Genomic DNA, 72,089 nt, shown 5'->3' on the forward strand with positions numbered 1-72,089 from the left:
GCGAGGCACCGATACTTTCTCTACCCGATGGAGTTAAAGACTTCGCTGTCTATAGCGATGCGTCTGGTGTTGGATTGGGTTGTGTTTTGACCCAGAGAGAAAAGGTGATAGCATATGCGTCTCGACAGCTGAAAGAGCATGAAAAGAATTACCCGACTCATGATTTGGAGTTGGCGGCGGTAGTTTTCGCTCTAAAAATATGGAGGCATTACCTCTAAGGCACGAAGTGCAAACTTTTCACTGATCATAAGAGTCTCCAATATCTCTTTAATCAGAAAGAATTGAATATGAGGCAACGACGCTGGCTGTAATTACTTAAAGACTATGACTGTGAGATACTTTACCACCCCGGTAAAGCTAATGTTGTTGCTGATGCTCTCAGTCGGAAAGTCAATCTTGAAAGGAAAAGGCCAAGAGCGTTGAGAATTGAAGTTGTCTCGACTATTTTGGAAAGTATAAAGAAAGCTCAGAGCGAAGCTGCTGAGAAGAATGACCGAAAGGAGGAACGTTTGGGCAAAACGTTGGTGTTCGGAGTAAACAGTCATGGACTGAAGGTGTTCCAAGATCGGATTTGGATACCTAAGACAGGAGGAGTCAGAGATCTTCTGATGGAAGAAGCTCACAAGACCATGTACTCGATTCATCCGGGTAGCACTAAAATGTATAGGGACCTGAAACCCTACTACTGGTGGCCGACGATGAAGCTTGATGTTGCAAAGTATGTGGCCGAGTGTGTGACTTGTGCGAGAGTCAAGACACAACATCAGAAACCGTACAGGAGTTTAGAACCGTTGCCTGTGCCTATGGGTAAGTGGGAAGACATTGCTATGGATTTTGTCACTAAACTGCCCAGAACAAAGAATGGTCACGACATGATTTGGGTGGTCGTTGATCGATTCACTAAGAGTGCGCATTTCATAGCGGCCAAGGAGAAATGGTCTATGGAGAAGCTTGCGAATTCTTACGTGAAGGAAATTGTGAGGCTTCACGGTGTTCCGTTAACGATTGTGTCGGATCGTGATAGCCGTTTCACCTCACGATTTTGGAAAAGTCTACAAGAAGAATTGGGTACCAAGTTGTGTTTAAGTACAGCTTACCATCCGCAGACTGATGGTCAGAGCGAACGAACGATACAAACACTTGAAGATATGCTAAGAGCATGTTCTCTGGAATTCCTAGGTAATTGGGATGAGCATTTACCGTTGGTAGAATTTTCCTATAATAATAGTTTCCACTCAAGCATTAAGATGGCACCTTACCAAGCTTTGTATAGACAGAAGTGTCGTACGCCGTCTTGTTGGCTTGAGGCTGGGGAAAAGCAGTTTATGGGACCGGAGATGGTTCATCAAACTGCTGAAAAGTTGAAAATAATTAGGGAAAGAATGTTAGCAGCTCAGGATCGTCAAAAGAGCTATGCTGACAAGAAGCGAAGACCGATGACTTTTGAGGTTGGGGATTCGGTTTTACTTAAGGTCTCGCCGTGGAAGGGACTTATAAGATTTGGAAAAAGGGGAAAGTTGAGTCCAAGGTTTATTGGACCGTTTAAAGTTCTTCAGAGGATTGGGAACCAAGCTTACAAGCTCGAATTACCAGAAGAACTGAATGGAATTCATAACACTTTTCATGTGTGTTATTTGAGGAAGTTCACGGGAGAAGTTCCCGACATAATTCCAATTTCTGAATTGAGAATTGATGAGAACAAAAGGTTGATTGAAGAACCAGAGGCAATTGTTGACCGAATGACTAAGAAATTGCGACGCAAGATGGTTGGGTTAGTGCTTGTCCGATGGAAACACACGAATGGGCCGAATCTCACTTGGGAGACGGAAAGTGACATGATGGGTCGCTATCCGCATTTGTTTGCTGATGTGTGATTCCGGGGATGGAATCATTCTAAGGTGGAGAGAATTGTAACGCCTGTGTTTCCGGGCTTGCCACTTTTAGCAATGTAATGGTCTAGGTTAACCTTTGTAACCCGTTTTGAAATAATAAGAATGTATTATTTGAGTATTATGTGTTTTGTGCTTAATTGCTTAATTATGTGGTCTGATTAATTAAGAATAAAAATAAGCGTCAAAATTTAAGTGTAAAATAAACTTAAATCTTTGGTTAATGTTGTAGTAGTTGAAACGAGGTTTTCGAATATATATAGAACGCCCAAATCTGACTTCGTATGAGGAAGTTATGATTTATCGAAGTTTCGACTTAGCGATGTGCAGCCTGAAATACTCGAATTGAGATCGAGCGGGTTTTAGCCGAGGCAATCTAAATGAGAATCGAAGATCTCATTGTTGGTATCGAAGCGATAAAAAGTTAGGCGAGAACGGACGTCAAACGAAGAAGTTATGAATTTATAACGAAGTTTTTCTGTCGCGGCCTATTAAAAATAAATAATAAAAATAAAGTCAAAATTAGCCGACGGAGTCTAAACGAAAATCGTAGAGGGTGGTCTCACCTTTCCGTGGATATAAAGAACGTCGAAAACGGAGTTCGTATGAAGAAGATATGAATTTCCAAAGTTTGATAAATAAATTGTATTTATTTTTAAATCAAAATCCGGCATTATCCGAAGGCCGAGTCACCAGTCCGATCCGGCGTACGCCCCGCGTACGCGAGTACGCTACCGCGTACTCCGATAGTGTCGACACTTCAGATGACGCATGCAGTGACGATTTCGGAAGCAGTATGCGCTGCGTACTGCAGTACGCCCTGCGTACTCCGAGGCTCCAGCCTCTATAAAAGGGATCCGAAGGCAGCCGATAGTTTTGCCAATTCCTTCTCTTCTCTCTCCCGTTTTGCATCGTTTTGCGTGCCAGAAATACCCCGAAGCCCCGGTATTATTCTCTAGCCCCGAGGCAAGTCCCGAGATCCCGAAGATCCCGAGAAGTGCGGTTCTCGAGTCGAAGCTCTGCCCGCGAGAAGTCGATTTTTGAGGAGATCTTCCAGATCTGCTGTGGATTACTACTTCTGCAAGTCGTAGTGCTGTCCGATCATCTTCTGATCAAGTGAGTGTATACTACCTTTCATAAACCCGATAATAATACAAGTGCGGTTTGAGTGTATTAAGTAAATTGTGGTTTATATGTGTGAGGGTATAGTTACTTTCTTCTAACGAGTAACTATGAAGTATTTTATATGATATACTTGTTATGTGTATATTTTGTGATTGTATGCGTGAATGGATATTCACTTTATTCTATCTCATAGATCTGAATTGTTTTCTATGGAATACGTGTTATGTGGTATGCCTCATCTGTTATGTGGAATATATATTGAAAGAAAATGATATACAGGTTTTAAACTACGTATGAAAATATATATTTTTACCTACTAATATGTTGGGTAGAACATGGGTAGATAGTTGGTGTGTAATAAACAGATGAGAGGCCTCGATGTTGTTGTTGTTGTTAATCTAGTTATTCAGCGGAGTATGGATAACGACCACGGACTCCTTCTAGACAGTCCAGTGGAACGCTAGCAGGTTCATAACCTGTAGGTGTTGTGAACGATGTGTTCACCGGTGTACTCTATCCCCCTCATGGTTGCCTTTAGGATATCTATTGTTGAGGAAACCCCTTCGCAGTGATGTCCGTCCCGATGAAAATCCTAGATTAGGTCCCTTGAGATAGTTGTTGTTTTAGGGACGTAAAGTGAGGATAACGGGAATGGGTAATCGGGATAGTGATTGGTTGGTGAAATTAAATATAACTATTTATTGTGGGTTGAAAACCCTATATGCTCACCAGGCTCCCAAGCCTGACCCACTCAGTTTTATTTGTATTACAGGAAGTGGCACAAGGGCGTAAGATGGATGGATCATCTTGTTGTTTTGTTTACAAGTCTGTATATGTATATATTTGTTGAATGACTTGTAATGTTTATCGTTTATGCTTTATGGTCTGTATCGGAACATGACATCCTGAGTTTTGATTATATAATGAAATGCATCTCTTGATGAAATGCTTTGATAAATATTATTTTATCATGTTTTGTTTTGGGAACAAATTCCGCAACTCTTTCAAATCAAAAGGATTTACTCTGAAATTATTTAAAAGCATAAATGAAAATCGGTCTTTTCTGGCCGAGATTTTGGGGATGTCACACATTGACACCAGAAGCAGCTGCCCCCATATCAGATACGTTGACAATTACTGGAGGTGTACTAGTGGTAGATGTTGTTGTAGCAGTGGATCCTCTGAAGAGTGGAGTGGATTGCGCAACAGAAATCTGGGGTTGCGAAACTCCCATGGTTTCATTCGGACAAGGAGAAATTGTAACAAGTGTAGTAGAAGTAGTAGGTGGAGAAAAATCCTAGAAGAATTCATCTATTATTGGAACAGAAGTTGGCATAGAGAAGGTTACCACAGGATTAGTTGGGGTTGGAATTGGCTGCGAAACAATAGGTTGTGAAGTCTCATCTGTGTCTTTTATTTCATGTTGGAATTGCTCAGGAATGTGAACATCGAAGATGGTGTCAGACTCTGAATCCTCCTCATCGCTCGGACTTGGAGTCTTCGGCTAGCGAGCGGCTTGCTTGAATTTCTTCTTCTTCGGAGTCTGAGCAGGTTTGGAGGGTCCAACCTTTGGTTTTAGTTTTCCCCCTTTATTGGGCTTGTCTGCGTCTTCTAAAACCTTCTGCATCTCAGAGGTTAAAGGACGAGGACCGGATACTGGTAGTCTGCGATATTCAACGATAATTTCACTGTGTGACGGAACATTGCGAAGCATAGTCTCTGGAATAGATCTGATGAAAGCAAATATTGAACTGTCAGACACTATAACATTTGAAGTGTGAAACATAGGAATTGCTGCAATATCTGAACCCTCAATCACCTGAATTTTGTGACGATCGATTTCCCTCTGAACGATAATGGCCCAAAACGAGCACAAGATATCTCCGTGTGCCTTGTTACAGATAAAGTACTCTGAACTAGTTGAGTCCAAAGAATTTAACCGTAGTCCAAATTGATTCTGAAGTAAACACCATAAAGAATTGTGAGGAAGAGCTTACTTGAACTGTCGGATCCAATGACCCTCTCTGAATAGCTCTTGAAGATTAGGGTAAACAAGCCATTCCACATAGGAGGAAGGTTAGGCTTGTTGAACTTAGATAAAATTGCAAGATGGTCTTTGTAACCCATTTGGTAGAACATTTCCAGAATTGCTGAAGAGGAGATAAATTTAAGATCGACCAAATTCCTAGAATCAGAAAGCCCTAGCAACCGGCTAAAACAGGCCTTGGTGACGGTGGTTTTGACAGAACCAACCTCAAAAGTAATAATCGGTCCACTTTCCTCATAACGAGCAGTAGAGTAAGCTTTGGATAGAAGAGCCAAAGGAACATTCTCTATCTTCGATAGTGAAATAACCAGAGGAGAGTATCCCAAGCATTCAATCCTATTAGCCCTAACGAAGCAGTTTGATCGACAACTGGTGGAGTGTCTGATGAAGTTGCCATTGAAATTGTTGGAGAAGACGATGAACAATAATGAGAGAAAAAGGTTTTCTTGATAGAGAAATCGTGAGCTTTGAAAGTGGTGAATAAAAATCAAGCATCAATTTTCATTTATACGGTGTTAGTAGAGAGATAAATCTGGCAGTTGACATTACATTATCTCTGAAAAAGCGCCTGAAAAGGCTTGACAGGTTGTCGTGTGTCAGGCGGCGTAACTGACAGTGTGACGTCAGGAGTAGTTTGAATTTTTCACGCGCCCAATTTGAATCTTATCCCTTAAGTTTCTCCATTTCGGATATACCCTTTCGCATTAAATCACCATTTCCTGTACTCCAAATCTGGAAGTAACCATGAGAACTACGAACCAAACTTTTTGAAAATCACAAGGATCTTCGTGAATGAGTGTGCCAAAGATAAAGAAATAAAACATAATATCTAAGGGATTCTAGTGATGTCAATAAAGACATGAAGCAGTTGGATCTTGGGCAACGATCTCTTCCTTCGGAGTCAAGAGAGACTTAGAAGTGTCTGTGTGGTATCCCGTTCTATTACGATCATCTGTTTGTTGAGAAATAGTGAAAGGCTTCTTTTTAATAAGGTTTAAGGGTGGCTTCATCTTTAACCAAACTCCAAAACTCAACATAAGTACGAATGTTCGGATGAAGTATGTAACATCCCAAAATTCAAGGCCAAAAATTTCATTTTTAAGTAAGTTGTTATAAAACCATAAGTATAAAAACATCCATAATAACATCTCATGCCAAAACCAAAGTGTCAATAGCCAAACAGACTGGATTCAACGATAACGATTTAGTATGAGTAGCGTGACCGTGATGCAAGGAATTCATTTATCTTTAGGTTTTAAGAACCCTGTGAGGGATGGTCTTGGGTTGCCTTGGAAAGGCTAAGTTTTGCTCGGGTCGTGACCATGTAGTTCAAGTTGGCTGACGTGTAAGGAATGATAAGGGATGATTTCGAGGTCGCAATCTAATTTAAGTGGGGGAGAGTTGTAACACCCCATTTATTAAATAAGTAAATAAATAAAATTAATGAATGACTAGTAGCCCTAAAATCAATAATTATTTTTCAAGGTGTGATTTCGAGGAGTTAACTGACATAAATTAGAAGTTGGGGGCTAAAAGTGTAAGTTTCAGATTGGTTTTGTAAGTATTTATGAAGGCATGAATTAAATGGTAACTTCTGGGACTTCATTTGAAGAGATTTTGGAGGTTAAGGGGCTGTTTGGTAAATTAGGGATCGAATTTGAGAGGAATTATGGAAGCAAGGGTGTAATTGGTAATTATTGTACCTAAATTGTATGGATTCTAATGTTGAGGGCTGAAAGGGAAAATTAGGGACTTATTTTGAAAAAATAAGTGGAGGGAGGGACTATTTATGTCATTATGGGATTAAGTTTTGAGACCTGGGTATATAAGCATCACCCTTACGGGAACCCTAACCCTAATAGAAGCAATCAGCCGCCAACCTTCTTTAGCTCCAGCGCCGCACCACCCCTATACCCTCATCTTTTCCTCTGCCACCGCTCCATCACCACCGTTTGCCTCTCCCGTCCTTCCGATCAACTGATTGACACCAGCCGACCACCGTAACCACCGTCATGACGACTGTTGCTGCTGCTACCCTTCTGTGGTGGTTGAAGACGGAGACCAACAAGATTTCGTGGCGTCCGCTACCACCCTCCTCTGTCATCATCTCCCTCTTCCTTCTGTCGTTGCTGCTTCACTTTGTCTTTCTTCTCCCTCAGTTTGCCAAAGCACAACCACCACAGTCGCATCTCCTCTCGTGCCTCCACCATCGACGTCGCCCCCTCACGACTGTTTCTTTTCTCACGGGGAATATCTCCAGTCGTTACTGCAACGGATATGGTGGCCATTGGTACATTTGGTGGTGTTTTTCCATAAATGTAAGATGTGTGTGTGTGTGTGCGTGTGTGTTTTTCCTAGCCGGAAAACCAAGAAAAGGCCACCACCACCACCACCGTGAGATGGTGGCTTCCACCACGTGCCACCGCCGGCCACCACTAGGGTGGCTGTGTGTGTGTGTGTGTGTGTGTGTTTGAATTAGTGTCTGTGTGTGTGTTATTTGGGGTTTAGCATTGTAAATTATAACAAGAAGGTAGAATAATGAAAAGAAACTCATAACCACCACCGTGAGGTTGTGGCTGCCGCCTCCTGCCACCGCCGGCCTCCGTGTTGGGTGGCGGTGTGCTTTTGCTTGCGTGTAGTTGATTTTTGGATGCTTGGAATAAAATGGACTAGAAACCTTAATCACCACCGTGAGGTGGTGGCCGCCGCCGTGAGCCGTCGTTAACCACCAATACCCGAGGTGGTAATGGGTGGTTCCCGACTAGTGGTTCCCGACTCCCTGAGGACTATTTCACCCCTACTACTACTAACATGTATCACATATCATCCTAGCACACAATCATAACGGATAATGACATACCAGATAATTATCACAAATACAATCATCTAACAAACAACTCCTACTAGTGGGCCGACATTGTGGCCTTACTCCCACTTCTACTGGAAGGTAACTCACCTCCCACTGCTGAAGTCCCGAAGACGAAAACCCGGACTGCTGGATGACAGATTCCTAAACTATCAACATCAAAACAACACTCAATTAATAATTGGGTTCGAACATATACCCATAAGTCCATTCTTGGGGTAAAACACTGCTTTACCCCTATCTTAGCTTGATTCAAGCCCAAGGCCCAATCCAAAGGCCCAAAAGTCAACTATGAGTCAAAGCCCAACATATGGCCCAATTTTTCAAATTGGGACCAAACCTTTACATGGTCTTATTCTAAGTCCCAACCATTTAGTCCACTCCAAACATTTGGCATTTCTAATGGCCCAATATCTCATAATCATAAAGGCCTAATTATGGCTCATCTATAGCCCAATTTTCCAAATTGGGCCCAAACCTTCACATGGGCCATACCCTAAAGCCCATTAAATTGTTATAGTCTATATGATTGTTTTGGATGGCCCATTAATATACCAATCACCAAAGCCCAATAGACAAGCCCAACTTAAAGCCCAAGTGAAATTGGGTTTTCACATAAAATGACGATTAGGTTAAGTGTTTCTCACTTAACCCATTAAGGACTTAATCCATTAATTCCATCACTCTACTAGATAAATCATATGATGTGATTAGGTGTGATTCACAACTCCATTCCAGTGGCCCAAATGTGGGTCCCGATAAGTCCATGGCCCATATATCCAAAATTAGGGTTTTCTAAACCCTAATTAGGGTTTCCAACCCAATCCCAACCCAATAGGCCCAATATCTAAGTTCTTAGATCCATTAAGGTTTCATTAGGCCTATTAGGGTTTCACTAGTCGGGCACCACCCACTACCACCTCGGGTAGTGCTGGTCAACGGCGGCTCACGACGGCGGCCACCACCTCACGGTGGTGATTAGGGTTTCTAGTCCATTTTTGTCCAAGCATCCAAAAATCAACTACACGCAAGCAAAAGCACACTGCCACCCAACACGGAGGCCGGTGGTGGCAAGAAGCGGCAGCCACCACCTCACGGTGGTGGTTATGAGTTTCTTTTCATTATTCTACTTTCTTGTTACAATTTACAATGCTAAACCCCAAATAACACACACACACACAAATTCAAACACACACACGCAACCACCCTAGTGGTGGCCGATGGTGGCATGTAGTGGCAGTTACCATCTCATGGTGGTGGTGGTGGCCTTTTCTTGGTTTTCCGGCTAGGCAACACACACACACACACATCTTGCAGTCATGGTAAAACACCACCAAACGTACCCATGGCCACCATATCCGTTGCAACAACGACTGGAGATATTCCTAGAGAGAAAAGAAACAGTCGTGAGGGGGCGACGTCAATGGTGGTAGCACGAGAGGAGATGTGACTATGGTGGTGGTGCTTCGGCGAACTGAGGGAGAAGAAAGACGAAGTGAAGCAGTAGAGACGGGAGGAAGAGGGAGAGGATGATGGAGGAGAGTGGCAGCGGACGCCATGAAACCTCGTCGGTATCCGTCTTCAGCCATCACGGAAGGGTAGCAGCAACAGCACTCGTCATGGCGGCTGTTATAGTGGTCAAATGGTGTCCATCAGTTGATCAGAAGGATGGGAGTGGCGAACGACAGTGATGGAGCAGTAGCAAACCAAAAGATGGTGGTATAAGGGTGGTGTGGCGCCGAAGTTAAAGGAGGGTGGCTGCTGATTGCTTCCATTAGGGTTAGGGTTCCTGTAAGGGTGATGCATATATACCCGGGTCTCAAAACTTAATCCCATAATGACATAAATAGTCCATCCCTCCCCTTCTTTTTCGAAATAAGTCCCTAATTTACCCTTTCAGCCCTCAACATTAAAATCCATTACAATTTAGGTACAATAATTTCCAATTACACCCCTGCTTCCATAATTCCTCTCAAATTCGATCCCTAGTTTACCAAACAACCCCTTAGCCTCCAAAATCTCTTCAAATGAAGTCCCAGAAGTTACCATTTAGTCCATGCCTTCATAAATACTTACAAAACCAATCCGAGACTTACACTTTTAACCCCAACTTCTAAATTATGCCAGCTAACTCTTCTAAATCACACCTTGCTATATAATTATTGATTTTAGGGCTACTATTCATTCATTAATTTTATTTATTTATTTATTCAATAAACGAGGTGTTACAAAGTACTTGTCTGACCAATGTAGTCATAAGAACAAGATGCTTTTTTTATTTATTTGAGTGACTGGATAATTATAGAAATCTCCAGAAAAACAAAAATTGGATCTTATGGGAAGAAATGTCTTTGGTCTAGAACATCTCATTAAGATCTTATAAAAAGAGATTTCAAGGTACATCCCACGAATGTGGATATTCGTTAATTATGTGGTGATAAATCTAGAACATTTAAATTGTCTACCGTCAATTCTGAAATTGGTGTTGGATTGTGGGTTTCACTCAATTCATGGTTATAATGAATTTAAGATCATAAACACAGAAATTATGTAACCATAAAACTAAGTGGTAATTTTTGAGAGTCTTAGGGGTTACGAGTGTGAAAGTGAAAATGATGGAGAAATTTGGAGGTGGTTCCGAAGATAAATGTACCTCTGCTATACGGAAGAATGGCTAAGCAGTCAACTCTTAACTCGATATGAGAAGAGTAAATTAGCTCATTAACTTATGCGAATATTCAACCTGATTGGGAAGAAACGATTGGTATATATCGAATCATTAAGGCTTCGAATCATAGAGTCTCAGAGGCTTCGGACAACATGCTTTTAGGGACACTTAAGTAGTGCAAAGATTTGGAATTTATACCTGCCCCATCATTCGTAATTGAGAGTATCATGAATGTGTTCCTTTACACCTACTCAATTATCTAATATTTTTGGTATTTTTAATATTTTTCTAAAAAAGAAATAAAAACAGAAAATCTTTTTGTATTTTTGATTTTTCTAAAAAAGAAATTAAAAACAAAAATAAAGAAACTATTTTTGAATTTTTGATTTTCTGAAAAAGAAATAAAAAGAGAATTTAATAAAACGAAAACATAAGAAAAACATACTATACAAAGATACATGAAGTTCCGAACCTCCGAATGAACAGTGGACTGCGAGTCGCTCCGAGTGTTCGGACCCATTCGCAGTGTGAACAATAGACTCCGAATCACTCCGAGCGTTCGGACCAATTCACAGTTTAACATTATGAGTGTGAAGGTAGTTTTGGAACAGAATCAACTTCTATCATTCCCAATCCTTGAAGAATTTGATTAAAGGTTTGTTTAGGTAAGGCTTTCGTAAAGATGTCAGCCAATTGATCAGAGGATCTCACAACGTAAATTTTGACATTGCCATCTTCTACATGATTCTTGATGAAGTGGTACATCAGTGCGATATGCTTGGTCTTGGAGTGTTGCATTGGGTTGTGGGAAATGTTAATGGCGCTTTGGAATCGTAGTATAAGGGAATTCACTTCATGTTAATACCATAGTCCCTTAACTGACTTTGAATCCATATGACCTGCGAGGTAAAGGAGGCATCTGCGATATATTACGCTTCGGCAGTCGATAGAGAAATACATGTTTATTTCTGTGATTGCCAACTTATGAGTTTGCCATCAAGAAATTGGGATCCTCCAGTTGTACTTTTGTGATCAAGACCGCAACCTCCGAGACCAACATTAGAGAATGCTTGCAAAAAGAACCCTGAGTTAGAAGGGTACCAAATTTCGAGCGAAGATGTTCGTTTACGATATCTAAAGATATTCTTCACAACAATCATGTGGGGTTCTCGAGGATTCTCTTGAAACCTGGCACAATAGCAAACAAAAAACATAATATCCAGACGACTAGCAGTTAGATACATCAATGAACCTATCATTTGACAATAGAGAGTCATATCAGCTGTTGATTTGTCCAATGACAGTGTTAGTTTCATTCCGAATGCCATTGGTACCTTCACCTTCGATTCTCCCACCATTCTGAACTTCGCAAGTAAGGTCTTCATATACGCCTCCTAGTTGATAAAGATTCCCCCATGACTCTGGCTTATGTTTAAACCAAGGAAAAAGTTAATTGGACCCATTGAGTTCATCTCAAACTTAGTCTCCATTAATTTTTGGAACTGATCCGCTAATCTAGGATTAGTAGATCCGAAAATGATATCATCAACATAGATTTGGATGATAATCAGATGGTCACCAACTTTCTTGCAAAAGAAGGTTGGGTCGACCGAGCCTTGTTTAAATTTAGATTGTTTTAAGAATCTAATGAGAGTTTCATAGCATGCTCATGGAGCCTGCTTCAGACTATACACAACTTTGTCCAGAATGTAGCAGTGGTTCAGATATTTTTCATTTACGAACCCAGGTGGTAGACTTCAAAGTTCTTGTGAGCTACATATTCTAGAAAGATGCTAACTGATTCCATCTTTGCAACTGGTGCGAACGTTTCCTTTTAGTCAATGCCTTCCTCTTGGCAATAACCCTTAACTACCAACCGAGTCTTGTTTCGTATCACATTCTCCTCTTTGTCAATCTTATTACGAAGACCCACTTTAAGCCTACAACCAATACATCATTTAGAGTTGGAATAAGTCTTCAAACCTTGTTTCGTTCAAACTCATTGAGCTCATCCTGCATTGTTTGCACCCGATCAGAATGATCAAGAGCATTCTTAACGTTTTGGGCTCAATTTTGGAGATAAACGAATTAAACATGCAAAATTTCACTTTGGAGAATAATGCAGTCTGCTTCGCTTTTTGTTTAGCTCTCATGAGAACTCTAGTTGATTCTTCTCCGATTACTTGAGTTTTAGGATGATCTCTGTTCCATTTGGTTAGTGGAGGGTAGTTCGGATCATAGGATGGATCTAGTTCAACATTCATGTCTTCAAATTCTGACTGAACATCCGAATCATCATTTGTGTTCGCATTCTCCCCCTCGAATGATAGATTTGGCTCTTCATCCGGAATAGGATTCTCCCCTTAGATTGGACTTTCATGGTTTACTTGAGGAGTTAAGTCCTCCCCCTGGAATGTAGGTTCGAAGCTGATTTCAGGAACTTCATTCTCCCCTTGAACAGGAGCACTCATAGCTTGTGGAATGTTAAAGTCCTTCGGAATTTGTGGCTCGTGGTCAAGATCTTTCACAACATCACCAATGATTTTCTTTAATTCATCCACAGTGTTATCTGTTGCCTTGGATTTCGAAGAGATCGCCTTCTCTGGCTCATCAAATAGATTCATGCATTCTTCAAAAAGATCAAAAAGAGAAATCGTCATCGGATTGGCTGTGGGAAAAACTCTCTGTTGATTGATTGTCACCCTTCTGATACTTCTTCATACAATTGTCATCGAATGTGACATAATAGGTTTATTCAATGTTTCTTGACTTTTTATTAAGAACCTTATATGCCTTTGAAGTCAGAGAGTACCCCAAGAAAATTCTTTCATTTGCTTTCACATCAAACTTGTTCCTTTGCTCTTTTGAATTGAAAAGGAAACATCTAGAACCAAAAACATGAAAGAAACTAACATTTGGTTTTCTTTTATTAAGAAATTCATAAGGGGTGATAGAGAATCTTTTATTGAGGAGGGATCGATTATGAGTATAACAGGATGTTCTGATAGCATCTGCCTAGAAATAGAGTGAAAGATTTACAAACGACAACATGATCCTCGCAGCTTCATACAGAGAGCGGTTTTGCCTTTCGACAACCCCATTCCACTGAGGAGTGTAAGGAGCCAAGAAGTTATGAGCAACTCCCTTTTCAGTTAGGAATTCTTAAAATGCGTGGTTTTTGAACTCTGAACCGTTATCGATGCGAACGTTCCGGACAAGTTTTCGCGGTTGAAGTTCAATCTGCTTTATAAAGTCCTTGAGCTTGGGAGTGGCTTTAGATTTATGTTTAATAAAATACACCCACGTAAATCTAGAAAAATCATCAACTATTACTAAAATTTACTTGTTACGACCAATGCTTTCGATAGCAGATGGGCCACATAGATCTATATGCAAAAGTTCAAGTGGCTCAATCACTTTGGTATTTATGATTGTTGAATGAATCTTCCTGCTCTGCTTCCCAAGTTCGCAGGCTGCAAAGAGATGTTCCTTCTCAAACTTCAGTAATGGAAGCTCTCACACATGATCACCAAGTACGATTTTGTTGATGTCTTTGAAGTTGAGATGCGAGAGCCTTTGGTTCCAAAGCCAACTATCATCCAAAGATGCTTTCGTAAGAAGGCATATGGCTGGCTTTCCTTTGATAAGATTCAGATTTAATAGATACGTCTCACCTTTTCGCTTGGACTTTAGTAGCACTATTTTGGATTTCTTCTCAATGGTCTTAGATCCGTCGTCATCAAATGATACTTTCAAGCCAGTGCCTACAACCAATTGAGAAATGCTAATTAGGTTGTGTTGCAGGCCTTCGACATAGGCTACCATCCGAATGGAGAATTCCCCGTTTGTAATCATTATGCATCCCTTGATTTCTCCGAGTGAGTTATTCCTGAACTTGACTCTTCCTCCATTTTTCAATGATCTATATTCCCTTAATTTTTCCTTCCTTCCTGTCATGTGACGCAAGCAGCCACTAGTACCATTCGGAGTCAAACTGATCGTCACGAATCACCTGCAAAATCAGAGAGATTTAGGAACCCAAAGTTGTTTGGGTCCTCGTGAGGTTTTCATAGAAACGGGAAAAGTAATTGCTTCATCAACCAAGTAAGATCTCTTGACCAAAGTTGAATTCTCTTCTTTTGTTATCTTAAAAACAATAATCCTTTTATCTTTAGGATCCTTTTTAAAAGAAGATTTTATTTGTTTATCTTTAATTTATTGTTTGACATCCTTTTTCTCAATCTCCTTTTTCTCCTATTGTAAGTAAGTTTCAAACCTTCTGGAAAGAATTTTAGACTCTGAAACTACCTTTCCTTTGCCCTTAACATTTTTCGACGTGTTGGCAGATTTTGAAACATAGGTTTTAGGAGAAACATTTGATTTTGACTTTGCCATAGGTTTTGCATGGTTTTTAAACGACGGCTTTTGAAAAATTTTTTGTTTTTGAAACCTGTAGAGAAGAAGACTAGGATTTTAAAAAACTTTTAGGATTCGTATTTGAAGACATGTTCGCATTCGGTTTTGCTGATCTTTCTTGATAGACAAAGTTGGGATTTTTGGATTTCCATAAATGCTTTCTTTCTTTTAGATTTTTAAGATATCTAGCATTTCCTTGACGTTTCTGAGTAGCAAATTGCTCAACATACTTATGAAGATTGACCCTTGGTTTCGACTTTCTAACAGGAATTTAGCCTGTTCGGATGATGTATCAGTTGGAACATTTTTGGTTCCACTCGGACTTCCTTTTTCGTAGTTGTAATTGACCTTGTTTGGTGGTTCTGCCACGTATCTTCCCTTTGTTTTCCAAGAGGTAATCTCAGAAAGACCCTTGGTTTCATCAACATTGTCAATGGGAGCTGACCAAAAGTACTCGTCGCATCCATCATCATTATCTTCTTCTATGAGGGACGTTACTTCAATGGTCTGGTTTTTGTTCAGTCCAGTAGTTGCGAACACTTGGTTCGGAACAGTTTGAACCTTGGGAAACACTGTTACCTTTTCTTTTAAAGTTTTTGATTAGAAATACAAACATATTCTATTGAATTTTTAGAAATCAAATTTTTCGTGTGTTCAGGTTTACTTTTAACAAATTCTGAACAATCAACCTCATTCTCCACAGAAATCTCACTCATGTCACTATCATCATCAAATTCAGATACATTTTCAACATTAAATGTATTTTCTGAACTCAATTTAGTGCATATAGAGTCAAACTTATGTACATTATCAGATTTAATCTGTTCATTGACTTTTTCACTCAAAATTTGGTTCAACATTTCTTTTTGTTCTTTGGAATGTATGTAAGCTTCGATTTTGTCCAGTTCAATTTTGTAAGAATCAGAGACATCGTCAGAAGAGACAATGGATTCACACTTGAAACAGTTTGTATCAATTTCGTCCTCTATCAATTCAAGAAGGGGAAAAATCATTTTATGGATATGTTTCCCTATTTCACAATTAATATGCAGTTGAGTTATGTTAAAGTAAAGACGCTTAGAAATCAAACAAAAAATGTTTTGTTGTTTCAAAAGCCCTAAATTGTCTCGTTGAGAATAAATTAAATCATCCCTAGACCTAGATAACTCTAACTATGACTTCTCAATCCACATCCGCCTCTCCTCACTTTTTGACATTACCCTGCCGAGTTGATAGGTTATGTCAATATTACTCAAACAGGCTCTTATTAGACTATCACTTAAACTAGAGATTGTAAATGTCAAATCAACTAATTCAGTCTCATATTGAGAGACGGGAATATTTAGAGATTCGAGAATAGAGTGTACATTGTTGATCATTCTCTCACATTCGTTGATCTACTATGTGACAAGTTTCGTTGTGAAGTAGTTGTCCGAGGCATATCCTCTTTGCTCCGAAGCGCCAAAACACCAAAATCATGAAAAGCACCTGAACCGAGACCTAAAGCTGAACTGTTGAAGGAACCCTAAAGATAGAAACATTTTTACTAAAACCATATTCATTTGAAAAATTCTATTTGAATGAATACCACTCAAAAGTCTCTTAATAATGATCAACCATTCAAAGGTTTTATAACTAATATAATATGTTTAGTAAGCAATTAATGGATAGTCTACTATAAAAATGTCAATCTCTTTGAGAAGATACACAAATACAAATCACATACAAAATTCACAAATAAAACAAGTTTAAAGGTTTTGTGTCGGTTTGAGGGTTTTGGACCATTTTTCGAGCCATGTTATTATGTTAAAGTTTTTAATTTGTAAGTTTGTTATATATTGATTTTTTTTTATATTTTTCTTGGTTTAAGTATTCTTTTAAGACAATTATAGATCCTACCCTGTTCCGAAGATCAAATGGAAAACATCTCATGATTGTCCAAATCTATATTGACGATATCATTTTTGGATCCATAGATTTATCAATGGTTGCTGACGTTGCTAAGTTAATGGTTATCGATTCCAAATGATCATGAATCGTGAACTAAGTTTCTTCATAGGTCTCCAAGTAAAACAGACCAACAGATGAATCTTTATTCACCAAGTAAAAATACATTTTTGAGCTTCTAAAAATGTATTTGATGGACACATGTGCCTCTGCAAATGTACCTATGGGTTTTGAACGCAAGATATTCTTGGACCCATCTGGTGTTGCTGTTGATGAAAAGAAGTATGGGGAAATTATTAGGTTGCTACTCTACCTTACAACAAGTCGTCCGGGCATCATGTTCTCAACTTGTTTATGTGCCTGATTTCAAGTCAATCCGAAGATGTCTCATCTTTTGGGTGTTAAGAAAATATTTTGATACCTCAAACGTACAAAGAGCCTCAGAATCTGGTACCCAGCAAATGAGAGTTTCCTTCTACAAGCATACTCCGATTCAAATTATGGTGGTCTTCAATTGGATAGAAAATCAGCTCTGGTGGCTGTCAATTTTTGGGTGGAAGACTAGTTAGTTGGTCATTTAAGAAGCATAACTGCATTTCACTTTCAACAGCCGAAGCGGAGTACATTGTTGTTGCTAACTGCACCTCTCAAGTTCTTTCGATGAAATCACAGCTCTTGGATTATGGTTACCGGTTTCAACAAATTCCCATCTATTGTGATTCTCAAAGTGCCATTGCAATTTTACACAATTCAATTCATCACTCCATGATGAAGCACATCGATATATGATACCATTTCATTAAAGATCATGTTTTAAAGGCGAACATTGAACTTATTTTTGTTCCATCTTGTTGGGGTTATTTTGTGTTGTGTCAATTTTGTATTGTATTGTTATAGTCTATTTGTAACGGGTTGGGCATGTCCACCTGGTTTTTAATGTGCTAGGGCTAGGCTATTTATAGTGCATGCATGCACCGTGTTTAGATTTGATCGATTGCTTGTAACCCTAAGGTACCTTTACAGTAGCAGTTCTTTATCGAGCTCTTCTAAGGCACATGTTATAATCATTCAGCACGACTTTGATCTTCATTCTTTGTTTCGATTCTTATTCCTATTCTTAAATCTATCGATCAACTCTTGGTTTATTCTAACAATTGGTATCAGAGAAAGAGACTATGTAAACAATACACATCTCTTCTGTTAAAGAGCATTTAGGGTTTCCACTTTTATTGGATCTGCTGTTAGCTGTCTTTATCGTTTTATCTATTGGTAACGATTGGATCTTGATCCTTTTTCTACCCTAAACTCAACTTTAGTTTTACACATCTGGTTCATTACAAGTTTTATTGAATTGAAATCATGCAGCCTAAAGACTCACACAATCTCTCTTTTAATCTCTCAAGCAACATCGAATCTACAACAAGGATCCCGATACTCTTTCCACATGAATATGAGGTTTGGGCACTGCACTTCGAGGATAATGTTCAAGGGCTTGAAGATCATGGTTCTCTGATATGGGAAGCCATGAATGTACATAAGTTTTCTCATACTGGTACACGAAAGATCATTAAAACTCAAGCCGATTACAATAATCTTCTTCTCCAAGTTAAATATGCTCCACATGACGAAAAAGACAAGTTAATCAGTAATGTCAAGGCGATAAGGATTATCAGGTTTCCTTTGTCTCTAGACACGTTTCGTCTGGTGAGTTCCTGTGAAACAACCAAGGAAATATGGGACAGGTTGAAAGGCTTATATTCCAACGATGCAGATCTTAAACATTCTGTTCAAACATTGCTTCTTTCTGAGTTCGGAGCCTTTGTCTAGAAGCCTGTGGAGAAACTTGATCAAAATTTCAACCGGTAAAATCATCTTTTGAGCAGTATGGTGAAAAATAAGATAGGACGTAAACTGATAGAACAAAAGGTCACATTCATGAATGGTTTAAAGTTAGAATGGAAAGTTGCGGTGTCAACGGTTAAAGCACATGAGCAGTTTAAAAGCTACTCCCTAGCGAAGCTTGTGGGACTCTTAAGTCTCACAAGGATGAAGTAACAAAAGAAGCAAAGATTGTTTCTGGAATGGGTTCTTTGGCCCTAGTTGCGAATGGAAAGCATGTTGTAGAAAAAGAAGGTTCAAAGCCTGATCACTCCGATTGCGAACTCTCAAAAGAAGAATACGCACTAATGGTGACAAACACCAGGAAGTTTGCAAAGAAGAACTTTGGACGCTCCAAAAATAGGAATTGTCAAGGGAGTTATAGTTCTAAGAAGGCAAAGGATGAAAGCTTCAACAACTCGCAGACGGATGAAGTAAAGAAAGATAACAAACTAGTGGGAGATTCGTGTTATGACTGTAATTATTTTCATGGAAAGAATTATTTAGCAAAGTAGTGCATGTTGAAGAGATTAAATGAGAAGAAGGAAGAAGAAGATAAAGATGAAGCCTATTATCTTCGGAAGATAGAGGAGCTTAACAAATGGAAGAATGTTGATAATGCTAAACCTACTTTGATTGTGCAGGAAGACGATGACGAGTTTGGAAGGGTTGAAGTATGGTCGACTGACTCGGATGATGACGAGGTTCGCAGACCCACACATGGAGAGTGCTTCATTGTGAAGGCTGAGGTCACTGTATACAAAGGAAAGTGTTTAATGGTTAGCAATATATATATATATATATATATATATATATATATATATATATATATATATATATATAAATTCACCATGAAGTGCTTGAAAATTTATATGAAGGTTTCAAATGCATGAGGTGATAGGAAAAATGCATCATTTATAATTATAATATTATAATATGATATATATATATATATATATATATATATATATATATATATATAGATGATGTTTCTCTCCTTGTGAAGCTTAATTCTTTTGAGAAAGGTGAAAAGTTGTAGATGGTGCAACTTATAATGAATCATTACAACTACATGTAGACACCAATATTCCTGTTACTTTATAAAATTTGTAAAATTCCAAAATTAGTTGATCCTTTTTTTTCTTTAGATACTACGAAGGTTTATAAAAATATATTGGACTACATTCGAGACGGTTGATATTGTTTGATGAAATAGATTAGTTGGATGCTCTGTATAAAATCTCTTGGTGAATAATTCACCTGGGTGATGTTTGTTTTTACGAAGCAAAAATTTATGAAGTTTGCAAATCACCTCTACAACCCTCTACAACAATGAGAGCTTTCATGCGATAAGGAATACGTAGCTTAAACATCAAAATAACTGAAGAAATTTAGGCAGAAAAGGCGTATGATCGACATCGATTTTGTTGTGGAAGATGGTGTAGCGGTTCCAATTGATGGTGCTGATGACGGTGATGAAACACATCTACAACAGAGGAGTGGTGGTTGGTGGTGGGCGTTGAATTTTGTGGTTAGGGTTTTCTAAGGAACAAATTTGGGTGGGAGGCCACATAACAAATTTCGGTATAAATTTGACCGATTTACTTTCTAAAGTGGTTTTGACCAATTCAATTGGCTGATATCAAGGAATACACATTTAATTTTTAATTTGACTGATTCAACCATTGACAGATAATTTTCTGCAATGCATATAAGGTTTGTACATAGTGCAGTTTTAGTTATACGACTTAAAATTCAGTATTTCACTAAATATGCTTTATAAGGTACTAGTGGGGTACCCGCGCGATGCAGCGTCTCTAGATAATTCCTTTCGGCGGGTTGATTCCAAGCAACGAATAGTTTCTTTTTCGCTTGGGATGGTTCCTATTAGCCTTTTTCCGGTTTGTTTTTTTGTCAAATAGTTCCTTTCGATGAATAGCATCTATCTAAGTGGGTAGCTGCACAGGGCCGGAAAAAAAACATAATTATCGGAATAACAATTTTTTTTTGGGAAACCGACGATCTGATGTAGTTAGGTGTGTGCAATGTTGCCGCGACGATTTGTTTCATTTAATGAATTATTTACAAGCAACCATTAGTCTTCTTTTTTCTTTTTTGTTTTACCGGGGAATGATCACTATTGATCCGAAGTTGATTTGTTTTCTTTTAGCGGACAACAAAGTTGAAGAGTATGTAACCTCATGTTTAATTGTATTTTCATGTCTCGACCCTTTTGACATAGCTATGTAATGTTAAATCTCCAATTTTTAATTAAAAGAAAGCTTTTCATAAAAAAATACACATACACACATAGATAAACAAACAAAAACATTCACATACATATACACACAAAAATAAACGAATAGATACATTAACAGACACAAACTGTGTATATGATATTGATACTAATAAAGCAAGTGACGACCTACCATATGAAGATGGAATGAAATGTCTTCAACTTCAATGGTACGTAACATCACTCAGAAGGCCTAAAGAACAAACAAGTCCTGCAAATATTAATGTGAAATTTTGTTATGAATTTGACACTAGCTTCTTACTACGCATGATGATTCTTATAAGCCTAATGCAGTTAACAAAATTTTACTGAAAATATGAGAAAATTCCATCACTTTTAACGTTCAAGAGTACTTTGTTTTGACCCTTGCATTTCAAAATGTAGGTCTTCTTTTAAAATTAGGGCAGTAACTTCTTCCATTAATGAATTTTCCCAGATGTTCTAATTTACTACATTACTGTTTATTCACAAAAAGTATTAATACTAGACCCATGTCCAAAAAACACCAGAACGATGCTTAAACATTCATTACGAAATCAAAGCAAAACCCTTCAAACAGATTAATTAATAGTCAGGAATCAGTTACGAATATGAGTATCAAAATAAACCCAGAAAACAATTTACATCTCAGAGTCAAAAACCCCGGTAAAAGGGCGTCGAGATTTCACGAATGGGTACAAAAAGAAACTATAGAAATCGAAGAATTCCAAATGTGGATATCGATCAAAATTATGAATCAATATTTACGATTGACGCGAAATTTAAACACATAACGAACGAAAAACAGAAGAACGAGTAACCAGGTTTTTTCGTCCTGATCGAGATGAAAAACCTCTGATTTAGATCCTAACTTCATGCACGCCATCACCATGTATGTGTGGTTTCAGCTGTTTAATTTTCAAGTGCAATGCGATTGGAAGCGTATATATACATAAATTTTTGAATGAATCGATTAAAAAAACACAGTCAGAGTGTGTGATAGAAATGATGATTACCAGTGGGGACAAAGGAGACAATGGTAACAAGTAAAAACACACTCTCTTTCTCTGTCTTGTGGGTGTAGAGGGAGCGATGATGGCGTCAGAGAAATGAGGATGAAATCAGTGACGACTCTTCGTTTAGGGTTTATGGGTATTGGATCGTTTAGGGTTTATGAGTGATGGAGTGGCCCGGTGTTGGATCGTAAGTTAGGTTAGAGAAGCGTTACAAGTTTTATGCGTAGTAAACATCACACATAAAATGATTGTAAATGGTGTATTATGTTTTGTACCTCTTAATATTCAAGAACTGGTGAATATATTTCTTGAATATGTTTTATATATATTAGTTTATAATCCGTGGGAACTCCGGTTAAAAATTAATTAAACTTTCTAAGTAAAACTCAAAAGTATTAATTAATAATTTTAAATAATTTATTAATTAAAAGATATTTTTTAGCTATATATAAGATTATAATCGTTGATTCAAATAAATACGTAAAATATATATCATCTTATAATTTGTATAAATTTTATTTTATTATAATTGTTATAAATTTTATTTTATTTTTATTCTAATATTATTAATTTAATGTAATTAAAATGTGATTTAAATTTTGAAATTTGAAATTTGAAATTTGAAATGGAGAATTAATAGATTGATAAGTGTCATGATATTAATTACAATGCCTAACATGGTGACATATGACAAAAGAACTACTCTTTTATTAGTATGTATATATATATATATATATATATATATATATATATATATATATATATATGGTTAGGTTAATTTTTTTCTTATATTTATTGTGTCATAAAATGCAACGATAGTAATTTAGTAAAATTAAATAATTATTTAATTAAATAAAGATATATATTAAATGATTTCCATAATTGTATGTATATTAAATGATATTCATAATTATAATTTTCTTTTTATGAAAACTAATTAAATTTGTCATTAATGTCGTTTCAGAATGAATTCGTATTTAGGTTTTATGTTAGCAATAACGTTCTTTCAAGACTCGCTCACTTAAAATACAATAAAGTTGTATGAAATATCAAGAATGAAAGTGTATTCTAGTAGAATATACTCTCGTTCTACTAGAATACTCTCTTATTCTTCTAGATACGAATTCATTTTAAAAAGAATATTATTGTTAATATTAATAATGAATTTAATTAGTTTCCATAAGAAAAATTATAAGTATAGATATCATTTAATATACATTTAATGTTTACTAACTTCTTATTGGTGCATTCTAGCACACAATATATGTGAGAAACATTTGAACCTATCTCTCTCTCTCTCTCTATATATATATATATATATATATATATATATATATATATATATATATATATATATATATATACTATCTTATAAAAAAAATCATACTATTTCTAAAAATAGATTGAATATACTAATAATATTTTTAAGACGTCCAAACCATTAAGCTATGAGTACAAGTAACCAATAATAAAATAATATTAAATTTTAAATTTTAAACTTAGCCTTATTTAAATTAAATTGTACAAAAACAAATACAATATGTATAAGTATGCAATGCAATCATATAAAAGATTTTATATGATTTTGACCGGGTTTATCTTTCCATCTTATCTCTTGTTTACCTGGTCCTCCGCCTTCATTCGTGGAAATAAACCACAAATTCGATCTAATTCTCCCACATCCCTTCTTTATTCAATGCACTCTCTCCCGATTATCTCAAAAAAACCTAAAACCTAATACCTACTGCTTCCCCACCTCCACCTTCTTCGTCACAGTCTCCTTCAACAAAAACGAAAACCAAGCACCACTAACGCTTCTCATTACCACCCCCTTAAATTTCGATGAATACGTCACCGTCACCATCATAGCAGCACCGCCGCTGCCATCGTGACCCACTACAACCCTCACCCATTCTCTCTCTTAAAAATTGATGGAGACGAAAAAGGCTGGATAGAAGCTTAAACAACAAAGCTTATTCTCTTACCCAGTGGCTACAAAATCGACTTGCTGCTATGATACTTACTTTACAATCATCAAATGAACAAGAACTGTTAAACTGGTAAGCATCTTCCCATTGGTTAATTATTTTACTTTTGATTTCTCATAGCTTTTTTTCCCAACTTAGGTTCGAGCTTTTCTATGGTACTTATTTACGCTTCTTGAATATATGCTTTTTTGAATAATAGCTTTCCCAGGTGTGAAGATTTATCTGGATCTTTTGATCGACGTGGTTCTCAGATTTGTCATTCCACCCATGGTCTTTCTCGCTTTCTCCCTCTTTTTTCTTTCGCTGAAAACCACCACCCTTTCTTTCTCTATCTTTTTTTGTTTCTCTCTAAGAAAAAACCTAAATGTATGTGTGTTTATAGGTCGTGGGATGAAACCATATGAAAATCCTTGGCTAAAGGTTAGTTTTTTTTTTTTTCAGTAACCTTCTATTTTCTTCAATGTTCTTGAAGTGTATTTGAGGGGGAAATGAAAGATATTTACTTTACAATCATCAAATGAACAAGAACTGTTAAACTGGTAAGCATCTTCCCATTGATTATTTAGTTGACTTTTGATTTCTCATAGGTTTTTTTCCCAAATTTCTCAGGTTCGAGATTTGTTGGGAAAAGTTATCTCAGGTGAAGGTAAATCTCCTCCTGAAGCTTCTATTTACTTAAAATTGTCTATAATTCAGAAAAAGGTGGTGTTTTTAATTAATCTGATGTAAAAAACACTTTAATTTGCTCATGTTTTAGTTAATTGGGTTTTGTATACAATATTTTAGTTTTAAATAATGAGTTAAACTGTTATTTTGCAGCTGTTATAGATATTGCTTCAAAGAAAGGCCTTCAAGTAAAGGTATTGTTTTACATCTTAAGACAATATCTCAAGTCTTTATGTTTCCTCTTGAACCCATTGATTTGTAATGTTATAATGAAGTTGAGTCTTATTTTGACGTTTGTTTGTAGGGATTGTTTTCTGCAAGTTGTTTGATTGGATTTGGGGGATTTTAAGGGAAAAGTTGGAAGGAAGAAGAAGCAAACCGTGAAGATGGAGAAATGGACTGGATGTATAATTGGCGGAATCATTTTGTGATTAAGGTTTTTTAATATAATTTATGGTTGCTGATGAATGAGGTTATACAGTGGCTAGAATGCTTAATTTTATTCCATTTTTTTGTTGTGTTTCCATGGAAACAGAGTTGGGCATTTTGTAGAATCTCATTTTTCTGTTAATTTTTGCAGGCTGTGTTGGTTACCGATTCAACATTATCATTTTTGTTGGGAAAAGTTGTCTCAGGAAGAAGTTTAGCTTTAACCGGTATGTAGACTTATGGAAAATCCACAAGACTTTGGTTAATTTTGTTAAGCATTCGCCAACAGTGAGGACACATCTGAATGTTTTTTTTGCCAAGATACAACTCACGCTTTCTTATGCTTTCTCTTTTTTTATGTAAATATTATATGATTTACAGATGTGAAATCTTTTTGATAATATTTACTAAAAATATTATATGCAAATATTTTGTGATTTACTGATTTAAAAGATCAAAACGTTGATTCTGCATGATTTGTCTCCTTTGTAGGGTTGTCATATGATGTCAAAGAATATGCATTTTATGGTTTCATTTAATTTTGCCTTTTTCTTTGATCGGGTAATAGAGAGATGATTGTATATGGTTCTTGTGTGTAGGTTTATAATTATTTGTTTTATGATGATATGTTTTGTGATATAGATGAACAAAAAGCAAAACTATTTTTGTATGTTTAGTTTCTATTTTCAAGGATCATGTATATGATGATGTGAATCAATTTGGTTATTGTGAATAAGTTCTTGGGTTATTTTATTAATAATGTGCTATTAGAAGAGTAACTTGAAATCTGATCTTTGTGTTCCTAGTTTTAGCATTTGTAAACAACGGGAAGAAAGAGACTCTATTTGTTGAAGAGCAAGGTATAAACAATTGGCCAACTTATGAAACAACTTATTCAAAACGGATTTTTTTAGCCTGAAATTAGTGTTTTCTGTTTTTGTTTTCTGCACCAAATCGTCTAAGGTGGTGCACATAATAACATTTTTAGTTATTATTTCTTTTGTGTGAATTTTCTTATCCTTGAATCTATATAGTAGAAAATTTTTTGTCAAATCGTGTTGATGTGCGTTGAATAAGTACAAAATAGCTTATTTTTTTAATATAATGTTTGTTTATGTGTTTTCATATCTGAAACGTGAAATATGTTTTTTAAAATAATATGTATAAATTGTATATGTTGTTATTATAGAGGTTGCTTTCATTCCTTTTAATTAGTCTCTAAAATTTAAAAATGTTTTTGATTGCATCGGAAAATAAAACTAAAATAAAGAAAAATATAAAATTTATTTTTGTTTTAATTTGCTGCTGTATTTCTAATTCAACATTAATAGTGAGGTACTGATGTTTTATTTGTTATATATTTTAATAAGAATAGATATGTAAACAAAGTTTTTGTAGTTATCAGCAATTATTAAAAAAAAATATGATTCAACTTTTGCATTTAATAAAACATTGGTTTTATGTTTTTTCTTTACAAACGTTGCTATATGAATTAACTGATTTTGTGTTTTTTACACATTCAATCAAACTAAAGGAAAAAACTTTATTTGTATGTTTCACCTTTTTATAACTATTTCAAATTAGGTTAGTTATTTTCTAAATATATATTAAAAAAACTTCTACTAAATTACATAATTCAATAATACTTTACAAAATTAAATTATTTATTTTCAAATAAATGAAAGAATATTTAAAAAAAAAAAGAGAGAAATATTAAAGTAGCATAGGATGTTGCACAAGGCTCATGACATATTGTCATGTATTAACGTATATATTGCATATTCCCAAGATTTTATTTTTATCAATAATAAAAATATCCAAACATCATTAATTTATTAAATAAATAAATTTATAAATATTTTTCATAGTTTAAAATATCAAAATAATTTTAATAAATAAATAATAACAGTTTCATGAAATATGGATATATTAATATTATACTATTATAATCTATAACTAGTGAAGTACCCCCACAAAAGTGGGGGTCGGATTTCAACCAGACAATCATATAGAAAAAGTCGGTAAAACACTGTCACATACATAGACGATCACAAACATATAGCAACATACAAAAGATCATATACTAAAACAACCACTCAAATTGAATTACATTTAATCTAAAAAAATGCATAGACATCCACCACAATACACAATCACATCCTTTACACATTCTAGTAGAAAATGTAGAAATTGGGTAGTTTTTTGAAAGTACAGTGGCGGAACATGATGAAAAGAAAGTAGGATACCATAATAAACAAATCAATAAAAGTATATGGCTATTTTTGGCTGAAGAAAATAAACTTACAGATTAGGAAAAAAGGTTTAAGCCAATGTTTGACTTTTTAACATTATAATATATATCAAATTTTGTTTGTGAAAAAAAATATAACAAATAAACTCAATATACAATTATATTTAGTACCTGGAAATTTATGAAAGTTGTTCCCTAATACATGAGTGTAGCCAAATAAAAAGTTCTTGTGACCGATTCTTCTTTTATCATGTGGTATCATCGAAGAAGATATTCCGTAAGTGAAGAGCCTAAAGTTTTAACCAAACAACAATATGTATCACATAATAGTCGACAGTGTGACCTTCTGGCTACGAAAGACAGAAAGTAGCTACATACTTTGTATTAATATCGATACAAATATATCAAATTTGTGAAAATGAGAATCAGAAACGTATGAAGTTATCAATTAAAAAAAGAAAATACCTTATTCGGTGTTGTAAACTCAGAAGTTGAATAGAATCACCTGATTGAGCAATAGGGATCAACCGTTGTGCCAAAAATCAGAAATTTCAAATAATTTTATGAGTAGTTTGGTTTAATTTTTTTCTAAGTGGTTTTTGACATCTTGTTATCTTTAAAAGTCGACTTCAGCAATTACACGTAGGCTAACACTTATCTTTCCAAAAGCATATGGACCATATATCTCCACCATACGCCCTTGCATAAGTAGATTGAAACAGAACATTAAATTAAATTGGAGGGTATAAATGGAAACATGAATCGATGACAAAAAAGTTTAGGAAGTAAGAATGACACCTCTCTGAAAGAATTCCATGCTTGTTAAACCTCATATATGTGAGTTGTGACATCTTGAAAAACTTGCATGGTATTTGAAACTTGATTAAAACAGATCTCAAAATAAGACTGCCAATGTAGTGGTAATCAAGCAGCAGAAACGGGTACCAACCACTTTGAAGTTCAAGGATCTGGTATAATTAAAAATCACGTTATCCAAGATTATTTTCCATCTAATTTCTAATCATTATGCGTAGATTAGATAGAGTTAGAATCATGGAATTAACAAAAAAAAGTTCCCAATTCACAGAAATTTGACGAAGCATATACCCTCATATTCTTCCTAAACAATGACAGATGTCAAGAAAAAGTAGTAAAATGTTATAAAGGGAGTAATTAAAATTCCACATAATCCAAGAACCAACTAACACAACCTTAAAACTTAAAAGAAACGAACAACGATCCTATAAACACAAAAAAATCCCAAAAATTAACCAATTACTGAATCCATATAATCATAACTATTAATCAAACCAATAGGCTTATTAACCTTTAAACAAAAACTGCAATGGGACCTTTAAACAATAAATCTCAATTATATAGAATTACATACAGTACCTGACAACAAATAATTACCAATTAATTGGGTCTTTCACCATGGAGTACTCGTTGCCTAAAAATTGTAGAGAAAAGATAACTTTAATATCAAAATCCTAATTTCCAAATTCATAGAATAAAAAAATTAAAATATAAGATGAAAAAACGCAGAGAAAATATAAACTCAACACCTAATATTCATGCAGAATGTCTTCTTTAGCTTTAACCAAACAGTGGATCTGATAGTAGCCAAAATTTGTGAAGCGACAACTGGTCAACCGAGAACCATCGTCTCTATTGACGTATCTGATCATGGAATCTACCTCTTCTTCTCCAGCCTAAAATCGGAACCATTGTCAATAAACATGATATGTCATCATTATTTACATAAATCTCTAAATTAAAGGCCTAAAATCGAAATATAAAACCAATTTTACGTGATTTTATATTTGATGTTGTCGTGTTGCTTCTTTTCCACCTATAGCAAACACGAAATTAAGAAATTCAGTGGAGAATCAAAGCAGTTCAGTACCTGAAACAATCGATCACTAAAAGAGCACAAATGTTTGAAGAAACTGTAATAGTTACTAACCTTGCAGTCGACCTTGAAACCCCTTTCATATTCTGCCAAACCTGCATAAAAATGAAATGAAATCAGAGATCGACCTATGGTAGTGGACACGATGGGGGATCAAGCAGCTAATAGTGAGACGTAGACCGTTTGTTGGAATCTATTAAAGGAAGAGAGGGGAAACGATGGGCTGAAACAGATGGTGTTTGATAATCGATAGTTGAGGACGATGTTAAGCGTTGATGATAATGGATGTGAATAACAATTTATAGATGTCATGACTTAGTTATTAAAAAATATACCTGCTTAGTTAGAATCGTAACTGCGAATTCCCCGACTTCCTCCATGGCGAGGATGCAAGAAATAAGGCGAAAATCTAGAGTTAGAACAATTCTCATCTTCAATAAAAATTGATGGAGCCCATTAATTGATGTCGGAGTGGCGATTTGGTGGAGCGGTGGTGATGGTGGATTTGATTAATGTCGATGGTGTAGAAGAGAACAGGGAAAATGCAGAGAAAATGGAAGATTCGCTGACAAAGGCGGCGGGAAAAAGCCGATGCTTTTAATGGTGGAAGGACCAAAAAAAGCAGTAGGAGGGACGTGGTAGAAGGAGAGCAAGAAGGTCGACGGAAAGGGACGTGGTACAGGAAATGGTCGAGAAAGTGTCATCCTGTTTTTGTGTAACAATAAAGAAAGCAAGCAGTAGATGGTAATATAACTCGGTAAGATGAAGCAGTAGAAAATGTGAAATCCGATTGGATGAAGAAGGCGGTGCTGAACCTGGATTAAACTAACCTACCCGATGAATAGTGGTTAAAGAAGTTTGAGGAATTAGGCGGTGGAGACCGAAGAGATCTAGAAAAAAAAAAAGTCGTCGCATCGACCAAGGACCAAATTGCAATTTCAATGAGAAGTGGACCAATTCCAATATCCATCAAATAGATGGGCAAATTTTGTCAAACCCTTAGGAACTTTACTAAGGTTCATTTCCATAATATAAACTAGAAAGGTTACCCCCGCTACGCGGGGCCAGAAGCTTTCAATGTTGTTTCCGAATCGATAAATTTGACAGACGTAAAAAGTGCAAGGATGACAAGCCCGGGCTTTGCCCGGGACCGTTTTGTTCATGTTTTTATGAAAAAATGTAAAAGTTTTGACTGCAAGGACCAGAAGTGTCAAAATGGCTAAAGATTTAAAGCGGTAGAAATTAGCAAGTTTTTAGAAAAGGGATCAAAGTCGTCGAACCGTTAAAGTTTTGTGGCCAAACTTTAAATATTAAAGGGTTCCTAAATAGAAAAGGGATCAAAGTTGTCAAACCGTTAAAGTTTTGTGGCCAAACTTTAAATATTAAAAAATTCCTAAAAACGTAAAAATATCGATTATAAGGACCAAAAGTGTCAAAATGGCTAAAAGATAAGGACCAAGGTTGTCAAACCGTTAAAGTTTTGTGGCCAAGCTTTAAATATTAAAAGGTTCCTAAATAGAAAAGGGATCAAAGTTGCCAAACCGTTAAAGTTTTGTGGCCAAATTTTAAATATTAAAAGGCTCCAAAAAAAATATAAAAATATCGATTACAAGGACCATAAGTGTCAAAATGGCTAAAAATCGAGGACCAAATTTGTCAAACCATTAAAGTTGTCAAATCGCTAAAGTTTTAAGGCCAAACTTTAAATATTAAAAGGTTCCTAAATAGAAAAGAGATCAAAGTTGTCAAACCGTTAACGTTTTGTGGCTAAACTTTAAATATTAAAAGGTTCCTAAAAAATGTAAAAATATCGATTACAAGAACCAAAAGTGTCAAAATGGCTAAAAAATGAGGACCAAAGTTGCCAAATTATAGGGACCAATTCTGCAAAAAAAAAAAAAACATAAAGTCCGTTAAAGTTGTCAAACCGTTAAAGTTTTGTGGCTAAACTTTAAATATTAAAAGGTTCCTAAATAGAAAATGGATCAAAGTTTTCAAACCGTTAAAGTTTTGTGGCCAAACTTTAAATATTAAAAGGTTCCTAAGAAATGTAAAAAATATCGATTACAAGAACCAAAAGTGTCAAAATGACTAAAAAATGAGGACCAAAGCTGCCAAAGTATAGGGACCAATTCTGCCAAAAAAACAACATAAAGTCCAAGGACTAAAATAGAGAAAAATTGTAGAGAATGGATCAAAGTTGTCAAACCGTTAAAGTTTTGTGGCCAAACTCTAAATATTAAAAGGTTCCTAAAAAAATATGAAAATATCGATTACAATGACCAAAAGTGTCAAAATGGCTAAAATATGAGGACCATAGTTGTCAAACCGTTAAAGTTTTGTGGCCAAACTTTAAATATTAAAAGGTTCCTAAATAGAAAAGGGATTAAAGTTGTCAAACCGTTAAACTTTTGTGGCCAAACTTTAAATATTAAAAGGTTCGTAAAAAATATAAAAATATCGATTACAAGAACTAAAAGTGTCAAAATGGCTAAAAAATGAGGACCAAAAATGCCAAAGTACAGGGATCAATTCTGCCAAAAAAACAACATAAAATTCAGGGACTAAAATAGACAAAAATTGTGAAAGTTCAATATTTATAAGAAACAATTTTCATATATATATATATATATATATATATATATATATATATATATATATATATATATATATATATATATATAATATTAATTAAAACCCTTTTTACAATAAAGGTAATAAAAACAATTATATATATATATATATATATATATATATATATATATATATATATATATATATATATATATATATATATATATATATATATATATATATATAATGAAAAAATCAAAGAGTTGCATGTCTTTCTGAGTCTATATAAAATCTTACATTGAAATATTCGTTGAAAAACTCTTTAGTAAACCATGAAATTTGAATAGTTAATTTCTTACCATGAAATAATATTTAAATTAATAAATTCAATCCATTATAATCGCAAAATTATAAATGTATTTAAGTTTAAATTATTTAATTAGTAGAAATTATGTTATTAAGAGGCGTTATACAGTTTAGGCATTTGGTGTTGTTCTAAGGAATACTATGGGACATTTCTAACATCAAACGCACTATCCATAACAATACAACACATTCTCCACTTGCGATAAACTAACTATTCCGCCATAGCATCTACATACCTAGCTATATACTATTCGCCAAAAGAAACTACCCGACACAAAACAATCCACAAAAATGCTGAAACGAACTATCTGACACAAAAGAAAACTAATTGCCGCATTCAAACTATCTGTTGAACATAACTATCTGGCGCTGCCGCATTGCGCGGGTACTCTACTAGTATATATATATATATATATATATATATATATATATATATATATATATATATATATATATATATATATATATAAAGTTAAATAGAGAACAATTATTAATTAAGGAACTAAGGAATCAATCCAAAGCGAAGGAACTTACAGCGATCAACGGCAAAAGGAAGAGTTGTAAACTTTTGACCAAACTGCACAAATGGTCCCTGCGATTAGCTGAAAATTGCCACTTTGGTCCAAAAAAGTTTGGACTAGCCTCAGAGGTCCAAACTTTTCATTTTGTTGCGAATTTGGTCCAATTTGATTTAAACTTTTTTATAATGACGATATTGCCCCTGTATTTTTTTTCCAGTTTTTTAATATATAATAAAAATAAGAAAAATAAAATTATATATATATATATATATATATATATATATATATATATATATATATATATATATATATATATAATTGTTTAGATTGTCCTAAAAAAATATCAAATTTTCAATGACCAATTTCAGTTGAGCTTTTTGATTTAAACCATAAATTGAACAAGGAAATGAAATCACGTTTCAAACTGATATAAATTAATTAAACGATCAAGACACCCATATGATTTCCCTCTTCTCGTTTGCAGATCTGGGTATGTAACTTCAAGATCTCTTTTAATCATCTCATCCAGGGAGTCGTGAAGACTGGGGAAGCTGGAGAAGTTTTAACAACCACTCCATGAAGACGATCACTAGCTCTGTAGCAACAGGAAAAGATTCCCAGTTGAATCCTTCAGAAGACAAAGAACACCACCCACTACCCCATCATTTGTCTACATCTCTCTCCTCTTCCAGTCGCCCTTCTCGTTTCCTGAAACCCTAAGATCGCCTCCTTCTCATTTCAAGATCTGTAAGAATGAGTCAAGATTAGGGTTTTGTTTTCGTTTCTAAGATTTGAAACGCTATCACCACCATTATCCTGGTGTGGTGCAGGTTTACGAAACCCTAGCAATGGCGTCAAAGGTGAAAATGGTGTAAATGACAACATATTTGTGTAGATGATGGACCTTCGATCTTCTTATTTGTCTTCAATATTTTGATTTGTTTGAGTACTTCCCCATTATCATATATGTAAGAGAGATGGTAAGAGAGGTGGTGTTCTGCCTCATATCTGAGAGAGAGAGAGAGAGAGAAAAGATGAAAAAATGGTGTTACTATCGGATCTATGATGACAGTGTTGTTTTATAAATGGAGATGTTGACCGGTGGTGTCATTAACTAGTGGTGGTGGTGGTTGTTGTGTTAGCTAATGTTGGTGGTTATATTGTTGATTGATGATTGATGTTGGTGGGGTTGATGACGGGGGTATAAAGGGGTGATAGATAGAGAGGGAGAGAGGGAGAGAGAGAGAGAGAGAGAGAGGGGGGGGAGGGAGGAAGAGAGAGAGTATTTTTTTCTTATTTTTATTTATTTATTAAAAAAACTAAAAGAAAATACAAGGGTAAAATCGTCATTATACAAAAGTTTAAAGCAAATCGGACCAAACTCGCAACAAAATGAAAAATTTGGACCTCTGGTGCTAGTCAAAAACATTTTTGGACCAAAGTGGCAATTTTCAGCTAACCATAGGGACTATTTGTGCAGTTTTGTCTAAACTTTTATAATGGACGCACATTTATCGGATTATAACAAAACCCATTTCATTTTTTTCATTTAAAATTTTTTTTAGGCCAAATTTTTTATCGAAAAAAAAACCGAATATATCGTTGTTCATGATTTTTCGTCCTCTTTCTATAAAGATCCATGATGATATATAAAAAATGAAATTTTTTTTCGAAAAAACCCACTTAATTTTCTTAATTTTTTCAATATTTAAATTTATTTTTATCAAAAAAAAAACTAATTATACAAAAAATATTAATTTTTTGTAATCTATTAATTAACATCAACACCAATTTAAAAAAATCTCGAACAGTGTAGATTCACACTATGAATCTAAACTGTAAATATTTCAATTTTCAACATTCACAATATGAAAAATCTCGAACAATTCAGATTCACATTATGAATCTGAATTACTATTATGCACACTGTGAATCTGAGAAGGTTCACAAAAAAAAAAAAAAAAAAAAAAAAAACCTCGATCAGTGTAGATTTACACTGTGAATCTAAACTTTAAATATTTCAAATTTTAACATTCACAATGTGAAAAAGGCTCTGATTAGTTTAGACTCACACTGTGAATCTGACTTATTATTATGCACACTGTGAATCTGAGGAGGTTCACAATGTGAATCTGAACAGATTTATAATATTAATCTGAACATGTTCACAATATGAATCTGAACTGAAAAATCATTTTTTTAAACATGAATATGAATCTATGTTTAAAAAGTACAAAAAATATGAATTTTGATATATTTAATAAATTTTTTTCTATAAAAAAATAGACCTTAACTTTTTTCATCAAAGAAACTGAAGTGAGTTTTTTTTTTCAAAAAAAAAAAAGTTCGTTTTATATATATATATATATATATATATATATATATATATATATATATATATATATATATATATATATATCATCATGGATCTCTATGGAAAGAGGACGAAAAATCGTGAACAACGGAATATTGGGTTTTTTTTTCAATAAAAAACATAACCTAAAAAAATTTTAAACGAAAAAAAGTGGTGGGTTTTTTTTTTTTTTTTTTTTTCTTTTTTTTTTTGTAAATGGTGGATTTTTTTATATAATCCGGTGTGTGTGCGTCCAATGTAAAAATATACATCTATTTCCTTGGCCGTTGATCGTTATGATTTCTGACGCTCACGATTGGTTCATTGGTTAATTATGGTTATTTGGTTAAGTTCAAATGAGAACACTATTTAATGTGAGAACGTGAGAACACTACTTTATGTTACTATTCTACTATGAATTTTGTATATATACAACGATATGACATTATTCATCAACAAATATACGAACAATTACACATTAATATTCACATTAAAATTTTGAATGTACAACTTTATGACATTATTCATCACTGAATATATGAACAATCACATATTTAACATTCACATTAGAATTTACTAAATTACTATATATATATATATATATATATATATATATATATATATATATATATATATATATATATATTAGAATGGCAATATAAAACTGAATATATTCATATTATAATTACTATAATACTGTACATATTAAATTCATAGTAAAATAGTAACATAAAGTAGTGTTCTCACGTTCTCACATTAAATAATGTTTTCATTTGAACTTTTATATATATATATATATATATATATATATATATATATATATATATATATATATATATATATATTGGAGAATACTGTTGATAAAAATTCTTATATTTACAAAAACATGAACTCTAAAGTCCTTAACTATATAAAATGAGACATTAGTACTTACACGAGACAACCTGCAAATAAAATCTTACTATCAAATATCGGACTTTATAGGGGATTGGTCATAGTTACAATTATTATAAGGCCGGACGGAATGGGAAGCGGGGAAGCCGCAGGAAGGCTTCCCGCATGGTGAAACACCGCACCGGGGGTGCAGGAAACAAGCAGCGGGAAGAGGGTGGGGGAGAGAGTCCCGTTCTCTCTCTTTTGTAACGATTGGCTATGTATTTTTTTTTCTTTTTTATTCCAAACGGGGGAAGTGGGTTTTTATTGGACCAAAAAGTGAGGGAAAAGTTTCTCACCCATCCCTTGGGTTTTTAGTGAGGGAAAGGAAAGTGAGGGAAAGGGGGTATGACCCACCAAAAGTGAGGCAACATTCCCTCCCACACCCTCCGGTCTAAGCAATCATCTGAATTATGTACATGCCCTTTTGCAATGAACTTTAATTTTCAATATAATTTATGATTAATGTTCTTAATTATATGAGGTTTGAAGGGAACTCTTTTGAAGGTTCAATTCCACGTTCATTTCCTAGACTAGTCTCTTTGCAGGAATTGTAAGCCTTTATTCTCCTAATAATATATAATTATACATTACAAGTTGATATTTTGATCTTTTAATTTGCATACACAAATCAAACTGCTCTGGTTCTATAATGTTACAGGGAGGATACATAGTTACTTCTACATTAAACATCTGAAGACTAAATATACGGTGATTACTTCTACCACTAAAGTAACTCCACACATAAAAGCTAAAGACTTTGAAAGTAAAAGGATATAAACATAAATTGACCAAGTCAATCCTACACAAGGCACGTGTACAGGAGGATGCTTTAGGTGTTTTACTTTAACAATCACATCGTATTTTCAATGTAGCTTCCTTCATTTCTAACAGCGCATCTTCGAAATATTTTGCTAATTTTTCTGGGTAAGGAATGATGTCTTTAGCAACAAGAATTTGCATGTCTGCTTTTCCTGCATAACTCACCATATGCATAGTAATTGCCTGCATATATATATATATATATATATATATATATATATATATATATATATATATATATATATATATATATATATATATATATATATATATATATATATATATATAAAATCGCCATCATTAAATTGAATATTTATACCATATATTCATTCTTAAAATACTAACAATTTAGAAATTATTACATGTGGTAAGCTTGAAGACGTGGTTCTGATGTAGGTAACCGGGACGCCTGCAATCATAAACTCTTCTCTAGGGCCAATCACATTTGAAATTGTGAAGCTAGTGTTACAAGCTATCCTGTAATTAATCGAACTTACAAACTGAAAACTAAAATTATTAGCGTGAACATAATGCAAGATTAAGTTATTAAGTTATTTTTATAATTTTATTTCACCTTTGGTCCCAAGCATTTCATAATAAAGCAACCGATTTTGTACGATAGAAAAGCTTCTAAAGAGAACTTCTTCCTGTCTATCATCATCTTGGCTCTCTTCAAATATTGCAAAGGATCAGACCCATTTGTATGGTAATAAATTGGTAAGAGCATCAGAGCAAATTTGTTTCCCCACCTTGATTTTGAACCACTCTTCATTAATTCAGTGAATACCTATCAAATTGTCATAATATTCCTATTTTATTATTTAAGATTGTCTGCAAGTAGAAAGTAGCAAGTAGGGCTATAAACAAATCCACAAACACGAACTAGGTTTTGTTCATGTTCGTTCGTTTAAATTAACCGAACAAACAAACTAACACAAACAGATAAACATATGGGTTTTCTTTTTTATATTCGTTTGGTTAAGAAATCACATTACATATATTCATTAAGGTGATAAGCCAACATAAACAATTATCAACTAACGACCATGTAAACATAACTGAACAAAACTATTCAAATAAAAACCGTAAAATGTGACCGTCAACATTTTTGACAAGTCGATTGTATTTAATAGTGCCACTTTGATATTTTTACAAAATCTAGAAGTTGTGTTAGAAGTTAACTTTCACTTTCACCAATTTTATAATCTCTCTCTCTCTCTCTCTCTCTCACAGGGGCGGATTTAGGCCGGGTCACTATTGGCACCGGCAACCTCTAACTTTTCTGGCGGCAGTGGAAATTTTTTCGAAATCTTTTAAAGTTTTTATTTTTTCTACTATCGTGCAACCCCTACTGTGAAATCCTGCGTCCGCTCCTGCTCTCTCTCTCTCTCTCTCTCTCTCTCTCTCTCTCTCTCTCTCTCTCTCTCTCTCTCTCTCTCTCTCTCTCTCTCTCTCATCAATGAACGAGACCATTGGTTGTCCTTATTTGTTTAACTTAATGAAAGAAACTAAGAATCGGACATTTAATTTGAATTTTTTTACATGTATACCATTCCAAAACCCTACTATAGTAGAGATTTTCATCTTAAGGTAAACATAACTTGTGTTGTCAATGTGATGAAAGTGAATTGAGAATAAAGATTAGGAAGTATATAACCTGGAGCCCTTGTGATGGCCTTAAATTAACCATGGCGGCACCGGTGATTCGAAGCCCTTCTTTAATAGCTACAAGAGATGGTAAATTTATTATGGAATATTCATATAAATTATAAAATAGCAAGGCTATAATGGAATGTTTATTTACGTTTTGGTGAGTGATCATCCAGATATCTTGATAGCCCCGATGATATTACACCAAAAAGGACGTCGTTGATCGTCTGCAATATATGGCACATAGAATTAGTACAAAAGTTAATCAAATTTATAAAAGAAATACATCACAACCGAGTTTTTGGAAAGTAAAAAAAAAATCCCAAAACAAAGTTACAATTTTTTGTATGGACAATTTTGGAGAAGTATTTTTTGATTATTTTATCTTTTTTGTCGGTGATATGAAGTATTGGTCTATAATGTCCTAACAATATTATGTTACTATAGAGTATACACGTTGCATTATTGCTATTCGTCCTAACATGGGTTTAGGCATGACAATTCTTGACATGACACAAAGTAAACGAGTTTTTCGGTTGAGTTTTTCAACCTGCCAACCCATCAACCCGTTTACTAAAAAGTACATATATGAGTTTTTTAAAAATATACGGGTTGACCCGTCAACCCATTTACAATTTTAATAAAAAAAATTATATATTTTTTAAATGTATTAAGTATTATACACTATACAGTTTATACTTTATATTAGGATAGGATACTCGATACCATTGACCATTTAACCCGTGGGTAACCATTTGCTGATTTGTATTACGACACGTTTGGTGTTTACCTTAAATAATGTTAATATCTCACAAACAAAATCGAATAAGCCCTCTCCTAGTCTCCTCTATGTAATGAACGATAGAATGAACTTACGAAGAACGGCGACATGAATGATTGAATCATTATCGAACGGTGTCGAAAAATACGATTGAATTTATTTATGTTTGTATTAATGTTTTAGTTTGAACATGTTTTCATGAATGTTTTTAATTTTCATTTGGATGTTTAAGATTAAGTTTCTAAAATTGGGATATGTTTGCATCAAAAATTTATTCATGTTTAATTATCAATTTTATTTATTGAATTTGACCCACGAACACACAAACCTAAATCCAACCCACGAACCCGCCAACCTGTGAACTCGTATAAATGAGTAGGTTGACGGGTTATATATGGGTTTATGTTCCAAAGTCATTAACCCGTGACCCGCCAACCCGTGACCTGTATAGTTAAATGGGTTGTGTTCGGGTTGGTATATTTTAACTCGCCAAACCGCAAACCACCAAACCGAACACGACACGATTGTCAGACCTACATGGATCACCGTCTGAACCTTTTTTACAAATTATATTAAGGCTTGGTTCGTATTAACAATGGTTCGTTAGTCGTCCAACTGTATGTCATAACTATTGCTAATTCATCATATTCAATAAATATGTAAATTAATTTTTAAGATAATAAATAAGTATATATAATTACAAAGTAATAATAATAATAATAATAATAATAATAATAATAATAATAATAATAATAATAATAATAATAATAATAATAATAATAATAGAAGTGTTGTTAAAAGATATTACTTTTGTCATAGATTTTTGTGTTTATGTATTTGTTTATATTTAATCTCTAAATAATATCCAAAACATGTGTATTGTATAGTATTTATATAGTAAAAATAAGCAAATGCAATTAATAAAAAGTAAAATTAATATTATTAATAAACAAGTAATCATTATTTAATTATTAATATTGTTTTTTAAATAAAAGTAATTATTAAGATGTCTATTTAGTAAAATATTGTGTTTAATTAGTCTAGAAGTGAGCAAGAGTCAGTTTGAATCGGCTTTTACATATAACAAAAAATAGGCGTTCTCGTTAAGATTACGAGATAGTCTTAGGTTAGCCTATATGTACCTAATTTATATTAGTCATATTCACGTTTAACAAAAAGAATTTATATTTTTTTATTAAATATGTTTATAAAAAGGCTTTACAAATATAATAATTATATAACATTATGTGTTATATAGTTATATACTTGAATTATAAAATAATACGTATAAACCATTATCTATATTAAAAGAAAAAAAAGAAAAATATAATTTTAAATGATTTAACTTAGGAATTATGATTACAGTCCATAAAATCTTTAATAAATACAAACAAAAAAATATAGAAAAAAATATTAAAAAATATATTCGAACAAAAAGCCAAAAAAAAAATTATTCAAACAAAAAGTTAAAAGAAATATTAATAAATGTATTCGAAAAAAATGTCAAAAAATTATACAAACAAAATATCAAAAAATGTAAGCAGACATATAAAAGAAAAACATCAAATAATACATTCGAACAAAACGTCAAAAAAATCTAAATCATAATAATATAAATAAATTAAATAAAAATAATAATTAAATAATAGATGACGCAACATAAATGGTTATTGTGGCTAGAACAAAGTATATAGACGGTCACTATGGTAGGAGGGACAAATATATTATTTTACAAGAGACTTAACTGAAAAAGTTAACAAGATTAGCTAAAAAAAATTAACAAGATTAGCTAAAAAAACTGTTTTTGCAAGAGTTTAAAACCATAGGAACCATCTATACATAAAATTCATAACGATGAGTTTAATGGGAGAGTTAAATGAGGTGGAAAGTCCATGTGTCATTTAATGAATGAAACTCAATCATTGTGAGATACCACATTGACATTCAATAGATTTGGAGCTTAATGGTCATTGAACTTTTCAATGAGAAAAAATGAAAGTTTTAATTCTTAAATATTTATTATAAATTGCATTTTGTAATATTTTATTGAACTTTAGAGTGTAATGCATTGTAGAAAAAAAAAATATAACAAAATTATATGGATTATTAAATGATGATGTATCAATTCATTAAACTCCATTAAATTTAATTCATTAAACTCTATTAAATTCAATCTATCGTGGTTGCGTTAAACAGAGAATCCTTTATATAGGAAAGAAGCTTCTACAATCCCATCGATGTAGGGACTATTCATGTAAGAGATTAAAATCCAAAACTGAGACGGAACCGTTATTTCGGTTTTAAAAAAACTCAAACTAAACCATAGATTTCTATTTCGGTTTCGATTATTCTATTTCGGTTTTTATTGTTTTATTTTCAAGTTCGGTTTTACTTACCTTTAATTTAACCCGAACTAATTTAATATATATTAAAATAAAGGGATGGTGTTTCTTTTTGGCTTTTTAATTGCTTACATTTTCTAACGTTTTTCTTGTTTGACGATTTTGTTAGAATATATTTTTATACTATTTTTTATGTTTTGTTCGTATATACTTACAAGATTCTATTTTTAATTTGTTGTTTGGGAAATGTGGATATCCTCCACCATCCTTTGAGATTACCTACTTTAACGAAATATAAAACTTACAGTGTTTACGAAAGCGTTCTTAACCATTTTCATATCGTCAAGGCTAAACCTGGCGGTGGCCAGTTTCCTCGGCCACAACTCCACGCCTGCTCCGCCTCTCATCACCGTCTTCTTGTCCCGAACCCACATAGACCTCAAAAAAAACTCAAACGTATAAATCAACGTAAACCATATCATTTTCAGCAACTTCCAGAATCTTTTTCCGGCACTCTCTCTCCGGTCGCTTCTAGAAGACGGAGGTAGTTCGATCGTCGGCATCTTATCGGCGTCGCTGACTTTTCTACACATAGTCAACATCAACGAAAGGAGAGACACTCCGTCACCAAGCGAGTGATGGAGACGCAGCACGACGCACTTGTGCGCCGGCAAGATATGTACCTCCCACAGAGGCTTATCGGTGCTGAGCGGACATGAGACTGTTAGGTCGGCGATGTAGTCGTTGACTGCCGCCTCGTCGTCATCGTTGCTGCCGTCAACGGCGTCAGGGAGAAAGATGATATGCCGGTCGATGTCGAGTTCGACTTTTTTCCATCGTTCACGGCCGTGATTATCTTTGACCAAAAGGCTGGTGAATCTTGGGTGGTTTAAAATGAGAGAATCAGAGATGACAGATCGTACAAGTTGTATTCCGACAGGGCGATCCAGTCCGAGAACGCAGTTGATGATCTGATCCATTGCCGGCTGCACCAACACGCGGCCAGCCGGTGTTAGTGGTTCGTCTACATGAATATTCATTCTTAGGGACAAATTCAGGCGTTGGGTCGTGTTGGTGGTTTAGACACAGGGATTTTTCTTGCGTTGATTTACACCTTATAAATAATAGCTTGTGTAGCTAGGTTGTCTACGTAATAAGATATTTTTAGTTATGTGTATTTACACTCCTTCGAATATTGACTATATATTTTTTTTTGGCCTAAAATAGAAATGCATGCATGATCTTCTTTACGTATCTCAAGAGTGATAAAAAACTGAAGAAGTATACACATGAGGTTGTACCAAAGTCAAGAGAACAATTACCAGCACCCTCAGTTTTGTCAAACTAAACAAACAACCAAACATGATATGCCTGATATTCACATTCCCAACCAGAAAGAAGCTCCACCATATCTATGGTGGCGGTGGTGGTGCTGGTTCAAGGCCTACGCGGTGGTGGTCCTAATTTTTGAATGTTTAATAAAATGAAAAAAAAAAAAAAAAAAAGCACTTTACTTTGTTTAAAAAAATTAACGGACTATTTCTAAGTAATTTGATTTTTTCTATGTTTTATTTGTAAATCATTTTTTTTTAAAAATGGAATAAAATTTTGTAACGTACTTAACACACATGTTTATGTAAAATTTTAATTAAACTTTAGTTTTTATTTTAAAGCCAACTAGAAAATCAACAAGGTAGCCGAATTGATGATTCACCTTGCTTTAATAAAAAACAAACAAATAAATAAATAATAGCCGTAGATTTCATAATATATAAACAAAAATATGGTGTTTAAAAGCGAAAAAAAAAACTATAATTTGCATAAGATTAAAAAAAAAAAGTCATTGTCTCATAAGTTATAAGGGTGTTGGGAATGCTTATTTAAAAGAATCTATGTTTTAGCTTATTATTTGATATGAAAACAAAATTTTATAAAAATAATGTTTAGATTCAATGCCAAAACTTAACAAGACGATAAATTGTTTGTGTTTGACGAATTCCATTTATATGTGTAATGATGAAGTATGACTTATCTAAAGTTTTTGCAATAATGACAATGATTAAAATGAGAATTCAGTATATACCATTTATAAATATCAAAATATCATATTTATCCGATCTAATTTTTATGTATCATATTTATTCTTTGTAACTTTTTAAAATATCATATTTGTCCTATTCTATTTTTTAAATAGCTTTTTATATTTTAATATTGTTATTACGTTTTAAAATCTTTTTAATTATAAAAATAAATAAAATGACCATATTAGCCCTATTATAAATTGACAATTCTCCCTTCGGATTCAACTGAAAATCCTCATTTCTAATTCGTCCACATCTCCGATTGCCATTCAATTTCTTAAACGAGGTATACCGATTCATCTTAATTTTTCATTATTTTTCACACAAAAATTGCTCAAGATTACTCCATAGATTTAGTAGTATTGATTGAAATTTAGTTGAAAAAAGAGTTATTATTGTTGTTCTTCGTTTTCTGTGAGCAAAAAACGACAATACGTAGGTCAAAATCTTTTATTAGTATTTTATAATGTTTTAAAACCCTAAAAGTGGAACAAGTATTTTTAATGGATGGAGGAGTCTTGTAAGTATCTCACACATTTAGATGAATTTTTTTTATAGTTTTAAAGTAATTAATTTTATTGAATGGGATGAATCGCAGATGTATGTAGCCTTTGACCCACATTGCAGAAACATCATATGTGAAGCTTTTGGATGCTTTTACTTCAAAAGTAAAAGCTTTACTTAGGAATAAATGTGCATTTTTATATTTCAAATTCTATACCATAATAAAAGGTTGGATTTTTAATCCTAAAAATTGAACACTCGAAATTTCCATTTACTATGGAAGAGCTAGGCAATATTATTGAATGTCGCAAAGCAAAGGATTGCATTTGAAGTATTTCTTCTTTATCTTGTCGCATGTATAACTTCTTGTATTTAATAAGTTTGTTTTTTATCCTTTCTTAGATTTGTGAACATCTAGTAGACGTTGATGAACTGCATAATAGTGAAGGGTAATATGGTCAAACTGTTTATTGATAAGTTATAATGATTTTAGAATATAAAAAAAGATTCTGAAATGTTTTAAAAATAAATAAAAAATAGATTTGGGTAAGTACGATATTTTAGAATTTAAGAAGGGTAAATATGACATTTAGATTTTAGGCTGGGAAAATACGATATTTTGAAGCTTAATAAGGGTATATACGAAATTCTTCCTGATGCGACCTTGCTCCTTCGGTCTGGCTTGATGTCTGGTATGGCGCTAGAAAGTATCTGCAAGGTCACAAGAGAAAATCGTCGTCATCTGCTTCCCGGGAGGAGGCTCCCGGAAGAACACTCCGATGGTCAAGTTAGATGAAGTTTGAGGTGTTTCTGGTAGGAATAGCTTGGTGAAGAATGCTTACCTTTAGGGCACCTGTGTGTGTCTTTTTATACTTATCGACCCTGCTCGTCCGTACGAGACAGGATCGCTTTTAGGGGACAAGGTCAGCAGCGCTGATTGGAGGGTTGTGCGCCTCTTTCTGTAGAGTACTGCCATTGGCTCCGGCGGTAATGCTCTGATCCTTTGCCTTGTCGCTTGACCGTATCCTTTGTCTTGACGTCGGGAGTGTCCCTGGCGGATGCGAGCCTTTCACCGGGGCGCCCTGCTCTTAGGGGCGCTAGTAGGCGCTAAGTCCGCTTCTCTTGGCTCGGCCAGGGCGCCAGGTTTCTTGGCCGGGCGTGACTCTTTCGTGCCGGCTTAGGCACGTCATCACTCCCTAAATAAAAAAGGAATCAATTTATACAAAACTAAGTCAATAAATTATTTTATTATTCTTTTATTCAAACACTTAAAATAGTCTATTATTGGTGTTAAACCGGCATAAGTCAATACACACTTCAACTAAGCAATCTTAAACACCCCTTTAATTGTATCAAATCAACTAATATAAGACCAATGACTATATGTAACATCTCAAAAATCATAGTAAATTTAAACTTTTCAAAACATCTCATTCACTACAAAAAGTGTTTACAAAACCATTATTTCCAAAAGCATTATTTAAAATCAGAGTCTCCCAAGATCAACGACATAAAATCAGGATGTGTACAGTCATGCCTTTGCCTTGTCATGGTCCTCTGAAGTACTTGAAACAATAAATTGAAACTGTAAGCATGAAGCTTAGTGAGTTCCCCCAAAGTACCACCACACAATACACATAACAAGAACAACATCATGCATACAGAGCCTTCAGCCTGACTGGACTGCCTCGTAGGCCTACAGAATATATGGACCGCTAACAGAACCTTCATCATGACTGGACCACCTCACCGGCCTTCAGCCTATTTGGACTATTCTCTAGGCCTTCGGCCTGACTGGTCTGCCTCACGGGCCTTGAGTCTATCTGGCCCGCCCTTGGTCGCTTGGCCTTCAGTCTCCACTGGTATGCCTCAACCCAACCACACATAACATGTTGACATATACATAATAGATAAACATATAACAAGTCAACAGACAACAAGCAGATCTAATAGATCTCTAAGCATAGCAACATCTTATATACTAGGATATCGATCTAACATATCACTATAGCATAGCAAAATCCTATATACCATGATACAAATCTAACATACCACTACAACATACTACCATATCATAGGATATCCAATCCAATAGGTTGGCCTTGGTGCCTTCGACCCATAAGTACAGTGAGGAAAACTCACCTTATAGTCTAAACCACAGCTGATGAGGTCCTGACTCTAAGTATCAACTCTAACCGTCACCTGTCCAACCAAATAACCAATACTCAACCACAATCCAAAATACCCATAATACCCTTAAGTCAAACTTGGTCAAAGTACATAAGTCAACCGAGTCGACCCTGTAAGTGTACGCTGGGCATACTCACATTAACTGGAAACGGGGTGGCTGACTTAGTACGCTTAATGTACACATAGGTACACATAGCATACCCATAAGGTTTTTTCTTCAACTTAATACGTCCAATTGCAGATCCATGGCCAAAATATCAAAAAGAGTCATAAATTTTCCAACTTTATGACCTTGCATGTCCAGTAAGTGCTTAAAACACCAAATCTATACATCTTAATGCATTAAGACCCTCAATAACATGCATGGAGTAAAACTAACCATCCAACCCACATTTTTATGACTTAAGACCCTTCCTAAGGTCTGAAAGGACAGCTAAATGAGTTAAGAACATGCTATGTTCATGAATCACCACATATGGGACAAAGAGAACCAAAAATCAAGCCTAACAAAAGATCTAAATGAAACTTCACCAAGTCTAGAACTTTATACCTCCAAATTACGAGAAAAGATGATGAGATTTTGGATCTAAAGAGCTTCACTCGTCTAAAGATGGTCTCCACTCCTTTCCTTCTTCTTCAAAGGCACACAACACACACACACACACACTCAAGCTTATAAATTCTTCACAAGATGGATTAGGATTGCAAAAACATTCTAAGACGATGGAGGGTCATGAAGTGGGAGGAAATGAGACCATAATGGGGTTTAAATACGAGTCAAACCCTAAAAATTAGGGTTTGCATGTTTGGCACGTACGCCTTGCATATGAGATATACGCTCAGCGTACTAGGGCGCGCCCTAGTATGCTCATCATACAAACGTACGAAACGCATACTCACTCAAGCCCAAAATTACAAAAATGCCACTAAGGCCCTTTTTGCACTCTTTCTTTTACTTAGGGACCAAAATGAAATATAATTCAATTATAGGGACAAAATTATAAGTACCTCATCATCGGGATGTTACAGTATAATACTGACGCACTGCGTGGTAAGTGTCACATGGCATATTGGTGCTGAGGTAACACCACACCGTGTGGTGTTTTTCGTGCGGTAACCACCCTTAAGAGAGATGAACACATTGTGCCTCTTTCTCTTTTCTATTCCACCTTCAACATGTAATTTTGTTATAATTTATTTAGCACTTTATAAATACTAACCTTTTAACCTTCAATTTTACACAAATTTCTATCAACATTTAATCCTTCAATCATTTTTTTCATAAAAATGGATTCCAACAATTCTCTCATCAACTTCACCCCAATATACAATAGGAAAAAAAATAGTGTGCTACTAATTCATCAATACCTAATAGAAACGTTTTTGCTTTAAATTTGCCAATACCACCTTATCGACCCCAAATAGTAACCCCTATTTATTCATCCTATTTTCATTTTCAAAATATGAAACAATTTTATCATATGCCAACCCGTACCCCAAATATATTCAACAATTTCTCGGATCTTCCAAAATATGTTCTAGAAATCTAACCCCCTGCCCAATCCGGAAGTTGAGTTTGTTTCGAAAACCCAATCAATGTGCCGGTTAACCACAAACGCTCCATTAATCAACAATAATTTATGAGAAACCCATTGTCAACAATATTAGTCCCATATTAGTGTGCCGGTTAACCACACACGCTCCACCAATGACCAATAAGGTGCAATGTGCAATTTCATGGGTTAGCATCAAATTCACATTTTCCTAAAGTAACTAAGATAGGGAATTTAATAAAAGTGTTTAGTTACTTTATAATTCATTATAATTTTAATGAGAGTTTAATGTCATATCCTACCCGTTCGGCTAATGACCTTCCACTAGTCAAGGGTGCGGTGAGTAAGAGTGGATAGCCAATGTCGGTCATTTTACAGACCGCTTTCTTAAACACCCTTATATACCAGCTTCGTGAATGAGGCCTACTAACGGTAAGACTGACTTTTCTTATACATATATAATATTAGACTTTTAATTTATAATAGTATAAGGATGTATTTTAAACTTTTAAAATACTAAGTTGTTTAATCTTTTAATAAATTAAACTTTTAATTTAATTAAATTTAAACCTGTCTATGGATTTATTAATTGTCTTTTAATTAAACACTTAATTGATTTCTTAATAAATACATGAGGGTGTACTTTTTTAAACTATTCAAAAAATACTAGGAATTTAGTATTTGATATTTCAAAATTAAACTTTTAATTAAATTTTAAATTCCAAAACTAAAGGGTGTAATTTGAAACTTTCAAAATTAGTAGATCAAATTTCAAATAATTAAATTAATCATATAATTTTGTCATTATCTTAAAATTTGACCAAATCTATCTTATTTCATAAGGAAATTAGATTCTCATTCAAAAGATTCAATTTATGGTGATAAAAACGAATTATGGTAATTATCCAAATCAAAATTTGATCTGAAAATCGAAAAATTAGGCAACAGACGAGTCAACTCGTCGAGTTGGACACTGAACTCGTTGAGTTCATGCTTCAGACAACATAATTCGATTTTCTTGTTCTTTGGACAATTCACTATTGCATCAATTCAATTGGAAAACATCCTAGCCTCTGATACCACTGTTGGGATTTGAGCATATCTATATTCCTATGTGATCATGCAACCCTAATTGCTTTGGATCTAAGTTTTTCACTAATTGAACATGCAAATTGAATACTAAAGCAATAAACCTAATACTAGCATACAATTTTCGAAATCTATATCAAAAATAGGGTTAGTAGATTACCTTGGTTGCTATCTAGCAATAACAAGAATTCCTTGGTTGATCTTGACTTCTGAAAGCTTAGTGTCTCAAGTGTTGCACCTCTAATGGAGTCGCAAGCACCAATAGCAAATGATAAAGGAGATAAAAGGTATAACACTTGTGAAAATCGGATAAGGTTTCCAAGAAGGTATTAGTGGCCGAAAATCACATATTAGGGATCCTTTAAATAGTTGAGGTTGCTAGAGTTTCTTGGTGGAAACCCTAATTTCCTTGCTTAGGCCTTAAGCAGTCCATGGACCTCCATATTAGAAGCCTTGGACGAAATTCTATAGGGCCTCCTATAGATTTCGTCCACTCCCTTTTAAAGGAGTCCATCAGCCCAACATTGCAACTATCAATGATTTGCAATACTAGTCCCTGTTTATTTAATCAGTTCCTTTAATCCCAAAATTAATATCAAATTAATTTCCGATTAAATATTAATTAAATAATATGATTTCTAATTAATATATTATTCTTATAATATATAAATCAATCATTGATTAACCTCTTTCTCCAAAAGTTATCATGTTAAGTAGTTATGGTGAAGACAATCCAAAAGGACCGTGCTACTCTCAAATTAAGTACACGCCAATTATAGTTATGGGCTTAGACACCTAATCCAACACTTGATTCACCATGGAGCCACGGAAATGTATAAAAACTTTGAGACTTAGCTGTCGGTGGCCTTGCATGAAGAAAGAGAGAGAGAGAGAGAGAGAGAGAGAGAGAGAGAGAGAGAGAGAAAGAGAGAGAGAACTTGGTTTGTTGAGAGATGCTTGACCTGTCGGAAGTTCAAGGCCGAGCATTAGAGGTTGCACGTCAAGTTACTGCCATTAGAGATTCCCATTTGGAAATGGGAACATATCACCATGGATTTCATCACAAAGTTGCTGAAGACAACCAACAAATTTGACGCTATTTGGGTGATTGTTGACCGCCTGACCAAGTGTGCTCATTTCCTTGCTATTCAGGAGAGTTCTTATGACATCCCCATTTTCCAGGCCATTTTAAAACTTTTTAGTTATGCTTAATTAAAACCTATTTTTTTTTTTATAAATACAGAATTTGGTCCTGTAAAAGTATATCCGAAGAAATTTTTTTCATTGATTTATAAAAAGCTTGGGATGTCATAACTAATACAAAACATAAGCATAAACAGACCTTACAGTATCTTAGACTATCAGTCTACATCTCCTTGAATCTCTCATCACTCATGTACCTTTGTACTGCTACATGTTGTAACGCCCGCAGATTCAGGCTAAGTTAATTTAGAGATAATAAGCGTTAAAAATGACTTTTTGATAGAAGATTATTTAGGATAAATAATCTTAACCAAATTTAAAGTATATGTCAAAAGGATTCCGTACATATAAAGAACACTAAAATCTAACGAAATACTTTTTAGCCTTAGCGATCTAAATGAGATTCATATACGTTAAACCGAGAGCGTGTATATAGAGAGAATGTCCAAATCTGACTTCTTTAAAGGAAGTTATAATTTTTCTAAGATTAAGCGTAGTAGTATACAACTCGGAAATCAAATTTTAGATCGATCGATTTTGAGCCAAGACAGTTTAAACGAGAATTGAAGATCTCGTCAATAGGATCTCAACGATATAAATACAGTCGAAAACGGAATTCGGATGACAAAGATATGATTTTTTAACGAACTTTAACTATCAAAGTCTGTTAAAATATAACTATAAAAATAAAGTAAAAATTAGCCAATATATTCTAAACGAAAATTGTAGATCACGTCGATACTTACGCGTGGATAGAAAGAACGTCAAAATGGAGCTCGTATGCGAAATTTATGGATTTGAGAAGATAATTAATTTTAGGATTAACCTCGAAGTGACACGTGGCAAGATCTAGGCCGCACCTTCTTCCCTATAGCTTGCCACCAGATTGCGACACGTGGCACATTACGCCCATCGTAATTTTTTAGTACGCCCAGCATAACCCATAAAAACCCATTACGCCCAGCGTAATTCTTGAGTATGCCCTGCATACTTGGGCGCTGGCAACTTATAAATAGAGCTCTGAAATCTCTCTTTTCCTCACATCTTTCTATCCAAATCTCTCCCAAACACCCACAAAGCCTCTATGCCTTCCTCTATCACCCCTAGGTGTTAGAAGCAAAGCCCTGGAGCACCGGAAAGCCCCAAGAAGTTGAGCTTTCTGCTCAGAATTTATGCCCGCAAAAAGCCCAGTTTCTCGCTAAACCCCTGTAAGTGAGTTATGTTTACCGTACTTTAAGTACATCTTATGTTTAAGTTCAATATTGTTATTATGAACCTATAAACAGGATTTTTTAGTGATTCAAAATTTTTATATTGATTGATCTACTTACCGGAGAGGTGTCTAGAAATGTGACAACCGTCAATTTTTGGTCAATTCAAAGTCAACGAAAGTCAACAAGTCAAACCGGTCAACTCATCTAACCATTGTATATTAGGGTTTCCATTATGATTCTTATTGTACAGCTCGCAATCTTAATACAAAGTATCCGTTAGAGTTTTCACGTGTTCGGAAATTCTAAACCCTAACCAGGGTAAGTGATGAATCTACTCGATAAAACATTATTCCATACCCCTCGGTAGCGTATAACAATCATAACGAGGCTTAACGGGGTATATGAACCTTGCGTTACGAAGCCAAATACTCAAAGAGGTCACAAACAGAGTCTCTCTCAAACTCTTTCACTCAATCTCTCCTAAATCTCTCTAAGTATGAGAAATCTCTCCAACTATGTGAAATCTCTCCCAAATCTCTCTAAGTATGATAAATCTCTCCAAGTATGTGAAATCTCTCCAAAATCTCTCCAAGTGTGTGAAATCTCTCCCAAATCTCTCTCTGTATGAGAAATCTCTCCAAGAATGTGAAGTCTCTCCCAAATCTCTCCAAGTGTGTGAAATCTCTCTCTATATGAAAAATCTCTCCAAGTATGAGAAATCTCTCCCAAATCTCTCTCTATATGAGAAATCTCTCCAAGAATGTGAAATCTCTCCCAAATCTCTCTCCATATGAGAAATCTCTCCAAGTGTGTGAAATCTCTCCCAAATCTCTCTCAACTTCTTATAATCAATCTGGGCATCCCGACCCTCGAATTTGATGAATACAGCTCAAAAACGGGAGTCTATGCAAAAAACAGCCTTAAGGAGCCGAACCCTCTTAAGGAGTCGAACCTTCTTAGGAACCGAAACCCTTCTTAGGATCAAAACCTTGTCAGAAGCGAAGCTGTCAGAAGCACCTTGAGGACCGAACTCTGCTGATGAAGAACCGAAGCCGAACCTCGGAAGACCGAAGGTCCCCTCGAACCGAACCTCCTCCCTCTCGGTTCCAATGCACCAGCTGAACCCTACCTTCGGTTCTAGTGCTGCTAAGACCGAGCTTTCGCGACCTTCGGCCCCAATTTCGGATTTTCACCTCTTTGCTCGGTTTTTGACCACGACTCCATTTTAAGCTCGTTTTTAATTATTTTAACATGGGATTTTCACCCAAACTCGTATTTTGATATATAAAACCATAAATATTCATATTTTAATCACATTTTGAGGAAAATCATTGCCTAAGAATAAAATTTATTTGGTGAGATAATTAGGTGGAGTGTTGACTAATCCTTTGGACAAGGACACAAGCAACCTCCCCATACCTTCATAGTACAACCCCAATCACTATTCACCCATACCTAGTCAATCATTATCCTTTTTACACTCTTTTTTAGCCATAATCTTGAACAAAAGCTGGAGAAATCCTTATCTCTCCTCCCACTTTATTCACTCCTTCTCAAGGAGGACAAACACATTCTCTCTCACTCCCTCTCATAAAGAATTCGAGATTCAAGGCTGATCTTGAGCTCTTCACACACCTTGGTAAGTAAATCTCTTCCCACACTTGATTTCCTTACACTTCTTTACTCAAATCATGAGTTCCTTACACAAATATCACAATAATTGTTGTTAGATCTTCGAATCTTCAAGCATCTCCCAAGTGTTCTTGAGTTGAACACTTCTTTTCTTCATCATCCATCTACTGAAATCACACAAGGTGAGTTCATACCCCTATCTTTTCACATTTTTCTTAAGTTTTAAGGGTGTGTGTGTGTGTGTTGGGGGGGGGGGGGATACAAGTTAAAACACCAAGAACACAACTAAACTCATCCAACAGCTTTCATCAGAAAAGTTTAACTCCATTCACAGACTATTTTGGTCAACTTAAACATTTTATTTTTCAAAAATGTATTAGGTGCAAGTAGTTCAGGTTCATACCTTTAAAATAACTACTTGCACATCTCCATACGATATTTCTACAATTTATGGTGATTTTTACAAAACCGCCTATCATTTCAAGAATAAATCCGGACCAGTCTATGAATATCGACATTTTTACACAAGTTAAATGTCTTTAAAAATCATAATAATATTTAGGAACCAACTAGAAACATTTTCCAAACTCCCAGAGTTTACAGATTCTGATTTCAACATTAAATGATTTTTCTGTGATTTTTCTAAGAACATGAACGAAAAGGTTAAAGCTTAGAAAATGGTTAACAATTTCATTTACACCTTGTAACTTGTTGAGCAAGGTGTGTATCATTATGTGCATATATGTGTTATATTATATGTCATTTTGTCTTGATAAATAGCCATACATCAGAAAATAAATGGATTCTTACCTCCACATGTATGGTAATTAATTATAATAAACAAAGTTTATATTCATTGCATACAAACGTTTTGATAAACTAAACTTGGTATAGTTTATGTTCATTTACATTACAAACAATTTGATAAAGTATAATATATAGGTATAGTTTATGTTCATTTACATTACAAACAATTTGATAAACTATGACAAAGATAGTTCATGTTATACGACCAAACTTCCTACGAAAGGTTTTATTTCTACACAAAAGAGTTTTCGGTTCACCACGTAAATCTGTTAACGAATAACTTTGTGAGACATTCGCTTCATGCTACTTTTAAAGTAGCGCATCAAAAGTACTGTAATTGTAAACAGAGTCTCTTGGAGGGAGAGTGTGATAGTTGTGTATAGATCTATATTAGGATTGACACCCCACACCTTGTTGTTAGCTGTAGTAGGACCTCGAGATCTACGGGTGACAAATGTCATTAACGTCCGACGCCAAAAGAACTTCGCATACAAGGACGACTGGTTCATAGCATGGTTATCATAACTCACTTAGGGTATTCACAAAACATCAGATTTACGGGAACCTCACCAAATCAAACGAGTTCATGTCAATTTAAACTTGCATTGTTTTACTATAATTATAGGAAATTACTTGTACATTTCGGTCTTTGGATTTTAAGACTATATTTCACACTTTAAGAAAAATATTGGATTTTTTCTGGGCAAACACCACATTTACAAGGAAAAAGAGTTTTACTACTACATTCAAAATCGTATGAACTCACCAACCTAATTCTCGACACTTTTCCAAAACTACTTGTATTCTCAAAAAATCAGTGATACAGGAAATCAACAGCATTTTGAGGATGGGACGTTAAATCATCAAACAGTTCATTTTCTCATCATAATGTAATTGATTTTGAACATGTAAACATACTCTATGGTGTAACCTTTTCAATTATATATATGATGGTTGCATTTACTTTGAGCACTATTATACTCATTGTTGTGATACTATACATGAAGTCCTCCACCCCCGGACGTTTCCGCCATCCTTGGTTTGGGGGTGTGATAGATTGGTATCAGAGCATTGTTTATACTGTACTAAGTATATAGAACCACATAAGATATATAAACTATAAATTCATTGGGGCTAAAGTGTCTGATTAAACATTTTCAAATGACTATACTTTTATAAATAAATAGTTTCTTGTTAAAAGTATGCATGCATGCATACTATGGTCAATATCATACTAGAACAGAACAAAAGTGGTGATTGTTGAACAACACAACTAGGCTTGGGAATGTATAGTCAGGTCTGGGAATGACATAGCCTGATCAACTATGTCTAACCCAGAAGTGATTAGCATATGCCCAGGAATGGTTGTAGTGTTGCGACTGTAAGGTTCTGAGCATTCTAACACTTCCTAAGTGTACATGCAACCCTAATAAACCTTGGATCTATGTTTGTCTAAATACATGCAAAATTTGTTTTCCAAGGTTTATAACTTATCTAGCATGACATGGGGAACTTTTAAACATAAAAGGAACTAGATTAATTACATACCTTTTGATGAGTGTTGATTCCTTGGAGTTTTAGAGCCAAGCACCAATAATGTGAATGCCTCAAATAGAAATCACAAATCACCACAAACTTGGAAAACTTTATGAGAGAGTATACACACTCTTAGAAATCGGCCACACCTTACACACACATGTTAGGGTGCTATTTCATGCAACATAAGCTTGTTTATATAGTGTGCATGATTAGGGTAAAATCCTAATAACACATTTCTTTTCCTTTCCAAGGATCCATGGGTTAAAAGCTCCATTGATCATCCATGGACATCCATATAAGCTTAGCCCATTAACAAATGAGTATTAGCCTACACCATATAAATATAATAGCCCATGATTTAATTAGTCTTCCTTTTAATCACTAAATTAATTCATAATTAATTCAAGATTAAAAATAATTAAATAACATGACTTTATATTAATATATTATAACTTATAATATATTAATAAATCGTAAGTATACAATTTCTCATAAATTATCCATAAACAGTTTGGGTGAAGTGCAACCCAAATGGACCATGCTGGGTCGGGTCAAGTATATACCAAATAAGTTATGGACTTAGACACCTTATCCAACAGTCTCCCACTTGGATAAGTCTAATAACTGTATTTGCGTATATTACTTCAGGAACCAACCAGCAATCGTAGCTCTCGAAAACTCTGTTGAACTATGAAGCGCCATTTTAGACAAGTGATCATATAATCCTCTATTCTCATGATATCTTCCAGACAAATACATGGAACAATGTCATACTTATTGTCCAACAGTTTGTTTCCCGATTTCTGATTTGTTTGACAAAGAACTAAATTGAACACATCAATTAGGTTCTGACCGGGCCCAGTACATAGGTCAAAACAAAATCATCGAGCGGCCCAGATATCGCTTCTATTTCTAGAAGGAATAGATAAACTTCAACTCATATGCTTGTTCTACTACTTGTTGAATTATACACAAAGGCACGTTTTATAACATCAAGTTACTGATGCGTTTACGTGCAATCAATGGACAACCAACTCATAGGCAACAACTCATATCTCTAGGTTTGAAGACTTATATGATATTACCGTCTCACAATCACTCGAGATAAATTCCATGAAGTGATACAAGTGAGCGTGCGTTAATATTAATACTCATAACTTATGAGCACTCATGAATGTTGTAGCAACCATTGCTATGTCTAAACACATTTAGCCATCTACAAACTCGATTCATGACAGTCTTAATTCATACCTACTTCCAACATATGAACGAATGTGGAGTGTTTAAATAACTTAGTTATTCAGAAAGAATAACCTAGCCATTCTGGAAGTCAAAACATGCAAAGTGAAACACAATAATAATCAAATCCAATATGGTCTCAGAACCCTTTTGAATATAAATACAACCACCATTTATTTATCACCATATTGATTACACATTATTCATTGTATAATGTTTCAAATAATCAACTTAATACTTGAATAAAAACAGCAGTCGTCCCATGCTCCTAGCATGTACACTTTGTTTTTTTAAACAATAGTTATGCCATACTCCAAGTATGCACACTATGTTTGTCTATGATCTTTACTTTTGTGAAATAGATCAATTGAACATGATTTCAATGATGCTCATTTCACAATCCCAAATCCTTATTGTAAATGTAAGAATTCCTAATTCCCACCATTTACCAAAAATCTATTAGATTTTAAACTTTTTTGCAATTTTCCTCTTGTAATGATTATGCACATAGTCAAAAAACTTGTCAACAGTCATTACAGAGTATTCCAAAGAAGATCAACTCTATGGAAACGAAGTCTCATATTCAAAGTACATTGCTTTGAACATCCTTCTTGCATTAAGTTTTCTAATCTCACGGAGATTGAACGAATAACTTCCACCTATGGAAACATTTCCATATTCCATTTTGACTATCACTTCTGAACAAGAGTTACCTCTTTTCAGAATATGTCAATATGGTCCTTTCCAACAATTTATATCCTACTTCCAACTGTCCCCGAGCAACCAATCTTTGGCGAACCTCAGATTGTCCTCGACAATTGCTTAATCACTTTAGTCATATCCAATTCTTGAATTTTCCCTTCTCAATGCCCAGAGCATTTGGAAAATTTAGAAAGGATGAATATTATAGCACATGCAATCGATCCTACATCCGAAGCATATGGGACACGATTCATGATGTCTCACATAAAGACATGATACTTGACCAGTCTTTTGTTACAATATTTTTTATTTTCCATGTTTTCAAAATTTAACTATGAAGAGGGATGTCGTAATCATAATTGAATTTTGATAACGCAATATATACATAATTTCTTTAAGTTGAACCATTCCAACATAATATATATATATATATATATATATATATATATATATATATATATATATACACACACACACACACATATATACTTGACTAAAGATGATTAAAATCTCAATCTAAGCTTTCAGAATTAAATTGAAGTATAATTTCCACTCCCTTAATTATAGCAAAACAATTTTTTTTAACCCCTACAACTTCACTAATTGAAACTATTGTTCTTCTATAATTAACATTGCTAGCTTGCAATAATAACAATCATAATTATCATGCTCCCACTAACATGATGATTATTTGCATAACACTTATGCTCCCACTAGCTTTGACATGTATTCATAAATCGGTTGGACTTCTAAAATATAGATTCATACACCTTTCCGTAGATAGCTCACATGTGTGTCTAAGGAATTTCAAGAACTATGAAAAGGGATGTCGTAATCATAGTCTCAATTGTTTAGACCTTTGCCATTTCTCACAAGTCCATGTTAGTGTGCCGGTTAACCACACACGCTCCACTAATGACTTTTGAAAATGCAAATAACATAATTCTATCTACTTAAAATCTACTTAGTGAAAGCGTTTCCTCACCATCATTCTCATGAATCAGAGAGAAACCTTATGACACTTAGATTTTATGGTTTATGAGTTCTTATCCATGTGAATTTGTCAAAACCATAATCACAAGACAAGGTTAGTGACAAATTCAGCCTTATATGGATTGAACTTGTTAAATCTTAATTTCTTGTCACCTGGTAGCACAAGGCCCACCAATGCTTCCAAGCTGTTATGCATGCAGTTTAGAACTAACAGAAAACATATGCATAGTCATTTTAATTGGCACAAGAATTATGTCAACATGATAGGTTACAAACCTCAAGTCATGTGCTAGTGATAAAACACAGGTTTTACTCTTGATTAAATCTTGAAACTTTTTTCAGGATCTTTAAGGCTCCCACTATCCTCTTGACATATAAGTTTCCCTAGTCAAGAACCATTCCCTGACAAAAAAAATATTCAAGGGGTAGTGCGGATTCTTATCAAGACTAACACTTCACACAATTAGTCTTAGTTGGTCTTCGTCTCATCCAAGACATCACAACTTCCCAATTTCAAATGTACAAGAGTAGAAAACGTTTTACACTACATTTGTTAAGTGTTTTAATGTCACTTAATGTTACAATCCTGGAGTATAACTCTAAGAGTTGTTTTGGAACGAAGTATGATTCATCTTCTTGATTTTAACCATTCCAACAATTCATGACCCCTCTTCTTAGTCATAACAATGCACTAAGATGTGCTTAGAGTATGAATTTATTGGATTAGTGTCTAAGTCCATAACTATAATTGGTATATACTTGACCCTACCCAGCATGGTCCATTTGGGTTGCATGGCATCATGCATTTGGATAGACTAAAATGAGAGAAATAACGCTTAAGGTTTGTTAATATATTACAAGTTCTAATATATTAATAAGATTATTTAATTAGTTTGATCAAGAATTAATCTAGAATTAATTAAGTGATCAAAAGAAGACTAATTAAACATATGGGTTGATTGTGTAAATCATCCATACTTATATAGTGGGCTAATGCTCCATGGATTGTCAAGTTGGGCTAAAACCCATAGGATGCTCCATGGTGTATTTAAACCCATGGATCCAAGGAAATGGAAAGCCATGAGAATTAGGGTTTACCCTAATTGTGACTAACTATATAATGATCTTATGATTGAAGAAATCGGCCACTAAGTGAAGGAGTGAGGGCAAGCCGATTTTTGAAGTGTTCTAATTTCTCTCTAAGTTATTCCAAATGCATTTGATGTTGTGTGAACCATATGAGGTGTCACACTTGGGGCACTAGGCTCTCAAGCTACATGGAATCAAGCACCAACAAAGAGGTATGTAATTCTACTAGATTTTATATTATTTGTACTTCATAATATGCTAGTTAGGATAAATACCTTGGAAATTGATATTTGCATGTATAATAGAGAAAACATAGATCCAAGGTATTTAGGGTTGCACGTACACCATAGGAGTGTTAGATTGCTCAAAACCCAACACCTATGAGATGGATGAGAATTTTACAACCTCAACAAGAGGAGGATTATTAGACAGAGATCTCCTTGTCATAGTACGCCACATCACTCACTAGAGCGTACAAACTTGAGCAACAGTCAGCTGGAATCATGGAGGTTGACGCTACCACCAAGATCACCGTAATTCTCCTTCGTCCCCTGAATGGAGGCCACAAACAAATCAAAGAACACATCAAAGCCTTCAGAGGGAAGTGACCGCAACCCAAGCTGAGATTAGGAGTATCGGAAACTTCACATAGCGTTAGAGAAAACGTGTGGTAAAAGCAGAACATCAAATGGCAGAAGCCAGGGCGGAGGATAAGACAATGCAAACTTTCATGTCTTCATCCTATGACCCACGGAGCATCTCCCGCCACGAGTAGTGTGTACACCAATGACATATCGATTTAGACTTGGACTACTAGCATGCATTTAACAACTACCCCTATATATATATATATATATATATATATATATATATATATATATAATTCGACCCTTCAAAATCCAGAAACTACACTATTCAAGGGAATCGTAACACTGTCAAATATTTTTCCATTACATTAGCGAAACGTAGACCTATTATAAGGTCAAATTCTCCCGAACTATATGTACTAGATTATATTAATAAAAATTTGCATGCATTGTATTTCATTAGGAGTTTACCATACATTTCATAACTTGGTATTATAAACGATTTTCTTATGATAACTTTAAGAGTACTTGATGTATACCTCAAGGTTATGTGTAATTAAGAGACTATCGACTTAGAAATGGTGAGTCCGCCTTTGGTCGTGTTCCTTGTTTGGTTGTGGGCCTAGGGTAGACTCATTAAGTTCAACGGCCTATTAGACCTTAATTATACACGACTGGTATACACTAAGTGATCTTAGGAGTGGATCAGGCACGGAACCAATTACAAGGGTACATTTTAGTCGCTACCACTAAACTCATAAATTCATTCATATGGACTTTCTTTATGAATTTCATGCAAGATACTTTTAAGTCGGAACATAATACATAAAAATCTAGTTCAATAACATCCGACTTGTCATTGTTATTGGAAACTTACTGTCTGTTCGTCTTTACAAACTTATGACGAAACCAAGATAACTTAGTTTAAACTACACTCGACTTATACCATTACTAAAAAAAACTTACATTCATTGCGTCGTTAAACCTAATGGCTGAAAAATGTTTTCTTTATAGACCTATAGGGTGCAATATACCAACACTAATGCACCAGATTCCATCATAACTCCGCAGTTAAGCGTGCTTGGGCGAGTATAGTACTAGGTTGGACAAATTTAACTCACGTACAAAACTTACCCACCACCATAACCCCGTCCCAAGAATGTTTAGCTGAAACATTGAAGATAGTTCAGCAAAGTGCGAAATTTACATATATGTATATAAATCGTAAGAATGTATCTAGTAATAATCATCTCTACTCACGAGATCGTTTCTCGCCATGCAACAGAACTATGTCTTCACAAGGAGGTAACCAGTCAACTAGCAAGACACCAATTCTGCAGATAGACTCTACAACTTTTCAAGTTGCAGTCACAGCAGCCGTGACAGCCACCATGGCGCAAATCAATGTTAACAATGCCAGCGGAGGTGGAAGCGGTGCCGACAATACTAATTGCTGCAACAATAAGGGACACCAGCAAATGTCTACCAACAAGGAGGCCTCAGACCGCAAACCTAAGAGTAATAAACGAAAGTTTTGGAACAAAAAGGAATGCAACCTATCTCAAAGATTCGCTAAAAGACAACAACCCGTAGTCGCCCCTGTCATTACAACAGCAGTCATGACACATGCCTCGGCATCAGCCACAACAATTGTCACCCAAGCACCGGCCAGACCATATAATGGATCACTCCTAGAATGCAATAAGTGTAGCTTCCATCACACTGGGGTTTTCCGAGAAATGCATTGCAAAAATTGCATCAGGAAGGGACACACTGTCCGTTTCTGTAAGGCACCGGAACGACCCATCAACCAGGTCCCCGGCATTGGAGTAATCCGAGCTTGTTACAGATGTGGTGAAATGGGACACTTTAAGAGAGACTGCCCAAGAGCAAGGAATGTTGGTGACGGTTGAAGGGTACTTATGATCACCGCCAAAGAAACCACCCCGGAACCGCTCGTAAATACCAGTACGTGTTTCTAACATCAACATTTAGATTAAAAAAAAATTTACTAAAAAAAATTAGCATCGATTAAAGTATATCAACCATAAACCTCGAGAACACGACAAACCCGAATAAGTCTTATCCCCTATATAAAAACACATGGTTTTTACCAGTGAATCTATGATGGCTAGTGTAAACGTTATGGTCATATAACATTAAGATTCTATGGACTTAGAATGTATAATTCCGCCTTACTTCCTCTTCCTAGTTTGGTTGTGGTCTTAAGGCAGAGTCACTCATTCGACTACCCTTGCAACCTTAATGATATACGACTAGTTTACACCAAGCGATTATAAAGAAACTGGTAGGACTTATACTAGAAATTGCGTCACAAATTGTTGAAGCATTCATAATACTAGTACTTGCTAACTACAACCTGGAATATTCGTAATGATAACAACAAGGATAAAATGGAGAGCATAAAGGCACACATAGAATACACTATCATTCCGAAACAATCACTCCTTTTTAAATCCACTTAGCTCTAGATACAATCAGAAATTCCAAGCATTCATAATACTAGTACTCGCTAACTACAACCTCAGGGTGCCTCCCACCATCATAAGAGATTTCTATAGTCTCTTCAATCATCAAGACTAAGCTAATCTCAGAAGTTTAAATTCTCAACAACACATCCCGATTCTCACATCCAACCCTCGAAATTAAACAACTCGTTAACCGCATATCGAGGTTAGAGTTACGGCCCCTCTTTTATATTTACTCGTTTTGGGGGAGAATACATGTGCTAAATAGTATATATAATACAAAAATCTCATATGATATGCATGCTACAAGTTTAAAGTATTTTAAAGTTTCAAAGACTACTACCCTTGAATACTTTTATGCATAAGACTTTACATACATATACAAGTTCGCTACGTTGAAATACATTTTTCTATAAAAGCGAGTAATTCATACTTTTATAAATACGTTAACCATACTCGACTTTTATGAACATTATACTATGAAATTCATTATATGAATACGTTTATGCATAAGTCTTTACATACATATACAAGTTCGTTACGTTGAAATATATATTTTTATAAAAGCGAGTAATTTATACTTTTATAAATACGTCAACCATACTCGACTTTTACGTACATTACACTATGAAATTCATTATGCCTGATACTTAATTTTAATTAAGTTAGGTCCGAGAGTTATTCACAAACTTTTCGTTAATGATTTTTGAATGAGACGATACTTATTCATTAGCTGAGTCTAACCACTTAGTCTGCCCCACTGCTATGATCGTTAATCTTTGGAGCGAGGTACATATGTATAGATCTATATGGGGTCAACAACCCCACTTGCGGTTACTAGCTACAACCTTCGACTAATCAATCGTAGCAGATGATATGTGTCTACGATCGTTACTACAACGTCCAATGAAGCGATATAGGGAGGGGTACTTTTTGTTTGGGGTGAGCAAACCCAAACCAACAAACTGAGAAACCGACTAAAACCGACGAAACTGAAACCAAAAAAACCGAAACCGAAGCAAAACCGATGGTTAGGGTTTTAATTTTCTAAAAACCGAAAAGTCGGGTTCGGTTTTGGTTTTTACCCAGAAACCGACCCATCCAACCCGAGAAACCTACCCATACTTAAAACCGACAAGCCGCCCCAAGAAACCGACCCATCCAACCCGTGAAACCGACTCAAACTTGATTGTTTTTTGGTTATAATAGACTATTTAGGGCTTTGGTTGTAACTTGTATTAGACTATTTGGTTGTAAGACTCATGTTTTTTGAAGTATTTAACTTCAATTTGGTGTTTTTGAAGTATTTAACTTCTTGCTTAATTTTTGGAAAATGGGTCTAAACCCAAAACCCATGGGTTTAAACCAAGAACCCATGAGTGTATGGGTTGAACCCAAGAAACCGAAAAACCGACCAAACCGACCTCAAAACCCAAGAAACCGAACCGACCAAAAACCGATCCTATTGGGTTCTGAAAACCAGAAATCGAACATTTATGGGTTGGGTTGGGTTTGGGTCCAAAACCGACCCATGCACAGCCCTACTTTTCGTCAATAGCTCGATTACAGAACTCACTAAAAATATTAACACAATATATATATATATATATATATATATATATATATATATATATATATATATATATATATATATATCTTACTACAACCATAGGTTTGGTTGCCTTCAAGTATATTTTTAAGTATGGAAATTACTTATACAAAGCATACATTTTGATTATCAAGAAGTCATTACTAGTACATTTTGAAGTATGGAAATTACTTATACAAAGCATACATTTTGACTATTAAGAAGTCATTACAAGAGACTTTTAAGTATGGAAATTACTTATACAAAGCATACCTTTTGACTTTCAAGAAATTATTACAAGTACATTTTAAAGTATGGATTTACTTATACAATGGGTACATTTTGACTTTCAAGGGATTATTACAAGTATATTTTAAAGTATGGATTTACTTTTACAACGGGTACATTTTGACTTTCAAGGATATTCAATGGTTTACTATAAACATGGTTTAAGTGTAGATTTACTTATGTAACATAACGTTTTGGCTTTCAAAGATTGGTTACCAACACAGTTTTTAAGATATGGATTTTAAGATCCATTATGACTTTTAAAGTTTCATTGCAAATGCTATTTTAACTATTGTTATACATACAGATAAAATACTTTTGGACTTATTAAAAGTATTATTACTACGGCTAGCAGAAAACCTGTGACTCTCACCAACCTCGTGTTGACTTTCAAAATACAAGCATTATAAGGAAATCAGTAATCAAGCAAATTCTGACGTCAGATACTCAGGAACCTTAGGCAATTTAGTTTACTACTTTTATTATGCCCGCCTACCTGTTTAAGGCAAATACTATATTATCTAGTAAGAACCCTGTATTCAAATTTTATGATGGAATATAAATGTTATTTTGTTTATTGTTGTACTTATGTTATATACTCAGTTTATCTGTGATCTACGAACTTAGTCGCACAGCCCGCCATGTTCCGCCTCAGCCGGGGTGTCACAATAAATATATTGGGTAACGATGGGTAGATGAAAGATGATATGGATGAAAGAATGTATAGATGATGAGAAGCCTTGAATTTAAAGCTAATCCACTCATCTAGCTGAGTATAAATGAAAACCACGAACGATTCTAGACAGTCTAGTGGAACGCTAGTAGGCTCGCAACCTATATGTGTTTTTGAACTACGTGTTCACCAGATGCACTCTAAAAACCCTAGCAGCTATGCCTTATAAATGAACATTGGAAGCTATGGACTTAGTGCATGTTAGATAAACCCTGGCAGTGATGGACTTCGTGCATATTCTTTAGGAAAATCCTTAGGAATAAATAAATGAAGAATAGATGATTCTTAGGGTTTATCCTTAATAATAAAGAAGATAATGGTGATGGGAAATTAGGTTGATTGTTTGATGGTTAAACATAATAATTATATTATTGTAAGTTGAAAACACCTATGTAATCACCAGGTTTCTCAACATGACCCACTCAGTTTATTGTATCACAGGTAGCGATATGAAAGATACATTCTGCTGAACATTTCGAGGAGTACTATGCCATTAGTTTAATTACTGTAAGGCTTGTAATATTTTGTTATGCTTATGTTTCTGTATTGAAGATGACCTCCCAATGTTTTAATATAAATAAAATACATTTCTCCATAAATGCTTTGATAATATCATTACCATGTTTTCTAGGAACAGAATCCACAATATTATTCTTTAAAAGGATACTCTGATTATTAAATAAGCATAAACAAATTGGTCTTTTTCGGACGTGAAATTGGGGATGACACAGTTGGTATCAAAGCATTACTTTAAGCGAACTAGGAGTAGGGATTTATTTCTAGACTTAAACTCAGAATGCTAAGCGATGATTGTGAGATGAGTGTCTGCTATATTTATGAAATATGCCTTGATAGACACGAGCACTAGCTTATTTTAGGAAAGATTCCTAAATTTCTTTTATGTGCTAAATGATTAATGTAATAAGATGTGTTATATGCATTATGATTCTATCATTTGATCAGATCCATGGTATATTTCCGACCGGGTCTGGAAATTTTATGTGTTCATATCTCAAAATGTTTAATTACGGTATTAGAATTGGCATGTAACTTTTCAGAGTAATAAGGAGATTTATACATCTATCTTAAATAAAGCTTACCTATCTAAATTCTCTTCACTGTACTCTGAACGTCTGCTTTGGTGTATAGATCAATATGGTGAGAACTCGAAGCGGATTGGGAAATGGTAATCGGCAGCATGATCCATGAGTAATGTAGCGTGCACTAGGGATGTACCTAATATACCCATTATACAACTTGAACTGAACAATGAACAGTCAGAAGAAGGAAATTATAGTGAAATCGTCAGTCATGACAAACCATAAGTGGTCAGGAGAAATAACCATGATGAAGGAATTGAAAGGAACGTATGCAAGTATAAAGACTTTATGAGTTACAAACCATCAACTGTTACTAGGAAAGAAGATCCAATCGGAGTTATGGCTTGGATCTCTGAGATGGAGCTAGCTTCCATAACATGTGGTTGCAAGGGCAAGCTACAAACCACTTATGTTGTGTGTCAGTTTAGGGGTGGGGCTGTTCGTTGGTGGAACACTTTAGGAAAGATCATAAGCCCCAATGAGACACTACAACTGGCATGGGCAGAATTCTTGTTACACTTTCAACACAAGTTCTACTCAGCTTAAAACATGCTAGAGTTGGAGAATTGGTTTCTAACGTTGAAAAAGGAAACATGTCCATTGGTGAGTATACCAATGCCTTCACGTAAAAGATGGATTTTTCTTTGTGCATCGTCCCCGAAGAGATAAAAAACTTTGATGAGTATACAAAGGGACTACAATTGGGGTACACTGTGCCAGTACTCCATGCACCTACTCTTGAGGCGGCCAGCTGGGCTGCTAAGTCTGTTGAAGAAATGATCAAAGGCAGAAGCGCCAATAAATTTGAAGTTGGCGAGAAGAGAAAGTTTGAGGGAAGAAAGATAGGTTCCCGAAATCTGAACCCAACAACAAGAGGTATGGGGATAGGAATGGATCCAAGTGGTGTGAGAAGTGCAAGAAGAAGCATTATGGGAGATGCGACGGAGAAGTGATTTGTTATAAGTATGGGAGTATTGGTCACTATTCCAAGGATTGTATGCTTGATGATAAGGTATGCTACAGATGCAGAGACAAGGGGCATATGTCAAAAGATTGCCCGAAGAAAAATGAAGCAGCAAGACCGAATGCGCAACCGAAGCCAAAGGCAAGAGCATTCCAGATGATCCTTAATGAACCAGGTGACAATGGAAGGGATCTGGAGTGAGGATCTATATATCCAAAGAGTAAGATATAAAGTAGCCAAATATATGGTATCATGTGGTGTAGCCTAATATAAGAGGCCTAGTGTAGGGTGAACTTGAATATCTATGTAATCGTTTCAAGAAGTAATATAAACCTTGGTTATGTTATCTAATGTGTTAAATAACTATGTGAAATTCTTGTATGGTGACTTGGACAACTGAGAGGCAATACTTGGGACGAGTATGAGTAGGTGTGAAAGGTATTAAAGGACTATACTACCGAAAGCACAGGAATCACACTTGGATAAGGGAAAGTCACAAGGTTAACAAGGCACTAGTAATTGATTATGTGTTGTTCACGTCTACCGTTATCATCGTTTGGGTAATGACTAAGAAGATGATTGTTATTCCGACCCTAGTGATCATATCAAAAAGGGTCCGGATAAGATGAGTATGTTACATGGTTCAAAGAACCAATTTTGATGTATCATCTGACTTAAACAAGAATATTGAGGTAGAAGATAATCGAAGCGATCAATAGAAGTATTGTGGTCGCCGTTAAAGTAATAAGCTTGTAGCTAGAAGTACTACATGCTAGAATGCGATTATATCACATTAGAACATGAAGGAATGTATCTTTCATTCTGAAAATTGACTCTAAAAGACCTGAGTCTAAGAATTGCATCATACGATGAGAGGTCATAGAACATGACCCATCGGTCTGTTACGGTAATCGAAGTAAAGTCCTTATCTTATGTTACATATGTTTAAGAAGGAGTAAGAGTCTCCAATAAGGATCGAGTTTTTAAGTCAAAGGTTACGATTGAAAGTCCAACATAGTATGAAGAGCGGGTGCAAGATTGAGCACCGCCAGTAATCAAGAAGTCCAAGAATTAGATACTTATTTGAAAGGAAAAAAGAGTTATAGTTATTACCTAGGATGAAAGATAACATATGGAGTCATTATACAAGCCATGTTTTGTTGATGATTCCAGAACCTAATCCTAAGGGGGAGATAATTGTAAAGCCCGTAGACTTTGGCTAGTCAATTTGGAGATAATAAACGTTAAAAACGACTTTTTGATAAAATATTATTTAAGATAAGTAATCTCAACCAAAGTTATAGTATATCTCACAAGGATTCCGTACATATAAAGAACACTGGAATCCGACTTATAATGAAAAAGTTATGACCCGTCAAAGTTTAGCGATTAAACAGGCACGACTTCGCGTATCGTAAAAAGTAAATTTTTGAAGAAATACTTTTTAGCTTTAGCGATCTAAACGACATTCGTAGTAGACTTTAAACCTAGAGCGTGCATATAGAGAACGTCCAAATCTGACTTCGTTAGAGGAAGTTATATTTTTCTAAGATTCAACGTAGCAATATACAACTCGAAAATCGAATTTTAGATGGATCGATTTTTAGTTGACACAATCTAAACGAGAATTGAAGATCTCATCAATTGGAGCTCAACAATATAAAGACTGTCCAAAACAGACGTCGAATGACAAAGTTATGAATTTTTAATTGACTTTAATTGTCTCGGTCTGATAAAATATAACTTTAAAAATAAATTTAAATTAGCCGACAGAGTCTAGATGAAAGTTATAGATCACATCGATATGTGTGGATATAAAGAACGTCAAAACCGGAGGTCGTATGAAAGTTTACGGATTTTAAAATATAATTAATTTTCGGATTAACCTCGGAGTAACACGCGGCACGATCTAGGCCGCACCTTCTTCCCCACGACATTCCACCAGATTGCAACACATGGCACATTATGCCCAACGCAATTTTTGAGTATGCCCAGCGTAACCCATAAAAAGCCATTATGCTCAACGTAATTCTTGAGTATGCCCATCGTACTTGGGTGATGGCAGCCTATAAAAAGAGCTCGAAAATCACTCTTTTCCTCACATCTTTCTATCCAACTCTCTCCCAAACACTCTCAAAGCCTCTATTCCTTCCCCTAGCACCTCCTAGGTGTTAGAAGCAAATCCCTAGAGCATCGGAAAGCCCCAAGAATTAGATCTTTCGGCTTAGAAGTTCTGCCCGTGCAAATCCCGGTTTCTCGCTAAATCCCCTATAAGTGAGTTATGCTATCCGTACTTTAACTATAACTTATTTATTTTCATTATCGTTATTATGAAACTATAAACAATATTTTTTAGTGATTCAAGTTCGTTATACTAATTGATCTACTTACGGGAGAGGTGTCTAAAATGGTCACGTTGGCTTGGTTGTTGGATTTCAGAAAAACTATATGCCGAAATGGTCTTGAATCCCAACTGTCCTGTATGGTTGATCCTTACTTGATAGATCTTGAAGTAGACTTTGAGTTAATGATGAATCTAGACTAATAATTAGTCGCAATAAATGTTAGACTAAAACTTAGCGATAATAATACTAGGTTACATAAAGGAAAAGACAATTGCTAGAAGCGAAGCGTTGTCCAAATTTCGAATCGTCACTTTAACAAGTGAGTGGGTAGTTACTTTCATCTTACACATAGATATGAAGTATTTAATATTAATACATGCTATATGTTCTTATTATCTATGTTCACGATATTTATGCTAGACGAACAATATATACATGTTTTACGTGATTTAAACTGTATATGTATTTTTATACCTATAAATATATTGGGTAACGATAGGTAGATGAAAAATGATATGGATGAAAGATTGTATGGATGATGAGGTGTGAAAGATGATGAGAAGCCTTGACTTTAAAGCTGATCCAATCATCTAGCAGAGTTTAGATGACAGCCACGGACGATTATACACAGTCTAGTGGAACGCTAGCAAGCTCGCAACCTGTAGGTGTTTTTGAACTACGTGTTCACCAGATGTACTCTAAAAACCCTAGTGGCTATGCCTTATATATGAACATTGGAAGCTATGGACTTAGTGCCTGTTAGATAATCCCTGGCAGCAATGGACTTTGTGCCTATTCCTTAGGAAAATCGTTTGGAAAAATTAATGAAGAATAGATGATTCTTAGGGTGGATCGTTCTTAATAATAAAGAAGATAATGGGGATGGTAAATTGGATTGATTGTTTGATGGTCAAACATAATAATTATATTATTGTAAGGTGAAAACTCTATGTTCTCACCAGGTTTCCCCACCTCACCCACTCAATTTATTGTATCACAGGTAGTGATGTGAAAATACATTCTGCTGAGAGATTTGAGGAGTATTATGCCATTAGTTTAATTACCGTAAGGCTTGTAATATTTCGTTATGCTTATGTTTCTATATTGAAGATGACCTCCCAATTTTTTAATATAAATAAAATACATTTCTTCGGAAATGCTTTGATAATATCATTATCATGTTTTCTCGGAACAAATTCCGCCATATTATTCTGTAAAAGGATACTCTGATTTTTAAATAAGCATAAACAAATCGGTCTTATTTTGCCATGAAATTGGGGATGTCACACATGTGATACAAATAAGTTGAGTGGTTCAGGTTGGGAAACCCGTTGAGTATATAGGGTTTTCAACCCACAATATTATAATCGTTAATTATACATTTTTCAGCAAACAAATAACCCAGTTACTCATTCATGTTATCCTCACTACCTAATCTTTAAATAATGATCTCGAGGGATCTTTCCTAAATGATCTTTATCAGCAGAAGTTTTCATCTATCCTTCCTTAAAATCCCGGTTTTACCACTACTAAGAATTTTGTTTTGATTACTTAGGATAAAAAGTATTTTATCCAAATTTCACTTTCTACGATACACATAGTTGTGCCGGTTTAACCACAAAACTTTAAAGTAGCATAAATTCTTCATAAAAAGTTGGATTTCAAAGTTCCTTATATGTATGGAATACTTGTCACATATACTATAACTTTTTTCAAGGATATTTATCCTAAATAACCTTCTAGTAAAAACATCTATCTATCATGGTGATGAATAATTATCCTTTTATTCATTAATCATCTAGCCCTATCTTGTGGGCGTTACACTTATCTCCCCCTTAGGGTGATTATGTCTCGGAATCATCAGCAAAACAAGGCTTGTATGATGAATCCTCATGTTACCTTTCCATCCTAGGTAATACTGGCAACTCGTATGTTTTTTCAAATGAGTTTCTAAGTCGTTGGACTTCTCGAGTGTAGGTGGTGATTAATCTTGCACCTGCTCTTCATTCTAAATTCGTTGTGCAACAGAGACTCCTGCTCCTACTAGAATCAATTTGACCTAAGATAAGGTCTTTACTTCGACTACCATAACAGGCCGAATGATCATGCTCTAATTTTCTTCCATTGCATGATGCAATTACTATACTCATGTGTCTTTGAGTCAAACTCTAGCATGGACGATACCTTCCTTCATGTTCTAATTTGATATAATCACTTTCTAGCTTGTAGAACTTCTAGCTACATGCTTCTTAATTTAACAACGATCGAGCTACAGAGAGTATTCTGACTAGGGGTCTGTCCCTGCTGCTGTTCAAGCTACAGAGAGTCGGCCGGTGAAGGCCGAGGCGCCGAAGACTCGCGGGAGAGCCTTCCAGTTGACGGCGGGGGAGGTCCGCGCAGCACCCGGTGTTGTGGCTGGTATGTATTCTTTCATATGCTTATTTT

General features: G+C 34.8%; 2 protein-coding genes and 3 long non-coding RNA genes across 7 annotated transcripts; 2 read left to right on the forward strand and 3 right to left on the reverse strand.

Moving 5' to 3' along the window:
• Positions 1-12,429: 12,429 nt before the first annotated feature.
• Positions 12,430-13,255, reverse strand: LOC145050403 (uncharacterized). Its single transcript, XM_078998660.1, has 3 exons — positions 12,983-13,255; positions 12,579-12,874; positions 12,430-12,535 (listed from the first exon to the last, which is right to left on the reverse strand). Exons 1-3 carry the CDS (start codon positions 13,253-13,255, stop codon positions 12,430-12,432), a joined length of 675 nt encoding a protein of 224 aa, XP_078854786.1.
• Positions 13,256-23,982: 10,727 nt separating this feature from the next.
• On the forward strand, positions 23,983-24,553 carry LOC145051578 (uncharacterized). The gene is made up of 3 exons (XR_013683712.1): positions 23,983-24,187; positions 24,315-24,385; positions 24,498-24,553. It is a non-coding gene; the product is annotated as an uncharacterized LOC145051578 (long non-coding RNA).
• Positions 24,554-24,555: 2 nt separating this feature from the next.
• On the forward strand, positions 24,556-25,368 carry LOC145051577 (uncharacterized). The gene is made up of 3 exons (XR_013683711.1): positions 24,556-24,654; positions 24,725-24,761; positions 24,935-25,368. It is a non-coding gene; the product is annotated as an uncharacterized LOC145051577 (long non-coding RNA).
• Positions 25,369-27,281: 1,913 nt separating this feature from the next.
• On the reverse strand, positions 27,282-30,197 carry LOC145054067 (uncharacterized). Of its 3 annotated transcripts, XR_013684692.1 has the most exons (8): positions 29,709-30,197; positions 29,428-29,468; positions 29,273-29,313; positions 29,027-29,173; positions 28,857-28,911; positions 28,260-28,429; positions 27,927-28,160; positions 27,282-27,751 (listed from the first exon to the last, which is right to left on the reverse strand). It is a non-coding gene; the product is annotated as an uncharacterized LOC145054067 (long non-coding RNA). The 3 variants fall into 3 exon arrangements; XR_013684691.1 differs by having other exon boundaries at positions 28,875-29,173; XR_013684690.1 differs by having other exon boundaries at positions 27,283-27,751; positions 28,857-29,173.
• Positions 30,198-36,767: 6,570 nt separating this feature from the next.
• LOC145051579 (wax ester synthase/diacylglycerol acyltransferase 11-like) lies at positions 36,768-42,920 on the reverse strand. Its single transcript, XM_078999481.1, has 6 exons — positions 42,021-42,920; positions 38,747-38,819; positions 38,600-38,667; positions 37,517-37,729; positions 37,305-37,442; positions 36,768-37,125 (listed from the first exon to the last, which is right to left on the reverse strand). The coding sequence occupies exons 1-6, from the start codon at positions 42,753-42,755 to the stop codon at positions 36,967-36,969; spliced, it is 1,386 nt and encodes a 461-aa protein (XP_078855607.1). The 5' UTR covers positions 42,756-42,920; the 3' UTR covers positions 36,768-36,966.
• Positions 42,921-72,089: the final 29,169 nt, after the last annotated feature.

Source organism: Lactuca serriola, chromosome 5 (genome assembly GCF_051521515.1).
Source record: "Lactuca serriola cultivar US96UC23 chromosome 5, Lser_US96UC23_V15, whole genome shotgun sequence".
NCBI classification, from domain to species: Eukaryota; Viridiplantae; Streptophyta; class Magnoliopsida; order Asterales; family Asteraceae; genus Lactuca; species Lactuca serriola.

Excerpts from the sequence above, each read along its gene's own strand:
- LOC145051579 (XM_078999481.1), bottom strand. The coding sequence starts at position 42,755 with ATGAATATTCATGTAGACGAACCACTAACACCGGCTGGCCGCGTGTTG. Across the intron at positions 37,730-38,599 it reads GGCCATCACAAGGGCTCCAG|GTATTCACTGAATTAATGAA; the intron begins GTTATATACTTC and ends ACAATTTGATAG. Across the intron at positions 37,126-37,304 it reads CGTCTTCAAGCTTACCACAT|GCAATTACTATGCATATGGT; the intron begins GTAATAATTTCT and ends ATATATATGCAG.
- LOC145050403 (XM_078998660.1), bottom strand. The coding sequence starts at position 13,255 with ATGACGATTTCTCTTTTTGATCTTTTTGAAGAATGCATGAATCTATTT. Across the intron at positions 12,875-12,982 it reads GGGAGGACTTAACTCCTCAA|TCAGAATTTGAAGACATGAA; the intron begins GTAAACCATGAA and ends TCGGATGTTCAG. Across the intron at positions 12,536-12,578 it reads ATGAGTTTGAACGAAACAAG|GCTTAAAGTGGGTCTTCGTA; the intron begins GTTTGAAGACTT and ends TATTGGTTGTAG.